The sequence below is a fragment of the Dermacentor silvarum genome, chromosome 2 (assembly GCF_013339745.2).
Source record: "Dermacentor silvarum isolate Dsil-2018 chromosome 2, BIME_Dsil_1.4, whole genome shotgun sequence".
NCBI classification, from domain to species: domain Eukaryota; kingdom Metazoa; phylum Arthropoda; class Arachnida; order Ixodida; family Ixodidae; genus Dermacentor; species Dermacentor silvarum.
In genome coordinates, this window is record NC_051155.1 from 33675398 (window position 1) to 33747486 (window position 72089).

Sequence of the window (72089 nt, forward strand, 5' to 3'; positions counted from 1 at the left end):
AATGGAAAACGGCCCAGATTATTCTAATACCTAAACCAGGCAAGCGGCTGCAGTTGGAGAACTTGAGACCCATTTCACTCACGTCCTGTGTGGGCAAACTCATGGAGCACGTTGTCCTAGCGAGACTGACCAACTATCTCGAGGACAACGACGTTCTCCCGCCTACAATGTTGGGCTTCCGGAGAAATTTGTCTACACAGGATGCAATGCTCCAACTTAAGCATCAAATTATAGATAACATCAGTCGGAACACCAAAGCTATCTTAGGATTGGACCTAAACAAGGCGTTTGACAGTGTTACCCACGAAACAATATTAAACAGAATAAATGAGCTAGGCCTAGGCCAGCGAGTATACAATTATATACGAGACTTCCTTACTAACAGAAAAGCATACATTAGGATAGGAGACCTTAACTCCAAAGAACTACAGATTGGAAGCGCAGGTACGCCCCAAGGTTCAGTAATATCACCGATGCTGTTTAACCTGGCTCTAATTGGATTACCAACAAAACTACAGGAAATCGATGGCCTCAATCATACCATTTACGCTGACGACATCACCCTCTGGGTGAGCGATGGTAACGATGGACAGGTCGAAAACACATTACAACGTGCAATAGAAGCAGTTGAACAATACCTAGCAGGAAACGGACTGGCGTGTTCGGCTGAGAAATCTGAGCTCCTCATTTATTTACCATCGCGACGTGGCCGAAAGCCACGCAACTACGAGGAACGAAACCATCCGGAAATTCACCTAACTACCGTGGATGGTACGCCCATAGCCAAGGTTGACAAGATCAGAGTATTGGGGCTCATCATTGAAAGTAACGGCTACAATGGAGAGACCATACGTAAATTAGACAATATAACATCTCAAATCATGCGACTACTGAAGCGAATAGCCAACAAACACAGTGAAATGAAAGAAGGCAATCTGCTTAGGCTAGTCCAAGCGTTTGTAATAAGCAGAATAGTATACGTCGCATCGTACCTACGATGGTACTCGTCAGAAAGATACAAATTAGACTGCCTAATCAGAAAAATCTACAAGCAAGCAATCGGACTCTCCATCACCACCAGCAACGATAAACTACTGCAGCTAGGTCTTCACAATACACTGGATGAGCTAATCGAGGCACAACGCATAGCACAATATGAACGCCTGTCCAAAACTAAAACAGGTAGGCAAATATTGGATCGCCTGGGTATAGGGTATCATGCCCAACATGGTGTCAAAGTAGATATGCCCAGACACATCAGAGGCATGATAACCGTCCCTCCAATGCCCAAGAATATGCATCCCACCCACCATCAGGGTAGGCGAAAAAGCAGAGCACGCGATATACAAAAGAAATTCGGTAACAGCAAGGACACCATATTTGTAGATGCAGCTAGGTACAGACACAAACGCGCCTACACAGCAGTGGTGATAAATTACAAGGGAAAATGCACGACGAGCGCTACAGTCAACACGCCACACGTAGAAACCGCAGAGGAAATAGCTATCGCGTTAGCCATAGCACAAACACAAGCACATATAATCATCAGTGATTCCCAGACGGCAATACGAAACTTCGCCAATGGTCGGATCTCCCCAGAGGCACTACGACTCCTAAAATTAGGTAACAACCTCGACAGAAGTGTCCATCTCATCTGGACACCCACTCACACACTACCAGACGGTAGCAATGAGGTGGCGCACCGCATGGCTCGAGAGCTTACGGACCGAGCCTCGGTTAGTCCCGCTTCAGCGACTACCGACGAGTGGGAGTGGGAAGATCGAATGACCAAATTTCATGAAATTACACAACACCATATATTGCAGAGGCGCACATTCCCGCCGCCTCATCCAAAATTAAACAAAAAACAGTCTGTCGAATGGCGGCAGTTACAAACCAGTTCCTATCCGAGTCCAGCTATCATGCACATAATACACTCAGATTTATACACGACTGACAAGTGCAGACATTGCGACTCTAGAGCCACCCTAGAGCATATCCTATGGGAATGTGTGGGTATAACACACAATAACAGTGATGCAGCCTCAAACAGCGACAGCCTCCGCGCGCGCTGGGAGTCTGCGTTGCTCAGCTCGGACCTGCAGCACCAACTCTGGGCCGTCCAGCGAGCCGAGGAAGCCGCCAAGGGCCAACAACCCTTGGCCGAAGCCTAGGCGGGGTCTAGTCCCACCCCACCAAATCGCAGGGCACTCAATAAAGTTATTTGAATGAATGAATGTATAGCGACTCTGCTTTTAGACCCATATAGAGCCGTGTTCAATCCTTTCCACTTCACTGTTCAAATAAATATTCATTATCATTGGCATGGCGCTCTTTTGCCAGACCTGGCCCTTGCGCCACTAAACATCACATATCATCATCATGGCATAAGCAACGACATACTCAGGGAACCCTTGCTTGCGTTGCGCGAGGACAGCGCCAAGGCCAACGCCGCTGGCATCTGTGTGAACATCTGTAGGGGCCGTCGGGTCGTAGTGGCGGAAAATTGGGGGGGAAGTCAGCAAAACGACGAAGACTCATGAACGCCTCGTCGCGCTCTGGTGACCACGAGGTGAGGAGCCCGTTGCTCCCAAGGAGCTTCGTCAGGGGCGATACGATGGCGGCGAAATTCCGAATGAAGCGTCTCAAGTAGGAGCACAGACCGATGAAACTGCGCAATTGTTTGATTGACGTTGGCTTGGGAAACTCGGCAACGGCGCGAAGTTTGTCGGGGTCGGGCATAATTCCGTCCTTGTATACCATATAGCTAAGTATTGTGAGTTGCTGCGCAGCGAATCGGCACTTCTTTATGTTTAATTGTAGGCCGGCGTTCGACAAACAAGTCAAAACACGCCGGAGGCGTTCGAGGTGCGTGGTGAAGTCAAGCTCGAAAGCGACAATGTCGTCAAGATAACACAAACATGTGTGCCACTTTAAGCTTCGCAGAACTGTGTCCATCATGCGCTCGAATGTCGCGGGCGCATTGCAGAGTCCAAAAGGCATGACGTTGAACTCGTACAAGCCGTCGGGCGTGATAAAGGCTGTTTTCGGCCGATCGATTTCTTCCATAGGCACTTGCCAATACCCGGAGCACAAATCCAGAGATGAAAAGAACTCGGCTCCTTGCAGGCAGTCAATTGCGTCGTCTATGCGTGGCAGAGGATAGACGTCCTTGCGAGTGATCTTGTTAAGCCGGCGATAATCGAAGCAAAACCTGACGGAGCCGTCCTTCTTTGCAACAAGGACGACAGGCGAAGCCCATAGACTTTTCGAGGGTCGAATTACTTCGCGCCGAAGCATGTCGTCGACTAGCTCGTTAATCACACGACTATCGCTGGCAGAAACGTGATACGGGCGTTGTTGCAGTGGTGGGTGAGAGCCAGTGTCGATGTGATGCGTGACAGTTGAAGTCCGACCCTGGGCAGCTCGCCCCACTTCGAAAGACGAGCGAAATTCCTCCAAGAGGGACATCAGCTGGGACGGTTGGGCCGCTGTAAGGATTCCAGCGATGGAGGAACCAAATACATGTCTGGGCAATACGTCTGATGTAGAAACGGCACTGATCGTATGGTAGGTTGCGCAATTTTGGTAGTCGGTCATGTCGATAACTTGCACGTCGTCGATGGCTTCCACGGTACCAACACATTCTCCTTGGAGCAGCATGACAGGGTATGGGCACGGGTTGCAAACGAAAATTGCGCTAGTGCCTTTGGTCCACGGTTGCAAACGGTAGCAACAGGCCCTTCCTTGCGAGGAAACGGCCAGACGGGGAAAGTATGCAATGGCGTCCGAGAGGCCACTGCAGTGTATGGACACGATCATTGAGGCGTTGGGAGCAACCTGAGTGTCGGATTCGACGATCAGTTTCCTGGAAAGTGACGGAGCGTCAGTGGGCGTGAAATCTAGCGGTGGCGATAGTTCTATTTCGGCCCTTGCGCAATCGATAACGGCATTGTGGCGCGAGAAAAAATCCCAGCCGAGGATGACATCGGGAGAGCAGGAGATAACGATGAAGAATTCTATGGCACATACAAATTCCTGAATATCTACACGAGCAGTGCAACACGCCAAGGGTCGAATATGCAGAGCACTGGCTGTGCGAAGGGATAGTCCGGACAGGGGTGTCGTGACTTTCCTAAGTAAGCGGCAAAGTGTAGCGTCCATAACACATACGGCGGCTCATGTGTCCACGAGTGCAGACGCGCAGACAGCGTCGACAAACACGTCTATCACATTGGAAGGGCTGCAAATGAGGACTTGTACACTTCGACGTTGCCGCAGCCCTTGCCTCTTGGACTGCGACCGTTAGTTTTCCTCATCCCGAAGGGCGGCACGAGGCCGCATCGGCGATAACGATCGCCGGCGGGGAGATGGGGAACGGCGGGTGCTCGGCGGCGGGTGGTATGATGGTGACACACCGAAAGGTGGGTCGTAATATGGACGGGGCGCACGGTTCATCATGGAGGCTTCGACGCTCGGCAGTTGCACACGATTACAGAAACGGGCCACGTGACCGGCGTAGCCGCAGGCAAAGCATATAGGCTGGTTGTCACAGGTACGCCACCGGTTCGCTGTAGCTGGTCCCGTCCACGTCGGAGCATTCCCTGCATGGAGCGGCTAGTGATAGGACTATAACGGGCTGCACCGGTGGCCGAGCCACGACGTCGGCATAAGTGAGGGGCACGTGAGCAGAGAGTGGGTGGGGCCTCGCGACGACTTCAGCGTAGCTGAGTGGTGCCGGGGCCAGTTGGGGCGGTGCCACGACCTCGGTATAGCGCGGTGGCACAGGCGCAGGAACATGGTGGCGTTGGTCGGCCAAGACCTCGGCGATTTCTTGCTCTATGGCGCGGCGGAGCGGAGGCACGACAGTCGAAGCGAACTGTGGCACATGCTGTGGCTGAGCAAATGGTACCAAGGAGAGTTGGCGGGCGACTTCCTCCCGAATGAATACCTTCATTTCCGCAAGCAGTGCGGTCTGGTCGAAGATGGTAGCCAGACCAGCGATGTGTTCATCGCGTGATGAAGACCGCCGAGTCAACAAGCGCTGCCTGCGTAGCTCCTCGTAACTTTGGCATAACGTAACGGTCTCCGTGACGGATTGCGGATTCTTAGCGAGGAGCATGTTGAAAGCGGCGTCCTCGATTCCTTTCATAACGTTTCTGATTCTGTCCGATTCCGACATCGTCACGTCCACGCGCTTACACAAGTCCAGGATATCCTCTATGTAGCTAGTGAAGGACTCTCCGGGCGGTTGGGCTCGTTCTCGCAAGCGGGCTTCTGCTCGCACCTTGCGCGCAGCAGGACGACCAAACACGGCTACTAAGGAGGTTGTGAACGCGGGCCATGTCGGAACTTCCGTCTCGTGGTTGTTGTATCAGAGGCTTGCCAAGCCGTCGAGGTAAAAGAGCACGTTGCTGAGTTTTGCGGCATCGTCCCATTTATTGATGACACTTACTCGCTCGTACGTGGACAGCCAGTCCTCCACGTCGGTGTCGTCGGTGCCACTGAAAACAGGAGGATCCTTGTGGCGAGGTAGACCAGAGCACACGACCGAGGGTGCAGGAGGCGTTTGCTGGGACGTCGGCTGAGATGCGTCCTGAGACATGGTTGAAGAGAGGGTACGGGATCAAAGCTCCAGGAAGCGTTCGAGCTTAGCACTCTCCACCACTTGTACAGGCATTCATTTCAAAGAGGCATTAGGGCCAACCGGCCGTTGTATCAGTTCAAGTAACCGCGAGCGCGAGCGACGTAGTCCGAGCGATGCGCTGCAGAGACTGACCCACTAGACAGCGCTGACAAGGATGCCCCACTGCATCGTCCCTCTTCTTCACTACAATATATATAAATTTCCTTTTGTTTGTATAATTTCACGTTTTCCTCCTTAGAACTTCAGCATTTGCTAAATATATTGCTTCAATATATAAGCGGGTACAATATTGTATTACGTTTTTTTCTTCCTGAATCCCTACCTTATGAAATGTCTGTTTGAATCTTACAGAGTTGTGAAAAATAGTCCTTTAGCTGATAAAAGGGGCAAATTAAAGCCACTAATTCACTCTACTTGTCTCAGATGCATGTTTGAATAAACGAACAACCTCTGGCCACGGTAAGGCTATAGTGCCCTTTTACTCAAACCAGTTGGAGCACGATGTTTATTAGCAACTTAAAAGAAAAGGAAATGTTCACTCTAACGATCTCTGAAGAATCTGGGTACGATCCATGTCTTGAGGCAACAACAACACCAAGAAAATTGTAATGATTTCGGGATCCCGAACCAACGCTGATAGACTCAGTTGCGTGCAAACAGTGGCTAAAATGTGTGTTATTCCGTGCGTTATCCCAACGCGGACAATCCAAGGTGCATTAAGATGTCAAAAAACGGAACTCTAGACAAAGCTGAGTGGTAGTTTACATCAAACAGTTGGGTATACGAGGCAGTATATATGCGATGTTTTTCGACCTTCTCGAAGGATTGCATTGACTGCATTCAGAATTAAAAATTTAAAGCATCACCACCCCCACCACCGCGCCCAACTTAAAATTATGATGAAACCCGACAACACAAACAGTAGGTAACATTAAAACTTTCGCGTTATCTATGGCAGCTGCTTTATAATCTGGTTGGTAAAAAGTGTCCACATCCCCTGCAGCAATGCATCAAAGGAAACAACTTATGTATGATATTTCCCTCTCCTTAGCAACTTTTCTGAATGGGTACGTGCCTTTACAAAGACAGTTAAGGAAGAAGACTGTCTAAGGTTTATCCTGCTTTTGTAAGACCACGCTGCTCTGCACTAAAATCCAAGGACCTAAATTTATTCGGACGAGAATCTCGCATACCGCGACCAACTCATCTTATGTCTCTCTGCGACGAGTCGTGCAAGTGCAGCGTCCTCGCTCAATGCAAAGCCAAGGGGTCAGCATCCCCGCGCCAGCGCATCGTCGATGCCCGCCGTCAGCCCTCCCGTCTCGGAATGGCGTGAACGTAAACGCCGCTCCACTGTCCCCTTCATGCCCTGCTTCGCGCATGTCACGAAGCGCTTTCCCGCCACACTCCCAGAGAGCCACCAGGGTGAACCGCGACGACAGTGTCGACAACAGCGTGCCCCGCAGACCACGCCTCAAGGGTATGCGTGCCTGCAAACTGGCTACTACCATCCTCAGCGTGCTCGCAATCGGAGCTATGGAATTCATAAGCTTAACCCAGGAAAGACAGCCATATTCAAAATGGAAGTCGAGAAATCGGAGCACGGCTGAGATTCCTTCATATTCATCCATGCATTCAGAAACAACTAGAGAAGAGTACGTTTATAGTGATAACTCGAATGGTTTCACGGAAAGTGTTATCACTGGAAGCAGTCTAGAGGCCAGCATGTACAGTACAGTGTTTACTACAGACATTGTGACAAGAAGGCGCAGTTCAAAACGTTCCCGCAGGAATGCTACAGCGCGTCCAGGACATCTAATGGTTCCCTTCCACCAGCTAAATGTGCAATAGATGGAACAAGAAGTTAATGAATCCAAGGGGATTGTTGTGCGAGCAAACAACGCCGTAGAGTGCTAATGGCAGTCTGTGATTACAATGTTACTTGCTGTGAAAATACGCGTAGATCAGTACGCGCCAGTGTATTCTACTGCATAATTTCTATTTTAGTCCTCTTAAACCTCTTAAACCTGTTCTTTTTCCTTAGGGCTCATAATACGCGAAAAGAACTATATTGATTTCTTCTGTTTGGGTTAGTAACAGCATTGCGATGCCAAGCGCATAGGAGTACAGACACAGCCTGAATATCTTCTCAACATTATATATATATATATATATATATATATATATATATATATATATTCGTGTATAGTGTTTTTATTTGTAAATTATTTGAGCAGATGACGAGCAAAAACATTTTTGCACTTATGAATGGGGCCACTAATTGACTATCTGTGTACAGATTCTGCTACATCACAATGCCCTGCTTGTATCAGAAGTTGCGTGTGAGGCAAATAAACCATTCGTTCTCATGGAACTACAGCATCAGTTACATGCACGAAATGGTATTTTCGAGGTAGTAAGGTCAATGTTGCTTTCCAAGATGCGCCATAAGCATCAACAGGAAGCGAATTTTTCTGCCCTCCCCTTCGCCCCCAAAAAAGCACGTGATTTGATTCACATTTACCCGCCATGCTGTCACTGGAGCTATCCTGATCGTGCGAATTTTCATGCAAACAATGTAGTTACACTAGCCTTCTCATTAGTAGCTTCCATCCGGAGAGCAATTTTTCACGCTCACCGCTTTCATGAAAAAAGAACAAAAACTCACTTTCACTGCCATGGATCGACATAACACACTGAGTATGTTTTATGATGTTTAGGCTCTCGATTCCGGTGGTTTCCCGCTTAAAAAAGGTTATCGGATGCTCTACAAGTAAGCATGAAATCGAAGTTGCTTTCCCGAAACCGCAACCTCCACCTGATTGACTAACCGTTGCCTTCTCTTACACCTAAATTCTTGTAGAATTGTTCGTTGCTTGTGTACTTGTGCATTGGTGCGTGTCCAAATGGGTGTTCCTGCGACGAAGTGCCGACACTAGGATTCCCGGCATTTCTGCATAAGAGATGCCAGGGGGGAATTATGTCTTTAACGTGTACTAATGATACCTGAGGTAGAATTCCCGGCTCCTAATATCAAGGTCGTAAGTTCGAATCTTCCTTCAGTCCACTACTTTTTCAGGCATGGAGTGGCGCCTGACACCGGCGAAAAATATTGCCGAGAGCTAGTGGGGCTATACTAGTCCGGGTGCAGCCAAATTAAGCTCACTAAGCTTCAAAAAAGTCACTCGCTCACCAGAACAGGAATTGGCCTCCCTGGTGCAGTATTCGGCCACTACTTCCCTCATGACTCCTGCAATTAACCTATGGCCCTCAGTCCCCAGTGGCTCTGGAGCACCTGACCAAGGCGGCGGTCAGACCTGCGACGTGGCAGAGGGTGCTAAGAATATCTGGGCCCGGACAGGCCGCTACTGGAATCTGAACCTGGCCACGTTCAACACGCGCACCATCTCGAGTGAGGCTAGCTTAACAGGGCTGTTTGAGGAATTATAAGGCATTGCCTGGGATATTATTGGCCTTAGTGAGGTTAGAAGAACTGGTGAGGCTTATACAGTGCTGACTAACGGCCACGTCCTCTGCTACAGAGGTCATTCAGATAAGAGAGAATTCGGGGCAGGATTTCTTGTCGAAAAGGACATAGCGGGCAACATTGACGAATTCTACAGCATTAATGAGAGGGTAGTAGCCGTCGCAGTAAAATTGTATAAGAGGTATCGAATGAAGGTAGTACAAGGCTACGCCCCAACCTCCAGTCACGATATGAAGAAATAGAACAGTTTTATGAAGAAGTTGAATTAGCGATGAGAAAGGTGCAAACTCAGTATGCTGTAGTCATGGGTGACTTCAATGCAAAAGTGGGGAAAAATCAGGCTGGTGCGCAAGCAATTTCCAACTACGGTATCGATTCAAGGAGCGTTAGAGGAGAGATATTGATAGAATTCGCGGAAAGGAATAGACTCCGAATAATGAATACGTTAAGCGCACCAACAGGAAGTGGACGTGGAAAAGCCCTAATTGCGAAACAAGGAATGAAATAGATATCATACTCTCTGCCAATACCAGCATAGTGCCGGATGTAGAAGTGTTAGGTGGGGTAAAGTGCAGTGACCATAGGTTACTGAGGTCTAAGATTTCTCTGAATTTGATAAGAGGAAGAGTAAAATTAGAAGAAACAGGCCAACCTACACGCAGTAAGGGTAAAAGCAGACCAATTCAGGCTGGTGCTCGCAAACAATTATGCAGCTTTAGAACAGGACGATGAAGACAACATAGAGGTAATGAATGAAACCGCAACCAGGCTGATCTCGGAAGCAGCAATTGAAACGGGAGGTACGGCACCAAGGCAACAAGTAGGTAAGCTCTCCCAAGTAACAAAGAACCTAATAAAGAAACGATAAAACATGAAAGTGGCAAACTCGAGAGATCAGACAGATGATGATGTGTGGTGTTTAATGGCGCAAGGGCCAGCTATGGCCAAAGAGCGCCATGACATATGGTAATAAAATGTTTATCTATTATGAATGAAGTGATTTAATTGAGTTGCTAATGTACATGTTATGTGGCTGTAAAGAGGCCTAAGAACGGGTCGCTGGAAACAGCGTAAAATGGAATGACAATGATTCATGATAAAATAAAAATGAGCATAAAAGTTTCACTACGAAAAGGTGATATAATAAATGACATACAAGGACTACTGCCTCCACAGGGGCTCTTGAAGTAGAGAGCTGAGAGGCGTGTGGTATAAGAACTTATGTCACTGCGGCTACAGCCTCGAAGACTAGGCTGTGCTACACATGACCTGGCCAAATGATTTCTAAGACGTTAATTTCATCTAAAAAGCTAAAAACTGTGTTTATGTTAAAAAGTGGTTCGTTGCTCAGAAAAAATGCTGGGTGAAATGGGATATGCTGGCGATATGCAGAATAAAAGTACTTTTTACGCTCCCTTTCTATTTCCTTGCACTGGATGAGGACATGGAGCACTGTAAGGGTGTCGCCACACCTTCGACATGACGGAGTATCACTTCCTGTCAGTAGGTAAGAGTGGGTGCCGAAGGTATGGCCTATTCTTAATCGGCAGAGGAGCACTTCTTTGTATCGTGCTGTTTTCTCTGATATCCAGTGCCCTAATTTTGGTTTGATAAAATGCAGTTTATTGGATACCTGGGTATCCCACTGTTTCTGCCAGTGCTTCTTCAGCTTATGACGTAAATATGGTTTAAGGTCTGTGGCTGGAATTGGTATGTTTCTGTCGGCGTTGCTAAAAACTACTGAGGTAGCGTTCTCGTCAGCATCTTCGTTGCCTTTTATGCCACTATGGCCAGGCACCCAGCATAGGACGATGACTTGTTTAACCGTATAAGCTGAGCACAGCAATGCATATAGTTCGTTAAAAACAGTGTTCTTGTTTTTTCGTACGCTCATTAGAGCTCGGACTACACTCAATGAGTCCGTGAACACAATAGCTTTTGCGAGGTTCATTTGTTTTATGTGTTTAACTGCAGAGAGTATCGCATACGCTTCTGCCGTAAAAATACTTGTATGTGGATTTAATGTACCAGATATTAAAAACGATGGTCCTAGAGCTGCATAGGCAACACCAGCAGGAGACTTCGAAGCGTCTGTATAGAATTCAGCACAAGAATACTTATCCTGAAGTTCACGAAAATGTGAATGTATACGTGTATCAGGTGCTCGTTTCGATATTTCAGCAAAAGAAATGTCACACTGTATATTCTGCCACTCCCAAGGTGGTGGCAGCCGAGTAGGAGCCATTAGAACATTCTTCAGAAGAGGGGCGCCTAATTCTTCTGACAGTGCTTCCAACCGAAGTGACAGAGGAGGCCTAGTGGCCGGGCGGTTACGGAACAGCCTGGCCGCGGACATGTCGCGAATGGTAGAATGGCATGGATGCTGACTATCTGATTTAACCTTCAGGGCGTAGGCAAAGCTTAAGTATGTCCTTTGGAGATGTAGTGACCACTCGTTTGATTCAACGTACAGACTTTCTACAGGACTAGTCCTGAAGGCACCTGTAGCAACACGGATACCTAAGTGGTGAACGGAATCTAGCATCTTCAAAGCACTAGGTGCAGCGGAGTTGTATACTATAGCCCCATAGTCGAGGCGCGACCGAATGAGACTTTTGTAGAGGTTTAAAAGGCATCCCCTGTCACTTCCCCAAGATGTCCGGGACAATAGCTTCAGTAGATTCATTGTCTTCAGACACTTCGCTTTCAGATATTTTAAATGGGGGATAAATGTTAATTTAGTGTCTAAAATGAGGCCTAAAAATTTGTGTTCATGGCTCACAGATAGCCGTTGTCCATTAAGATGAATACAGGGGTCAGGTAGTATACCTCTCTTGTTCGAGAAAAGAACGCAAGTGCTTTTTTGAGGGTTCAGTTTAAATCCATTCTCGTCAGCCCATTTACTTACTTTGTTTAACCCCAGTTGTACATGTCGCTCACAGATAGAAATGTTACATGATCTAAAACCTATTTGTACATCATCCACATACACCGAATAAAACATCGTACTAGGTAAGACAGTATTGAGCGAATTCATTTTCACAACGAATAGAGTACAGCTCAGTACACCACCTTGTGGTACGCCCGTTTCTTGAGTAAATGGACGAGATAGGATATTACCAACCCTAACACGGAACGTGCGATTAGATAGATAGCTTTGAATCACTCTCAAAAGGTTGCCTCGGACTCCCATTGCAGCCAGATCACGGAGAATTCCAAAACGCCAAGTTGTATCGTATGCCTTCTCCATATCTAAAAATACCGATAATAAAAACTGTTTGTGCACGAAGGCATCCCGTATATTCGCCTCGATGCGAACAAGGTGATCAGTTGTGGATCTACCCTCCCTAAAACCACACTGCAAGGGGTCTATTATTTTGTTGATTTCAAGATAATGGATCAGGCGTCGATTCACCATTTTCTCAAAGAGTTTACATAAGCAGCTTGTCAGGGCTATAGGCCTATAGCTGCTGGCCGAACACGGGTCCTTGCCTTCTTTAAGAATAGGTATTATGATTGCTTCCTTCCAGGCGGACGGAATATAGCTGGCAGAGAAAATGGCGTTGAAAAGCGATAGGAGTGTTTTGTGTGCTTCGGGGTGTAAGTGTTTTATCATCTCGTAAACTATTCGATCGTTTCCAGGGGCCGATTTATTACAACAATTTAGTGCAGCCTGAAATTCTGCCATGTTAAATGGACGGTTGTAAGGTTCATTTCTGTCTCCTTTCCGATCCAGAGGCAGTCGCTCTGCTTGTCGCTTGTGTCTCAGGAATGTGTCTGAATAATGGGATGAACTGGAAATGTACTCAAAATGTTCCCCTAGAGAATCAGCTTGGGCCTCAAGAGTTTCTCCTTGTGTATTCACTAATGGTAGAGGATGAGTTTCACGGCCTTTTATCTTGTTTACCCTGTTCCAAGCTTTTCTTTCGTCTGTATAAGAATTTATACTAGATATGTATCTTTGCCAGCTTTCCCTTTTGGCACGGCGGCGTGTTCTTCTTCCTTCAGACTTTATTTTCTTGAAGCTGATAAGATTCTCTGTAGTCGGAGAGTCGCGGAGGTGATTCCAAGCCTTATTTTGTTTCTTTCGCGCTTCCCTACATTCATCGTTCCACCAGGGAACACGTCGTTTGGAAGGTGAACCATTTGTTTCGGGGATACATATTGACGCTGTATCAACAACAAATGCCGTCAGATATGCCACTGCATCATCTATAGGAAGCGTAGAGATGTCTTCCCAGTTTATGCGCGTGAGTTCTTCATACCGCTTCCAGTCGGCTGACTCGACTTTCCAGTGGGGGACGCGTGGAGAGCACTCATCAGCTTTTGTTAATTTTAGGACGATAGGAAAATGGTCACTTCCATATGGATTTTTAATCACGTTCCACTCTAGGTATGGCACGAGTGTACTAGATGCGATGCTTAAATCGATAGATGAATATGTTTTGTTTGCCACGCTGTAAAATGTAGGCTCTTTCTTATTTAGTAGGCATGCATCTGTAGAGAGGAGGAAGTTTTCTACTAAGCGCCCTCTAGCATCACAGCGACAATCTCCCCAAAGGGTGTTGTGTGCATTAAAATCTCCAACGACAACATAAGGTTCGGGCAGTTCATAGATGAAGCTGTGAAATTCTGCTTTTGATAGGTGGTAGTTCGGGGGGATGTATAGTGAAGCAATTGTTACCATCTTGTTAAAGAGTACTGCACGGACAGCAACTGCCTCCAGAGGCGTTTTAAGCTGTATTTGCCGGCAAGCAACACCTTTATTTACTGCTATGGCCACACCGCCCGACGAGGCAAGGGCGTCGTTGCGGTCTTTTCGGTAAATGGCATACTGCCGGAGAAAGTTCGCATGAGAAGAATTAAGATGGGTTTCTTGGACACACAGCACCCTTGGATTAAACTTGTGAAGGAGTTCCTGAATATCATCAAGATTGTGGAGTAAACCTCTAACATTCCACTGCAGTATCTGTGTATCCATTTTATATGTGTTTTGTGCTGTGTGTCTGAGAGGTAAATTAAGCTAGCTCACGAGGCCTTTCCAGGCCCCGTGATGGGGGTTTTCCCTTTCTTCCCGGCGCGCTCGAGGGAGCTGCGCCGTTCTTTGGGCGTCTGAGACGCCGGTGTTTTTCTTGTATCCATCACGTCATCTGAGGCGGTGGATAGTGCCCGCTCAGCGGGCACGTTTGCGGGGGTTTCGGGCCTATCTGCACGGGCAGTGGCCCTGGGTCCGGCAGGCCCGCGGGTCTGCTGGCCCTCCTTAGCAGGGGGCGGAACAGCGCTGGCTGCTCCAGCCGGGGGGGCTGATGGTGTGGCTGCCGTCACACTCCGTGTGACTTGAGCGGCCGCCGAATGACGTGGCGCTGCCCCCCGGCGCGCCACATCGGTGTAGGACGGACTAGACTGGTTATGCATAGAGAAACGCTTGCGTGCTTCTTGGAACGACAGATTAAATTTGATTTTGAGTTCAATGATTTGCTTCTCTTTTTTCCAAGACGGACATGAACGGGAGTACGCGGGGTGATCTCCGTCACAGTTAGCACAGCGGGTGGTGAAAGTGCAGGAGTCAGATAGGTGCTCACTGGATGCACATTTTGCACAGGTGGTGCGCCCTCGGCAGGTTTGCGAACCATGCCCGAACCGCTGACACTTGAAGCATCGGCGCGGATTCGGGATGTATGGCCGTACACGGAGTTTGCAGTATCCAGTTTCTATTGAGTCTGGTAGGTTACTTGTTCCAAAGGTAATGATTATGTGTTTCGTCGGGATTTGCTTGTCATCGCGCCTGATGGTTATTCTTTGTACTTTTACTACATTCTGATCTTGCCACCCCTCGAGTAGCTCGCTCTCACTAAGGTCAATTAGGTCATCTTCAGAGATGACACCGCGGACAGTGTTCAATGATCTGTGTGGGCCCACTGATACGGGAATGTCTCCAAAAGCAATGAGTTTTGTTAATTTGCTGTACTGGGTCTTGTCTCGAACTTCAAGAAGAAGGTCGCCGCTTCCCATCTTAGTTACTTTGTAGCCTGGGCCGAGCGATTCTGTCAAAGATTTTGACACAACAAAAGGAGATATTGTGCGGACTGTCTTGGTTTCATGCTGACTGTGGATTACGTGGTACTTTGGGAATGTTTCTTTCGGCTGCATGAAAAAATTGAAGCTTTCATCGGTGCGCCCCCTCTTGAGGGAGCGATCAGGTAGTGGGGGGAAATTGGATTCCATTAAGAGATTCCTATATTCGGCAGGGATGGCCGCCACCCACCATGGAGCCCAACTAGGGGACGACACAGGACAAACTATTCAGTTCTGTGCACGCCAACGGTGCATCCCCACTATAACCAAATACCTATACCCAAGGCTGGATATAATGCACAAGGTTAACCCTTGCTGCCCATGAAATCGGAAGTAAAAGGAAAATAAAGAGAGGACAGGAAAGATTGAAAGTGAAAGAGAAAGACGAAGATTGGGAGAGAAGGACAGGAAAGGGCAACTACCGATTCCCCCCGGGTGGGTCAGTCCGGGGGTGCCGTCTACGTGAAGCCGAGGCCAAAGAGGTGTGTTGCGTCCGCCAGGGGGCCATAAAGGTCCAAACACCCGGCTTCGGCTCAACCTCCAGGATCCCCTTTTCCCCGGACACGGCTAAGCCGCGCACGGTTAGACGCGGGAGGGTCCAACCCCCATGTGCTCGGGTCCGTGGTGTCGCAACACACCAAACGCCTACTTGCGCAGACGCCCCTGCGGGGAGAGAGATCAGACAGAATTCGCTGAACTGTCAAAACTGATCAACAGGAAGAAAATAAGGGATATTCGAATTATAACGTGGAAATGATTAAGGAAGCAGTAAAATATGGACGCAGCATGAAATCAATCAGAAGAAAACTTGGCATAGGCACCACTGTCGTTGAAAAGAAAAGTGTACAATCATTGCATTCTACTGGTGCTAACATATGGGGTAGAAACTTGGAGGTTAACAAAGAAGCTCTCCAACTCCAGCACGACATCATTGTACCTAATACTATGCGCCACAATGACAAAGCCGTTCTGGCCCTCGCACTCCGAGGCACCTTCGACAATGTCAAACATAGTAGTATCCTTACCAACCTTAGCACCACGAATTGCGGATCTAGAGCTTTCGTGTTCATCTGTGCATTCCTCTCACATCGCACCGCCTTCATGCGCATCGACTCTGCAGAACACGGTACGTACCCACTAGGCACCCGGGGTACACCACAGGGAGCGGTCCTCTCACCGCTCCTCTTTAATCTAGGCATGCTCCAACTTCCCTCGCTCTTCGTCCAGGTAGAGGACACACACCACGCTCTATACGCAGGTGACATTACCATCTGGACCAACTCGGGCTCCCCCGCACAAATTGAAGACCGCATGCAGCGCGCGGCGCTTATTGTGGACACCTACGCCTCAACATGTCGCCTGGAATGTTCCCCTACCAAATGATCTCTACTCACAGTCTCACCTCTACCGCCACCTCAGATATATCTCCCCTCTGGCCCGATACAGGTCGTCTCAGAAATTCGCATATTAAGCCTCCACATCTCCTCTACTCTCAACCCTGGTTCTACCATTGCCCGTCTTCGACGTACTAGCGAGCAGGTTAGCCGTATTATTCGGCGGGTCTCCACCAAACGTGGCGGCCTCCGCGGCTGGCACTCCCTCCGCATGGCTCAAGCGTTTGTAACCAGCCGAGTCCTCTACGCCACACCCTACCTACGCTTGCGTCGCCACCACGAGAACCAGCTGGACGCACTGCTCCGCTCGGTTCACAAGCGAGCACTAGACCTCCCCATTGCCACTTCCAATCGCCGCTTTGCGGCCTTAGGAGTGCACAACTCGTAGGACAAGTTGCGGGAGGCCCATTTCGTCAACCAAGTCAATCGCCTGTCCCAGACGACTCCTGGGCACCGCCTTCTGGATAGGCTCTCACTGAAACAGATCTCTACCCCACTTCCCCCGGCCTCCGTCCCGGAGCTATGGCGGCACAAACTTTGGGTTGAACCTCTTCCTGGCAACATGGATCCCACTCAACACACAGGCAGACGCCTAGCCCGAGCACACTCTCTTCACATTCGGTACTCCGATTCTCCTGGCGTCTTCTATGTAGATGTCGCGGGACCAACTCTCTCCGGACACTTTATGGCCACAGTGATCTCCGAGGGTCACCACATTGACGGCCTTTCTTTCCACTCGCCGGACATAACAAAGGCCGAAGAGGTGGCCATCGCTTTGGTCGCCACTCATCCCACCTCAAGGGTCACTATCACGGACTAGCGCTACGCCTGTTCCCGATACCTCCAGGGTACCATAGCCCCTCTGGCCGCCCACCTTCTTCGGGCGGCCTCATGGCGCTTTGAGCGTCACTCCATCCGCATCGTCTGGTCTCCTGGCCAGACGCGTCTCCACAGTCACGAAGCGGCGCATGCCGCTGCCTGCGTCTCTCCCTCCCGGTCCGTTACCACCTCCTACTCTGTGTCTACCCCAGACACCCCAGCTCTTACGCAGTACCGCGCAATTCTAGAGCATTAGACAGTTTTAGTATTGCGGAAATGGCACCACGCTAAACGCAATAAAATAGCGGGGTCAGACTGCGCATGCTCAGAACGCTATTTCAGTTTTGCGGGTAGCGTGCGTCCGCTATTTTTCAAATATAGCGGAGACGCTAAACGCTGGCTAAGTTTTTAGCGTTGCAAACATGGTGGCACCCTCGGCCCGAGCGCTTGACATGTAGGCTCGTTTCAAGGCTTGGCGTGGATCCACACGGCTATAGTTTGGTTGTCGAGCTGCTCAGTTTGCTGCCTTGACTACTCGCAGCTAGATGGTTTTGCGCTTAGCGGCGCATTTTTGTCTTACGCTCTACTAAAACTCTATCGAACAGCGTTCCGCAAAGATTTAGCGTGCGTAACACGCTAACGCTAACGCAAGCATTTTCCGCAATACTAAAAGTCTCTATTATCGCAGCTCGCGCCGCCTTTACCCAGGCCCTTCACGGAACCTCTCTAAAGCGGATGAAAGACTACTGAGACGCTTGCAGACTAACACCTTCTTGTGTCCTGCGGCCGCCCAGCATTTCATGCCGGGTATACATGGCTACTGTGCGCATTGTGGGGTCCTGGCCGACACCTGTCTCATACATACATACATACATACATACATACATACATACATTCATACATACATACATACATCATCATCATCATCATCAGCCTATATTTATGTCCACTGCAGGACGAAGGCCTCTCCCTGCGATCTCCAATTACCCCTGTCTTGCGCTAGCGTATTCCAACTTGCGCCTGCGAATTTCCTAACCTCATCATCCTACCTGACTTTCTGCCGTCCTCCACTGCGCTTCCCTTCTCTTGGTATCCATTCTGTAACCCTAATGGTCCACCGGTTATCCATCCTACGCATTACATGGCCTGCCCAGCTCCATTTCTTCCGCTTAATGTCAACTAGAATATCGTCTACCCCCATTTGTTCTCTGATCCACACCGCTCTCTTCCTGTCTCTTAACGTTACTCCTAAGATTTTTCGTTCCATTGCTCTTTGTGCGGTCCTTAACTTGTTCTCGAGCTTCTTTGTTAACCTCCAAGTTTCTGCCCCATATGTTAGCACCGGTAGAATGCAATGATTGTACACTTTTCTTTTCAACGACAGTGGTAAGCTCCCAGTCAGGATTTCCCAATGCCTGCCGTATGCACTCCAACCTAATTTTATTCTTCTGTAAATTTCTTTCTCATGATCAGGGTCCCCTGTGAGTAATTGACCTAGATAAACGTACTCCTTTACAGACTCTAGAGGCTGACTGGCGATCCTGAATTCTTGTTCCCTTGCCAGGCTATTGAACATTATCTTTGCCTTCTGCATATTCATCTTCAACCCAATTCTTGCACTTTCTCGATGAAGGTCCTCAATCATTTGTTGTAATTCTTCTCCATTGTTGCTCAATAGGACAATGTCATCTGCAAACCGAAGGTTGCTGAGATATTCGCCGTCGATCCTCACTCCTAATCCTTCCCAGTCTAAGAGCTTGAATACTTCTTCTAAGCATGCAGTGAATAGCATTGGAGAGATTGTGTCTCCTTGCCTGACCCCTTTCTTGATAGGTATCTTTCTACTTTTCTTGTGGAGAACCAAGGTAGCTGTGGAATCCTTGTAGATATTTGCCAAGATATTCACGTATGCCTCCTCCACTCCTTGATTACGCAATGCCTCTATGACTGCTGATATCTCTACTGAATCGAATGCCTTTCATAATCTATGAAAGCCATATAGAGAGGTTGATTGTACTCCGCAGATTTCTCGATTACCTGATTGATGGCATGGATATGGTCCATCGTAGAATATCCCTTCCTGAAGCCAGCCTGTTCTCTTGGTTGACTGAAGTCAAGTGTTGTCCTGATTCTATTGGAAATTATCTTGGTGAATATTTTATACAATACTGAAAGCAAGCTAATGGGTCTGTAATTCTTCAATTCTTTAACATCTCCCTTCTTATGGATAAGTATAATGTTGGCGTTCTTCCAGCTCTCTGGTACACTTGAAGTTGTGAGGCATTGCGTATAAAGGGCCGCAAGCTTTTCAAGCATGATATCACCTCCATCTTTGATTAAATCTACTGTTATTCCATCTTCTCCAGGCGCTTTTCCCCTGGTCATGTCTTTCAAGGCCCTTCTAACTTCATCGTTAGTTATAGAAGGAGCTTCTGTATCCGGTTCATCACTATTTCGAATGGAAGAAGCTTGGCTGTTTTGGCTACTGTACAGGTCAGTATAGAATTCTTCTGCTGCTTTTACTATGTCATCGAAATTGCTGATGATATTACCATGCTTATCTTTCATTGCATACATCTTGCCTTGTCCTATGCCTAGTTTTCTTTTTACTGATTTCATGCTGCGTCCATATTTTACGGCTTCCTCAATTTTTCCCACGTTATAATTTCGAATATCCCTTACTTTCTTCTTGTTGATCAGTTTTGACAGTTCAGCGAATTCTATCTGATCTCTTGAGTTGGACACTTTCATGTTTTGTCGTTTCTTTATTAGGTCCTTTGTTTCTTGGGAGAGCTTCCCTACAGGTTGCTTTGGTGCCTTACCTCCCACTTCAAATGCTGCTTCTGAGATCAGCCTAGTTACGGTTTCATTCATTAGCTCTATGTTATCTTCATCTTCCTGTTCTAAAGCTGCATATTTGTTTGCGAGCACCAGCCTGAATTGGTCTGCTTTTACCCTTACTGCCTCTAGTTTGGCCTGTTTCCTCTTGACTAATTTCACTCTCTCTCTCTTCAAATTGAGAGAAATCCTAGACCTCACTAACCTATGGTCACTGCACTTAACCTTACCTAACACTTCTACATCCTGCACTATGCTTGGATCGGCAGAGAGTATGAAATCTATTTCATTCCTTGTTTCTCCATTAGGGCTTTTCCAGGTCCACTTCCTGTTGCTGCGCTTCCTGAAGAAGGTATTCATTATTCGGAGCCTATTCCTTTACGCGAATTCTACTAACATCTCTCCTCTTGCATTCCTAGAATCGATGCCGTAGTTGCCAATGGCTTGCTCACCAACCTGCTTTTTGCCCACTTTTGCATTGAAGTCGCCCATGACTAAAGTATACTGAGTTTGCACCTTTCTCATTGCTAGTTCAACATCTTCATACCACTACATTTTCAGGCATGGAGTGGTGCCTGACACCGGCAAAGAAAAAAAGAATACATATTGCCGAGAGCTAGTGGGGCTATACTAGTTGAGGTGCAACCAAACTAGGCAGGCCCACTAAGCTTCATCAAAGTCACTCCCTCACCAGAACTGGAATTGGCCTCCCTGGTGCAGTATTCGGCCACTACCTCCCTCATGACTCCGACAATTAACCCATGGCCCTCAGTTCCCAGTGGCTGCGGAGCACCTGACCAAGGCGGTGGTCAGACCTGCTACGTGGCAGAGGGTGCTAAGAATATATACATACATACGCCTTTATTTCAGCAGCTCACAACTTATTACACATTTCGTGCCCGCATAAGCGCAAGTCGCTTGTGGGCGGGTCATGGAAGACATGAGGTGCCAGCTCACTGCTAACAAGACAGAGGTACAACACATATTATACATGTGGCAACAGCTTAGAAAGAACACTAGATATTTTACGGTGTTAGTAGCGTGAGAAAAAAAAGGAACTAACAAATTTCCCGGTATTTATTAGGGAAAATGGCAAAATGACAGACATACATATATAAAAATAACACAATCTTTTTGTTTACAAGACAGTCGTGAAATAATGATAGGAACTGTTAAAAAAACAGACGCACAGAATACGTGTCAAATATTTTGGCGATGAAGTAACAATGATTTAATTTGTTGTTTGGCTTCTTTTTTGGGAATGCTGTTGAAGTATTTCTTTCGGCAACTGGTTAAAATAAAAACGAACGTAATATTCTCGACACTTTTTACCGTAGTTGGTATATATACGCGGTAACTGATAAAGGTATGTTTTTCTTAGCGCTTTAGGTTTACTCTGTATTATTTTGTGACGATTGGAGAAAATATTATGAAGTAGTATCACTTGTACAAACAGACCCGAAAATGACTCAACACCTGCAATATTACTTCTTGCGTCTTCGTCTGAACAGTCATGAGCAGTACCATACAGTATGCTCGCAGCTATCCTATGCAATAGCTTATCCACTCGATCTACTTTCGTTTGTGAGCAGGAACCAAAAAGTGAAATACCATATCTGAGCACAGACTGGCCTAGAGCCTCGAAAACTAACCTTCGCAACTTAACAGGCGTGTTAAATTTAAGCGTGTATAACTGAGCTGCTACCGTTCGTAAACGCATCATTATGTAGTCAATGTGAACATCCCACAACATCCGGTCATCAAAATGAAGACCAAGGTACTGAACAGTAGGGGATAGCGGTAGAGAAATGCAAGAACAGTTTAAACACTGAGAACCGTGTAATTGAATGGCCAGGTCTAGGCTAACAGTCTTATGAGGATTTCTCAAACATATTATGGTAGTTTTTTTCTTTGTTTAAATATATTTGATTAGCATGTAACCAATCAATCACACGTACTGCGTCTTCTTGAAGTAGTTTTACGGCTTCAGAACACGATTCGTCTAATATAAGTAGTGCAGCGTTATCAGCATATTAAAATATTGCAGCGTTCAGTTGTACGTTGGCAATATCATTGACGTATATATTAAATAAAAGAGGTCCCAGAACCGATCCTTCAGGTACACCATATCTAACTGATGTAAAATCACTATATGTATTTTTATAGAGACTACATGCAAACGGTTGGTGAAGTAATCAGAAAAGAATTTCGAATATGGACCTCGGAAACCAATACTTTCTAGTTTGTATAACATGATGTTGTGTTCAATAGTTTGAAAAGCTCTTGTCAGATCTAAGAAAAGGCCAAGCACAATATTATTTTGATCAATATTTTTACATACGTAAACGTTACATTCTGCAAGCAGATCGACTGTACTTAAGCTACGTCTAAAACCGTATTGAGAGGGACTTATAATATCAAATTTATCGCAAAAGGATATCATGCAAGTGTAAATAAATTTCTACATTACTTGTGCTAACACGTTCATAATTGCAATTAGTCTATAATTATTTTTATCTAATTTACTACCTTTCTTATAAATTGGTCTAATTACTGAGGTCTTAAACCCTGCGGGATTATACCTGTTTCGAAGCATCGGTTTAAGATAAACAAGAGCACGTTTTGCAGATGATAGAAATTGTACTTTATATCTCGCGCTCTTATTCGGTCATAACCTGCCGGTTTGTTGAGTGGGATAGCGTTAATCAAGTTCCACAGGTTACTTGCATTAATGGGTGGTAGGATAGCAGAGTTTGGAACTATCTGGCCTAGGTAATTTGAATTCAGAGGTCTAGTGGACTGCTGTTTTAGTTTTGTTAGTGATAGTTCAAAGGCATCTTTAAAGGTGTAAGCAATGTCCAATGATTCTGCAGTCGAAAATGTTTTCGGCAAGCCATCATCTAGACTTTTACGTTCAGGTTTTCCCGCCAAGTCATTCATCAAGCCCCATGTCTTTCTTACGTTACTGCGACATCGTGAAAATTACTTATTCGTAACTGAGCAGTAAGCTTGTTACGTGCGGTTCGATATTCTTTCTGCAGATCTAGGTTTGTCGGGTAATTTTTACAAAGCCTCCATAACCTATCTTTTTGATAAGATAGTTCTACAATGGAAGCTGTTATACATTCTTTCCTCGGATTTCTACGTTTCAATTTCACTTTTTTCGTGGAAAGTAAAAAGAACGTACTAAACTGATTTACCAATTGATTATACGTTATCACATGGTTGGTTGTGTCTAATGTCGTCCAGTCAAAGTTTCTGACTAGCTTATCTACCTTTCTGTCGTCTATGAAATATCCCACGTGATTCACGTCATCTTCAGAAGCGATAGTATCTGTCACACGTAAGGCCGTGAAATAATGATCTGCCACTTTTTAACACGAAAGTGTTTTATGCCGGGGTCCACCAAGACTTCACTGACGTATTTCCGTCACGGAAATACGTCATAGAACATAATACAAAGAAAGAAACCAGAAGAAAAAGTTCCACAAACATGCAAAATTTGGGAATCGAACCCACGACCTCTCGTCCGCGACGATAGATCGCCGAGCGTTTAACCCATTGCGCCACAAACGCATTTGCAGAGAGCTACACAGACGCGCCTTATATATCTAACACTCCTCCGTGTACCCGCGCTCTTGCTCGGGGCGGTGCCGCCGCCTACGAGCAGAAAAGAGAAGTACTGCATTATGACACTAACGCGCACCGACAGTGAACGCTTCGGTCGTCTCAGCACTACGACGCCTCGATGCCAGCATTCGAAGGGACGCTGGCATCAAGAAGCACTACCAACGCCACCTAGGTGGCGTTGGTAGTGGCGTTCACCGTACTCAGCACAGCGAAGCGTGGCCTCCGCAATTAGCTCTGAAAATGTTTCTGAAGTTGATCGCGGAGGCTGCAATTACGACGCGCTGTACGCGCTGATTTGACTCGGTGACGATTCAGTTACGTGCTTTGTCTTGCGCGTTGTATTAGTGTGTCAGTTACGTGCTTCGTCTTTCGCGTTGTGCTAGCGTGTGCAGCGTAGTGCAGCTTCCATATGCACGACGGTTGCTCATGGTCATCGACGTTGGTAGTCGTGATGGAGGAGACGTGCCACCAGGCGTCAGCGTGGGTGCATCAACGCCTAAGGGCGCTTTAGCCACAAAACACCAATAGACATTATATATCAATGTGCAATAAACATTACACTACTTCTGTGAAGACACGTTTCACTTTCGTGTTCTATACCGATTCCTATATAAGAGGGATCAACCACATTTTTTATGTATAACTACAGCATCGGTTTCAAAGTGTGGGCATCTCGACGCTATATGATCAATACATGATCTCAGGAGCCGGGAAGCCACAAGTTCTTCACGGGTGAAATCATGTATTAGGTGTACCAAACCAACGGCTGAAAGTAAATCTACATAATCAGCGACTCCCTGTTTTCTTGGTTTGGCGATATCAATGTTTATATCTCCCGCTTTAGTTATGTTATGACGAGCATGTTTAGTGAGTAATGTAGACAATTCTTATAAAAATACTTTCAGATCAGAATTAGGCGGCCTGTATATACTGCTAATACCAGGAAAGTAGCTTAAGGCTTGCATATTATAAAGAAAAAGACTTCCTCTGCGGTAAAGTCGGCAGAAATTACTTCCATTATCCATTCGTTCTTAACAAAAACGTAGATGCCACCGCCCTTGCTCAGGTCACGGCACTTTGAATGTGACTGAAAACCTTCGAGAATATACGCTGCAGATTCGAACTGCGTTATATTTATCTCTGTTAATGTAAGGATGTCTAAGTATTGCAATGCATCGCTCAAGTGCACATTTAGTGAATCCCAGTGCTTTTTAATGCTTCTGACGTTAGTGTGTACAAGCTCTATAAATGGTGCAGTGCGGCCATCATGAAAGCGCAACCTTCTTGTACCCATTCCGCGAATGAATTGAGCGCATTGGACATGACTAATTCAGCCCTAATAGATCAGCTTCGCTGATAATTTTCTTCGCGCCAGATCCTTCCTTTTTTCTCATGAAAACCATTCCATTCTTGGTCCACACAAACTTAAATGCCTTCACCTTTGCAACTTGCTTTGCCTGCCACAGCAGTCTCCTTGTTTCAGCCGTCAAGTTCTCATTGATGAAAATGTTTTCCTTTATCAAGATTCTACGCTTGCTATACCATGTGTCTCTTTGTACTCTTGAAGTAAATTTAACGATTATGGGCGGTATCCTTCCTTTCATAGCTGGCAGCCTATGAGCTGCATCAATACAATCAGAAGTCAGCGATGGTATATCGAGTTTTTCTGCTCGTGATTTCAAAACAATGTTAAGGTCTTCATTAGCACCAGGTTCCACGCCATGAATTTCGATATTATTCCTTCTAGAATAAATCTCCAAATTTCTGACCGCTGTATGCAGCTGCGCGATTTCTTTGTCCTTCGCCGCAAGACATGTGTCTAATTCATCAGAGTTTTTCCGGAGAGCATCAACCTGTCTGCTCTGAGAAGCAATAGATGTGGTTATCTCATCATACTTTTCTGACAGCATTTCCATCGAGCTTTCAACTTTTTCGATTAGCTTACTCTGGGTTTCAGCTACTCCCAGCACTGAGTTATTCTTAGTGGACTGCAACTGCATGGCCTTATCAAGTCTGTCTACTCAGGACTGGAAGTCATCTAGCCTGCTTTGAACCGAGCTTATGGCTGCCATTACCTCTCGCAGAATGGGCTGCGGCTCTTCAGAATTATTAATTGCGCCAGATGTCGTTTTCTCCTGGCGCACTCTGAACACACCCAGCTGACTTTTACGTTCTTTTTTGCAACGCCTGAGCACTTCCCAGTGTTATATAAGCTGCTGCAGTCACAACAGCACACGCTTAGTGCATCCCGTGGCACCGGTTCGCGACAAGCAGCACAGTTTGGAATTCTGGATGCAAGGGACATGACAAAATGCACAGCACAACGCAAAAGGCCCTGTCGAAGTCAGACGGGGGCGAAACAAAGCAAGAAATACGTGGCTATTGCCAAAATTATGGCTTACCTACAAAACAAAAGGCATGTTAGCTTGCGAGCCCACACCCCGTCAGACTGCGACAGGATGGCTGTCTGCTGCCGCTTTTGTATGCGGCCCGGTCCCTGATAGCGTCCCTCGCGTCGCTTCCTGACAGACGATGGACAGCGGAAGGTTTACGCATGCGCAGCTTGGACGGCCACACTAGTCGGCGTACGGTATCGACCAGGGCAGCAGGAAAATCTTCTTTGCCGTTGAACAGCCGGGGATGCGATTGCTACAAAACAGAAGGCATGTCAGCTTGCGAGCCCACACCCCTTCAGACTGCGACAGGATGGCTGTCTGCTGCCGCTTTTGTATGTGGTCCGGTCCCTGATAGCGTCCCTCACGTCGCTTCCTGACAGACGATGGACAGCGGAACGTTGACGCATGCGCAGCTTGGACAGCCACACTAGTCGGCGTACGCTATCAACCAGGGCAGCAGGAAAATCTTCTTTGCCGTTGAACAGCCGGGGATGTGATTGCTACAAAACAGAAGGCATGTTAGCTTGCGAGCCCACACCCCTTCAGACTGCGACAGGATGGCTGTCTGCTGCCGCTTTTGTATGCGGTCCGGTCCCTGATAGCGTCCCTCGCGTCGCTTCCTGACAGACGATGGACAGCGGAGCGTTGACGCATGCGCAGCTTGGACAGCCACACTAGTCGGCGTACGGTATCGACCAGGGCAGCAGGAAAATCTTTGCCGTTGAACAGCCGGGGATGTGATTGCTACAAACGGAAGGCATGTCAGCTTGCGAGCCCACACCCCTTCAGACTGCGACAGGATGGCTGTCTGCTGCCGCTTTTGTATGCGGTCCGGTCCCTGATAGCGTCCCTCGCGTCGCTTCCTGACAGACGATGGACAGCGGAACGTTGACGCATGCGCAGCTTGGACAGCCACACTAGTCGGCGTACGCTATCAACCAGGGCAGCAGGAAAATCTTCTTTGCCGTTGAACAGCCGGGGATGCGATTGCTACAAACGGAAGGCATGTCAGCTTGCGAGCCCACACCCCTTCAGACTGCGACAGGATGGCTGTCTGCTGCCGCTTTTGTATGCGGTCCGGTCCCTGATAGCGTCCCTCGCGTCGCTTCCTGACAGACGATGGACAGCGGAACGTTGACGCATGCGCAGCTTGGACAGCCACACTAGTCGGCGTACGCTATCAACCAGGGCAGCAGGAAAATCTTCTTTGCCGTTGAACAGCCGGGGATGCGATTGCTACAAACGGAAGGCATGTCAGCTTGCGAGCCCACACCCCTTCAGACTGCGACAGGATGGCTGTCTGCTGCCGCTTTTGTATGCGGTCCGGTCCCTGATAGCGTCCCTCGCGTCGCTTCCTGACAGACGATGGACAGCGGAACGTTGACGCATGCGCAGCTTGGACAGCCACACTAGTCGGCGTACGCTATCAACCAGGGCAGCAGGAAAATCTTCTTTGCCGTTGAACAGCCGGGGATGCGATTGCTACAAACGGAAGGCATGTCAGCTTGCGAGCCCACACCCCTTCAGACTGCGACAGGATGGCTGTCTGCTGCCGCTTTTGTATGCGGTCCGGTCCCTGATAGCGTTCCTCGCGTCGCTTCCTGACAGACGATGGACAGCGGAACGTTGACGCATGCGCAGCTTGGACAGCCACACTAGTCGGCGTACGGTATCAACCAGGGCAGCAGGAAAATCTTCTTTGCCGTTGAACAGCCGGGGATGCGATTGCTACAAACGGAAGGCATGTCAGCTTGCGAGCCCACACCCCTTCAGACTGCGACAGGATGGCTGTCTGCTGCCGCTTTTGTATGCGGTCCGGTCCCTGATAGCGTCCCTCGCGTCGCTTCCTGACAGACGATGGACAGCGGAACGTTGACGCATGCGCAGCTTGGACAGCCACACTAGTCGGCGTACGCTATCAACCAGGGCAGCAGGAAAATCTTCTTTGCCGTTGAACAGCCGGGGATGCGATTGCTACAAACGGAAGGCATGTCAGCTTGCGAGCCCACACCCCTTCAGACTGCGACAGGATGGCTGTCTGCTGCCGCTTTTGTATGCGGTCCGGTCCCTGATAGCGTCCCTCGCGTCGCTTCCTGACAGACGATGGACAGCGGAACGTTGACGCATGCGCAGCTTGGACAGCCACACTAGTCGGCGTACGCTATCAACCAGGGCAGCAGGAAAATCTTCTTTGCCGTTGAACAGCCGGGGATGCGATTGCTACAAACGGAAGGCATGTCAGCTTGCGAGCCCACACCCCTTCAGACTGCGACAGGATGGCTGTCTGCTGCCGCTTTTGTATGCGGTCCGGTCCCTGATAGCGTCCCTCGCGTCGCTTCCTGACAGACGATGGACAGCGGAACGTTGACGCATGCGCAGCTTGGACAGCCACACTAGTCGGCGTACGCTATCAACCAGGGCAGCAGGAAAATCTTCTTTGCCGTTGAACAGCCGGGGATGCGATTGCTACAAACGGAAGGCATGTCAGCTTGCGAGCCCACACCCCTTCAGACTGCGACAGGATGGCTGTCTGCTGCCGCTTTTGTATGCGGTCCGGTCCCTGATAGCGTCCCTCGCGTCGCTTCCTGACAGACGATGGACAGCGGAACGTTGACGCATGCGCAGCTTGGACAGCCACACTAGTCGGCGTACGCTATCAACCAGGGCAGCAGGAAAATCTTCTTTGCCGTTGAACAGCCGGGGATGCGATTGCTACAAACGGAAGGCATGTCAGCTTGCGAGCCCACACCCCTTCAGACTGCGACAGGATGGCTGTCTGCTGCCGCTTTTGTATGCGGTCCGGTCCCTGATAGCGTCCCTCGCGTCGCTTCCTGACAGACGATGGACAGCGGAACGTTGACGCATGCGCAGCTTGGACAGCCACACTAGTCGGCGTACGGTATCAACCAGGGCAGCAGGAAAATCTTCTTTGCCGTTGAACAGCCGGGGATGCGATTGCTACAAACGGAAGGCATGTCAGCTTGCGAGCCCACACCCCTTCAGACTGCGACAGGATGGCTGTCTGCTGCCGCTTTTGTATGCGGTCCGGTCCCTGATAGCGTCCCTCGCGTCGCTTCCTGACAGACGATGGACAGCGGAACGTTGACTCATGCGCAGCTTGGACAGCCACACTAGTCGGCGTACGCTATCAACCAGGGCAGCAGGAAAATCTTCTTTGCCGTTGAACAGCCGGGGATGCGATTGCTACAAAACAGAAGGCATGTCAGCTTGCGAGCCCACACCCCTTCAGACTGCGACAGGATGGCTGTCTGCTGCCGCTTTTGTATGCGGCCGGTCCCTGATAGCGTCCCTTGCGTCGCTTCCTGACAGACGATGGACAGCGGAACGTTGACGCATGCGCAGCTTGGACAGCCACACTAGTCGGCGTACGGTATCAACCAGGGCAGCAGGAAAATCTTCTTTGCCGTTGAACAGCCGGGGATGCGATTGCTACAAAACCGAAGGCATGTTAGCTTGCGAGCCCACACCTCGTCAGACGGGGGTGTGGACTCGCATCATTCAGTGTGGGCTCGCATCATTTACTGCCATCATTTATACATGATGGCAGTATGCCCCTCCATACCCCTTCCTTTTTCATCCCCCTTCCCGCTAACCACAAGAGAGGCTTGGGAGGAGTTCCTGCTTGGCTGCTCCACCCTGGATGTTCAGCGCTCCTTGGTGGCCCGCGCCCGAGCGGCGATTATTTCCAGTGGATTTCCGGAATAGGGAGACCACCCAAGTGCTTCTAGAGCAACTCTGTACTTTTCTGATTAAATGTTTCTCCAGCACCACCACAAAAAGCGATGGACCGAAAAAATCTTAGGCGTAACGTTAAGAGACAGGAAGAGAGCGGTGTGGATCAGAGAGCAAACGGGAATAGCCGGTATTCTAGTTGTCATATCTGTCGTCTGTGGTGAACGTCCGCCATTGCTAGATACTTCACTTTTATCGCGCTGTTAGTTCGCCGTTCCCCTCGCCGCCTGTGCGCCGCACGCTTATAGTTGTAGGATCTGCGCATGGGCAAAAATGTGCAGCCCTAAATTGTGCCCTACGTACATAGATGGGGGTATAAGGCCAACGCCGGCTCTCAAGAAAAAAATCGCGATGAATTGAATTTATACGACAGTGTGATGCGTGAGCTTTATACTGTCCAGTTTTTCCTTGATTTGCCCCTTCCGTGCTTACTGTGTGTTTGGGCTACCCATGTTAGGAAGTTAGGGCAATAAGTGCAGCTGCTGGACATGAGCCAGTTGATCCAAATGAGCTTTGGCTTAACATCTTAATATGTTTAGACGAGATCAAAATTGGGCGCATTAGTTCTGATTCGTGACTAGCGGCAGCGCATGGGCCCTGGGGCCAGGAAAACGAGATCACGAACATTTTGTCGTCTTGTGTTTTTATTTTAAAGCGTTAGCATTAGTAGTGCCGAAGTTGAAAAAAGCCAGTGTGTGTGTGTGTGTGTAGTGCGAGTGATGGTGTGCGATCTCTGGACCGATGTTGCACTTTCACTCCGGACCACTGTCAGTTGTCAAGTGAGCTTCCTGAACAGCACTTTGCAATGTGCTTAACACTGTTTATGCTGTTGAATCGGTTCCTCGAATAGGTACGACTCAACACTCTCCTATTGCGATAGCAATTATATGTAGTAGTAAGTGGTTCTTATGGAAAGGGAAAGGTTGGCGCTATCTTCTGCAGCCCTTGAGGGAACACGGCTCAGCACCAAACTCAAACAGGATTTCTGCCGTCGTCGTCGCCGTGAGGTTCCGTATGACCTCAACGGCGATGAAATCGTCGCCGCGTGCCGGACGCTGTATGTGCGAGTGAACGCACGGCGGAGAACAAAAGGGCGTTCCGCGCCGTGCTCCCTGGAGGCCTGCATAATTAGGCGTCTCTTTCCTCCTTTACAATCACCATATATATATATATATATATATATATATATATATATATATATATTGTAAAGGTGAAGTGAACTTGGCCGCGCGCGCTCGCAAGGCGGGCGCTAGAAGAGAAGAAAAAGACGACGGGCAGAGAATAGCACAGCCAGCCCAGGAACGGGTACTGTGTCTTTGTCTCTTCTTCACAATGGCGCAGCCGGCGAACGCCAAGTTTTAAGGGGCTTCAGCCTTAAGCACCGTCCTCCGGCACCTCGCCGTGCAGGGTCCTTCCGGCGGGGGAACGCCGTCAACGCTTCCCTTCGCATAGATGCCGCGCCTGGGACTACGTCAAGGTCAGATCCGCCAAGACATGCCGCCCACGCTGCCTTAGACATGGATCCTCGCCATCGTACGTTCCTCCTGCGGCCAGGGAACGCCGTCCACGCTTCCCTTGCCCTTTATTCCTATCCCATGAAATCATCGACATCTCAGCCAGCTAGGGATGCTGCTCACGCTCCCCTGACCTTGCTTCCGGCTGTAGTGAGTGCCGCATACGCCACCAGTTCTGGCTCAACGGATGCCGTTCAGGCTCCCTTGGCCACTGGTCCGGCTGGCCCGAGTGCTGCGGCCACTGCCGCCGCCTCACGGTACGTGGATTCCGCCCCTGGCCCTACGGGCGGCTCAGCCGGCAGCTTGTCCGACGCCATGCGAGCCATCTCGCTGCTCACCCAACAGCTCGAGGTTATGACGAACACCTTCGCATCCCTCAGCGGTTTCGCGGTTGCACCTCACATTGGGACAGCGCTTCAGCCCCTCCTTCATGGACCCGTCCTGCCTGGGAACGCCGTCCACGCTTCCCTTGGCGAGACTATCATGCCCGGCACTACTTCGACTCCTCAGCCAACAAGGTATGCGGCCCCAGCTTCCATGGTGTAGAACCGGTTGTCGCTCCTGCAACGACTGCACTGTCCGTGGACACCGGCCCTAGTTCCACGGGAAGCTGGACAAGCAAGCTGGCGGAGACGATGCGCAGCGACTTCCAGCAGCCGGCTTGCGTAAAAATACCGCCGTTTCGCTGCTTTGAAGATGACGTCACCCTTTGGGTTCGCACCATCAATGCCTTGGGTGATCGGCATGCTTGGCCAGACCACAAAAGATGGCTGGTTGCAGCCAAACGACTTTTCGGTGCCGCAAAGGCATGGGACACCTACGAAGGTGTCAAGCAGCAGTCCTGGCCTGAATGGAGCGCAGCGCTCATAGCTGCTTTCGGCCGGCTTCCTTGTGCCTGCGTTGAGTCCGACCAGCCCATTTCTGCGCGTGGCGCTCCTGCGAGCTACCGCTTTGACGCTGCGGTAGGTGTGCCCTGCAGCAGCCCTCAGGCAGAGTGGTGCGCCGCAGACACCGGCTCATGGGGTGTCGCCGTCGGCTCTACCGAAGACAGTGGGAAGCGCATGGCAACCAGCTCTCCTACTTTGACATGGTTATCTACGCCAGCAGAGATTCGTCAGTCCCACGAAGCTCGGGAGCAACACCAAATCACCGCTGCCGACAAGGTTTTGACATATGGCATCATGGCCTGCCCTGCTGTAGACCCCGGTTGCCAGCTACTTTTTCCACCGCGGGTCTCGGACTCTGCTTCGGCATCAGGCACCACACCATCACTGCCAGAGCTCGAGATAACATGCTATCCACAGCAGTCGGTGACGCGGTTTCCAAACTGCATCAGTTCGCCTGACCATCAGGCGCAACTCCAAGCCATCCAGCGGCTCGACGCGGCCCTGGCCCGGCAAAAGCGAACGGAGGCAACTCCTAGTAGCTAGCGCCGGACCGGTCCGCGCTGAGGTCTAGTGAGATAGGGGGTTGATGGAGCCCTACGTGGCCTGATCCACCCCTACATGCCGGATTAATGTCAATAAAGTCATTTTCTCTCTCTCTCTCTCTCTCTCTCCAAGCTCGCTGTTGGATGTGCACATGAAGGTGCCGTCTTACCCGGTGACACCGTCGCCTCCATCCGAATTAGCGGGAAACGCTGGGCGCACCTGCGCTTTCGCTACCATCCCGCTTCCGCTAGATCCACCTAGCATCCCGGCCTCGAACTTGGACAGCTCAACTGCACACGACGTGGCATCGAACACCTTGAGGAGCCTTGTTCCGTCAGTGGCAACTCTGCAAAAGCGCAAGTTGCGTCCCATGCGAGCCCGGATGCTCACCTCCTCAATTAAGAAGCCGCGTCGTAGACCACACCGATGCGTTGCGACCGAACGCGATCAAAGCGACCATGCGCGTTCAGTGCTACAAACTGTGGTTTGGCGTCAAGAATTTCCTGTCGTGTTTTTTTCAAGAGCGACGGGATAATCGTCGGCGAGACCTGCGACCAGCGCGCTGCAGTCAGTGCCGCCCACCAGAGAAGCTGGTTGCGCGCTGGACGGATCACCAACGACGACCTCAAACCCTGGAGAAGTTGCTTAGTTGCAAGCGCACCGGAAACTTGCAGTGTGGCCCGAGTGTGAAGGCGAAGTGAACTTGGCCGCGCGCGCTCGCAAGGCGGGCGCTAGAAGAGAAGAAAAAGACGACGGGCAGAGAATAGAACAGCCGGCCCAGGAACGGGTGCTGTGTCTTTGTACCTTCTTTACAATATATATATATATAGAGAGAGAGAGAGAGAGCAAACGCAACTTCTTCCGTCGCGCGAAAGGCCATGGGGGGACGGGAGGGAGGGAGAGAGGGAGGGTTGGCGACGTTTAGCTGCGGCCACGGAGGAAGATTATTCCCGTCAGCGCGGGCGCTCGCGTGCGTCACATTATTATGCGTCGACGGGGGCGAATGCAGTGGCGGCGCCTTGCGGCACGTCATGCAAGCAGCAGCGAAAAAAAAAAGAGCAGCAGCCCGGCGGATCGGTGGTGCCGCTCGGGCGCGTTCTCTTCGGCGGCGCCCGTGTCTCCCGCGCTCAATGTAGATGACACAGGCGTTCGGAGTTCGCTTCAGCGTGCACGCCGTAGCGTTGTTTTTGTGGACCTTTAAGTCAAACAGTAACTGTTCTTGTCGGTGTCTGTTCGAGGCCGTAATACTAACAGCGCTGATACGTGCAGTGTACCCTTGTTCGGAAATTGCTAGCTTAAGATGGGATGCAGGTGGGATGCGTGAGTGCCCTCAGTAGAAGTTGTGAGGCGCGCGGCCTAACGGGAGCAACGCGCGCGGCCGCAAACGAGAGAAACCATAGGAGGCTATGGAGAAACACATGTGACCGGTTGCCTTGGCAACCAAGACGGCGGTAATTTCTTTCTCAGCCGCCAGGTGCCGCCAGCATGATAGTGGCTCCGCGGGCTTGTGACATTATCTGGTCGCCGCAACTGGCGGAGTTTCCACTCCTAAAGGTTTCTTGCTCCGTGGCTGCAGCACCAAATGCGTATTTATATATCCTGCGCCATGCTCCCTGATGGGCTGCAGAATTAAGCGTCTCTTCCTTACATATAATAAACACCAGTAGTAGTAGTAGTTTTTATATAACAACGGTGCGATGCGAGAAGGTGGTTAAGACTTCCGACGCTGCTCGACGAGTTTCCCGTTCTGATTTCGTCAAAAACCTCCAAAGCCGCCCCCAGAGACCCTGGCAAAAGTCACCAACGCCGCGCGCGTTCGGTGCGAACGCGGGCAAAACGGCGACGGCGTCGACAACAGTTTAGCGCGTTGCAAGTGCTGCTGCATGTCCAAGTTTATACAGCTGCTAAAACTACTATCCTTACTCCGTATAGCTCTCTACTAAGTTGCTATATCGCAATTGATGCTTCGCCTTTCCGGTGAAACTGCGACATTTTTTTATCCAGAGGCCGTGCTTCAGGCTTGCCTCCGCTCTTTCTTTTAATAATTGGTTTTTCTTTCAAATTCCTTTCGGTGGCAGCTGCATACCCTTTTTATTTATTTTAGTATTGTCACTCACGCCTGCGCTACCTATCTGGTGGTGCGGGCTTCCCCATTTAGTTTTTTTTATTTTTTAAATGTTTTGGGACCGCCGCTAGGGGGCCGGAGAGAGCGGACGCTCTTCGCATGGGCTCCGCCAACTTTCAATGATTGTGGCGGAAATACGCACTTTTGAACAGCGATATTATCACCAACAATTCGGGAAGGTCAACGAACCTCACCGACACCAACAGTTCATTCAGGTGAGCCAATTTTTGGCACTACAGCTACTTTTTGTTGGTGCCACGTCGACGGCAGTGCTAACCTAAGGCACGACTAGGCGGCCCCGTTACTCCCGCCGCAACAGCGGCCGGAGGTTAAGCGTAACGCGGGGAGTGCAGGCCCCCTGACTCGCCTCGCAGCTTTACGCAATGGACGAAGACCAACAAGTTGAGGGAGAAAAAATATCTTCAAAGGAAATTCAAGACGAACAAGGGTGAAAAACGATCCATGCGCGTAACAAGAAGAATCGGGAGCCCGATAAGGACATTAACCCAGACAGGCAAGTGGACGCCAAGTCAGCAGACGAGGTGGCGTATCGAAGAAGAGCATTGAGGAACATCAGAAGGATGAACACGACACCCAAGAAGCCGCCGCACTTGCTGAAAGAAGACATCAAGATCATTATCCGACCCAGGGACGGATTTAACACAGCAAGATACAGCGTTGCTCAGATTGGCGACTGCATACTGAGAGCAAGAGGGCTGAAACCCGAAGAAGTGGTCAAGGACTCCATTCGCATCAACGAGAGGCAGAACATCATCGTAGTGAGCGCGTCCACCCTCGAAAGTGCCGAGAAATACAGTGCGCTTAAGGAGCTCCGCATCGGAGACAAAACATACGAAGTCACCGCGTACATGACGGCGCCGGAAGATACATCCAAGGGAATCATCCGAGGGATACCGGACTCCGATACTCCCGAAGATATGGAGAGAAGCTTAGTGAACGAGAGGAACCCCGGCATATTACACGTCAAGAGAATGGGCCGCACTAACCTCGCGATCATTGTGTTCCGGGGGACGTACGTGCCGCATTACGTCTACTACAGGAGTTATGAGTACCAATGCGTACTGTACAAGAAGCAATACGAAACATGTTACGCATGCAGAAGACTAGGACACAGAGCGGACGTGTGCCCACAGCCGAAAGTAAGGAGGTGCCGCGGGTGTGGCAGCGCTGAGCCTACCGACGATCATCTGTGCGAGACCAAGTGTCTCCTCTGCGGCAGGGACCATCCGACTGGCGACAGGAAATGCAAGGTCAGGTTCAAGACCCCGTACTTGGTCAAGAAACGCCAATGGGAGAGAAAGCTTCAAGACGAAGAAACCTTTAGAGAACGACAACTCTCGCAAAACGCAATTTGCGACGCCGACGGCACCGGTATCAAGAAAGACGACTTCCCAGCGTTGGACGACGGACGCCAGCATCGGTCTCGCTCGCGTTCCCGCTCCGGCGCCCACTCTCGGTCGAGAAGCCGCGAGCAATGTGACGGATCCAAGCCAAGGGTCAGTTCCGAACCCAGAACCCGGCGCAGGTCAGCCTCCCGGCCTGGAAACAGACCACTGGAAAAGAAAGAAGCAGTAGCAGGCAGCGGACACCCCAGACCGTTACAGGTGAGCTGGGCAGACGCCGTCTCCGGCGCGCGCTCGAGGATCGAGGCACTCCCACCAGCGCGACTACCGAGGCCAACAATGAGTTAGCTAAGATTAAGCAAATGCTTCTGCAGCTTACTAAGGACAACGCTAAATTGAGGGAGGACATTAACATACTCAAGGAAGAAAACGCTAGACTGAGAAATGAAGTCAAAGACAGCAAAGAAGTAGCACAGATCGCCAAAGATACGGAGAAAATATTCGAGGGTGAGGACGAAGTGCCCGTACCCACAAAACGAAGGGCTATAGAAGTAGATTCAGACTGCAGTAAAAGCATAACATATAGGCGAGAGAGTAAGACCAAAAGACTGCAGGAAGAGTTAGAACTTAGAATGGAGGAAGATAAGAAAGGACTTGAAAAGAAAATGGATGATATGATCGGTCAGATCACAAAATAATGCAACAGCAATTCGCCACGATTCAGCAGCAGATACAGGAGCAGCTAGGCTCCATGCAAGCGCGCGTGGGAGAGCTAGAAGCGAAATTATCGGTGGCAGTCAGTCTACCTATGATAGCCTCGCAAGCAAGCAGTTGCGGCCCCATTAAAACGGCTGGCAAACCGTACAGTCGACCTGCGGTAACAGAGACGAGCGAGATCGCCGGAAAACTTTAACACCATGGATAAACACAACAGATAACGATGTTGCAGTGGAATTGCAGGGGTTACGCTAAGAAAAGATGTCATTTACAGCAATACCTGATTAACAAAGAAAATCCAGACATCATAATATTACAAGAAACTAACGGGAAGGGAAAATTATCGGGCTACAAGTCCTACAGTGGCGCCGCGGGGGAGAAATCGGCCGTTACCACGCTGGTCAGACCAAATCTCACGGCCGTCCAAAACGACACAGACATTAAGGGAATTGAACACACTTTAATAGAAATAATACCGACTCGGAAAGTACCTAGCAGCCTTTTCGTTCTCAACGTCTACAGCAGTCCGCGATGCAAACACAGATTCCGCACGCTCATTCGGAAAACGATCGCTATCGCGAGCAGGCAGGCGGTACTGATTGCTGGGGACTTCAACGCTCTACACACCGCGTGGGGTTACAAGTTCGAAAACGTCAAGAGTAGGAACCTGTGGCTCGACGCGCAGCAAGAGGGGCTCACCCTCGTTATGAATCCCTCCTTGCCAACGCGCAGAGGTAACAGCGTTAGCGCACACACCACACCGGACCTATCTTTTACGAAAAAATGTGGTTGATCCCTCTTATATAGGAATCGGTATAGAACACGAAAGTGAAACGTGTCTTCACAGAAGTAGTGTAATGTTTATTGCACATTGATATATAATGTCTATTGGTGTTTTGTGGTTAAAGCGCCCTTAGGCGTTGATGCACCCACGCTGACGCCTGGTGGCACGTCTCCTCCATCACGACTACCTAACGTCGATGACCATGAGCAACCGTCGTGCATATGGAAGCTGCACTACGCTGCACACGCTAGCACAACGCGAAAGACGAAGCACGTAACTGACACACTAATACAACGCGCAAGACAAAGCACGTAACTGAATCGTCACCGAGTCAAATCAGCGCGTACAGCGCGTCGTAATTGCAGCCTCCGCGATCAACTTCAGAAACATTTTCAGAGCTAATTGCGGAGGCCACGCTCCGCTGTGCTGAGTACGGTGCTGTGCTGAGTACGTTGGTAGTGCTTCTTGATGCCAGCGTCCCTTCGAATGCTGGCATCGAGGCGTCGTAGTGCTGAGACCACCGAAGCGTTCACTGTCGGTGCGCGTTAGTGTCATAATGCAGTACTTCTCTTTTCTGCTCGTAGGCGGCGGCACCGCCCCGAGCAAGAGCGCGGGTACACGGAGGAGTGTTAGATATATAAGGCGCGTCTGTGTAGCTCTCGGCAAATGCGTTTGTGGCGCAATGGGTTAAACGCTCGGCGATCTATCGTCGCGGACCGAGAGGTCGTGGGTTCGATTTCCAAATTTTGCATGTTTGTGGAACTTTTTCTTCTGGTTTCTTTCTTTGTATTATGTTCTATGACGTATTTCCGTGACGGAAATACGTTAGTGAAGTCTTGGTGGACCCCGGCATAAAACACTTTCGTGTTAAAACATTGGCGATTCGCAGTGGACGAACACGCAACAGGACCTCGGTAGGGATCACTTTATAATAGAGATTAGAGTCACGGCTGGACCGCGCAAGATCAGAGGTAAGCAGCTCGAATTGGTCGAGTGGGACAAATTCAGAATCATTAGGCAGACGGAAAATTCGCCGGAAGCAATTCAGGACATCGGGGATTGGACCGACGCGGTGAAGCGGGACATTGCCACGGCGACACGAACGGTCCCACCAGAGGCGCAACTCTAACTCATAGACAGCAGACTTTTACACATGTGGGAGGCCAAACAAAGTTTGCAGGAAAGATGGAAAAGGCAAAGACACAACAGATCACTTAGGAAAAAGATAGCGAAACTAAACAGGGACATTGAGAGTCACACACAGCAGCTGTGCAAGCAACAGTGGGGAAACACCTGCAGTAACATGGAGAATCAGCTAGGGCTCGCGAAGACGTGGAACTTGTTTAGGTACATGCTTGACCCAGAAGAGACGAAAACCGCGTATAGACAGAACATAAACAGAATCATACATGCGTATGAAGGCTCCAAACAGGAGATCTTACGGGAGATGAGGGAACGGTACATTAGTTCGGTCCCACCGGCAACGCATACAGAATACGAAGGTGCAATTAATGAAGACCTAGACAGACCGATCGGCGAGTCCGAGATCAGGGCAGTGTTACATAAACTCAACACTAAATCGGCGCCCGGGCCCGACGGAATCACAAACAAAACGCTCACGAATTTAGACGATAAATCCATAAAGAAACTGACGGAATACGTCAACGCGTGCTGGGAAACCGGACGCGTACCGCAGCAATGGAAGACAGCGCACGTCGTGCTGATCGGAAGCCGGGCAAGCGACTGCAGCTAGAGAACCTCAGACCGATGTCCCTGACTTCGTGCGTGGGGAAGGTAATGGAGCACGCGGTCCTCACAAGGTTGACCAACTACCTCGAGGACCGCGACCTGCTCCCCCACACTATGTTGGGGTTCAGGAGAAACCTCTCTACGCAGGACGCGATGCTACAAATCAAACACCAGGTCATAAACAGCCCGACCAGGTCCACGAAGGCCATACTCGGCCTGGACCTGAAGAAGGCCTTTGACAACGTAACGCACGCAACCGTACTGGCCAAACTGCAGGAACTCGGCCTTGGCGAACGAACGTACAATTACGTTCGAGACTTTCTGACGAATAGAAAGGCCAAGCTTACTCTCGGGGAGCTTACTACCGAACAAATAAAGTTGGGTAGCGCCGGCACCCCGCGGGGATCGGTGATATCGCCCATGCTTTTCAACCTAGCTCTCGTGGGGTTGCCGCCCAAGCTAAACGAAATCGAAGGGTTCAATCACAGCCTCTACGCCGACGACATTACGTTGTGGGTTACCGAGGGGTGCGACGGCCAGATAGAACACACGTTGCAACGTGCTATCGAGACGGTCGAACAATAGTTGGAGAACACCGGACTGACCTGCTCCGCAGAAAAGTCCGAGCTGTTAGTTTACAGACCTACGCGAAGAGGCCGCAAGCCGAACGGCGAGACGAACGACGAGGATCCCGGTAGGGACATACGACTAACGACGTCCGACGGGCGCCCTGTACCCAGGGTAGATAGCATGCGGGTTCTGGGCTTACACATCGCGGCCAACGGACATAATGGCGAGACCATCAGGAGACTGGAAGGCGCGGTTGCACAGACCGTCAGGTTACTCAGACGCATATCCAACAGACACAGCGGGATGAAAGAAGGTAGCAAGATCAGACTAGTTCAGGCCTTCGTAATTAGCCGAATAACGTACGTGGCACCATACCTCAAATGGCACGTTGCGGAGAGGACAAAGATGGAACGCTTAATCAGAAAGGCTTGCAAACAGGCAATAGGGCTACCGATCAACACATGCACGAACAGGTTACTGGATCTAGGTCTACATAATACGCTGGGGGAATTGATAGAGGCACAGAACATAGCGCAATACGAACGTCTTTCCAAGAGCAGGACGGGCAGATACATACTAGAAATGTTAGGCATCGGGTATCAAGCTCAACACGGTATCAAAGTCGACATACCCAGCAGCCTCAGGGACAAGTTGGTCGTCCCTCCGCTACCAAAGAACATGCACCCGGAATACTACAGGGGTAGGAGAGAAAAGAGAGCGCAGGACGTACAGAGGAAGTACGGCAAATGTGAAGACGCGGTGTTCGTGGACGCGGCCAGGTACGTGCGCAGGCGCGCCTTCACGGCCGCGGTGGTAGATCACGAGAACACTTGCTAAACCAGGGTCACGGTACGCACGGTGCACGCGGAAACAGCGGAGGAGGTAGCCATCGCGCTAGCGGTGGCCACCACCGAGGCCGAAGTGATCATCAGCGACTTCCAGACGGCAATTCGCCACTACGCCAACGGCCGCATCTCCCCCGAGGCGTTACGAATACTACGCGCGGGCAAAACCGGGAATAAAGAAGTTTACATCGTATGGGCACCCGCCCACACCACATCACTCGCCGGCAACGAGGCGGGGCACGGGGCGGCTCGAGGGCTTACGGACCGAGCCGCCAACCACACTACCGCCGCCTCGGCCACAACGTCTGGTGAGGGGTTGGAATGGGAGGATCGCCTGACGAGTTACAGAGAAATAACGCAACACTACAGACTGGCGAGGTGCAAATTTCCGCCACCACACCAGAAACTGAACAAGAGACAGGCGGTCGCATGGAGACAGCTGCGGACAAGAACGTTTGTAAATCCTGTAATCTTGAATCTCTGTTACCCAGAGCTTTATTCGTCCAACCAATGCAAGTTTTGTGAGGCCAGGGCAACCCTGGAACACATGTTATGGGAGTGCGAACAAGGGGGGGGGGGGGGGGGTTCCAGACGGGGACGCAGCCTCGAGCCGAACGCGCTGGGAGACTACTCTGCTCAGCTCCGCCCTCGAAGACCAACTCTGGGCCGTCCAGCGGGCCGAGGAAGCCGCCAGAGCTCAAGGGCTCCTGGCCGACACCTAGGCAGGGGTATTCGCACAAATCCCCGAATAACTCGCCGGATTATAAAGTTATCATTCATTCATTCAGTCATTAAATGTTTTGGACACAGAAAAGCAGTCAAAGACATCGCGAGCGTTCGGCGCTAATGCGGAAAAACGGAGAAGCGCGGATGGTGTCGGCAGCACCTCTGCGCGTTACCTCGTTGGTGCTGCTACAATTTTTAGCGGCGAAGCTCCTTAGGGTGTGGGTCTGTCCCTCCTCTGTAGTAGTAGTAGTAGTAGTAGTAGTAGTAGTAGTAGTAGTAGTAGTAGTAGTAGTAGTAGTCGTAGTAGTAGGTAGCCACGTCTACTTTTATGAAAAAAAATTCCGAAAGTTGTGTCCGTAGCGCGGAATCCAACCAGGGACCCCTCGCTTCAGAACGCGCGGCGCTAACCACTACGCCACGAAGCACACATGGACACACGCACCACGATGACAATAAATACCCAACATTAACGAAAGACTGCGTGTTTCTAACGCGTTTGTGCTAGCGCGTTACGGCCCGTGTAAGAAGCTGGTGTAAGACGCTGTGGCCTCTCCGCCTTACCCCCGTATTCATAAACGCTGATGGCGTCGGCAAACGCGGTGCACGTTCCGGCATGTGTAAACGGCTGCGTAAGACGCTGTGGCCTCTCCCCCTTACTAGAGAGTACTGCACGTTTCTAACGCGTTTGTGCTAGCCTCCCCTTAAGCGGGAGATGGTGCAATTATAATGAAGGGCGCTGGTATAAAATAGGAATGACGTCACATATGGCGCGTGTCATTGCTGAAAGTCAATCGTTCGATTTAGTGCAGCGAGATTGGGCGAATTACACGGAAGATTCACGGTTTACCGATGATTCCCTCCGGATCTTCGCCCACTCATCATCATTCACCCCGTGGATATGCGGTGTTTTATTGCGATAGCAATTATATGGACACTCAAAAGCAGATTTCTGCCGTCGGTGTCGCCGTCGCCGTGAGGTTCCGTATGACGTCAATGGAGATGAAATCATCGCCGCGCGCCGAACGCTGATGTGCGTTCACGGGGAGTGAACGCTCGGCGGAGAACAAACGCGCGTTCTGCGCTGTGCTCCCTTAAGGGCTGCCGAAGTAGGGGTCTCCTTCCTCCTCTACAATCACCATATATGTAGAGCAAAGGTGCCTTCTTCCGACGCGCGACAGGCCGTGGGGGAGGGGGGGGGAAGGGAGGCGACGTTTAGCTGCGGCACCAAGTGCTTATTTATATCAGAGGCTCCGGCAACAGTCACCAACGCCGCACGCATTTTGAGCGAACGCGGGCAAAACGCCGACGGCGTCGACAACAGTTCTGCGTGTTGCCGGTGCTGCTGCATGTCCAAGTTTATACAGCTGATAAAGCTGCTATCATTACTCCGTATAGCTCTCTTCAAATTTGCTATCGCAATTGATGCTTCGCCTTTCAGGTGAAACTGCGACAACTTTTTTTCTCTCTCTATCGCTCTGATTTTCTCTTTTCCTCTCCTGAGCACAGCGCGGGACGCGCGCACTCTCTCTCACTTTCATTTTCTTTTGCTCTCTCCCGAGCATAGCGCTCGACGCTCCGTGAGGTAGTTCCTAGGGAACGCAGTGGCACGTGGCACACATTACGGCCGGCTTAAACATCTCCGATGTTAAAAAAACACCGCATATGATGATGATGCGGTGTTTTGATTATGAGTGGGCGAAGCTCCGGAGGGAATCATCGGTAAACCGGGAATCTTCCGTGTAATTTGCCCAGTCTCGCCGCACTAAATCGAACGATTGACTTCCACCAATGACACGCGCCATATGTGACGTCATTCCTATTTTATAACAGCGCCCTTCATTATAATTGCACCATCTCCCGCTTAAGGGTACGCTAGCACAAACGCGTTGGAAACGTGCAGTACTCTCTAGTAAGGGGGAGAGGCCACAGCGTCTTACGCAGCCGTTTACACATGCCGGAACGTGCACCGCGTTTGCCGACGCCATCACATGACTGCAAGAGAGAGTATAACCCCCGTATTCATAAACGCTCCTCGACTTGAACTTGACTTGCAACCGCCTTCAACGCGTTGCTAACGCGCTGCCCAAGGCGGTGGCAAGTTCAAGTCGAGGAGCGTTTACGAATACGGGGGTAAGGCGGAGAGGCCACAGCGTCTTAGACCAGCTTCTTACACGGGCCGTAACGCGCTAGCACAAACGCGTTAGAAACGCGCAGTCTTTCGTTAATGTTTGGTATTTATTGTCATCGTGGTGCGTGTGTCCATGTGCGCTTCGTGGCGCAGTGGTTAGCGCCGCGCGTTCGGAAGCGAGGGGTCCCTGGTTCGATGCCGCGCTACGGACACAACTTTCGGAATTTTTCTTAGGGGCGAAGCTCCTTAGGGTATGGGTCTGTCCCTCCTCTGTAGTCGTCGTCGTCGTAGTAGGTAGCAGTAGGTAGCACCGTCTACTTTTATGAAAAAAAAACACCGCATATCCACGGGGTCAGTGATGATGAGTGGGCGAAGCTCCGGAGAGAATCATTGGTAAACCGTGAATCTTCCGCCTAATTCGCCCAGTCTCGCCGCACTGAATCGAACGATTGACTTCCACCAATGACACGCGCCATATGTGACGTCATTCCTATTTTATAACAGCGCCCCTCGTTATAATTGCACCATCTCCCGCTTAATGGGACGCTAGCACAAACGCGTTAGAAACGTGCAGTACTCTATAGTAAGGGGCAGAGGCCACAGCGTCTTACGCAGCCGTTTACACATGCCTACAGTGTACTAGAAGAGTTGTCACATGCCAGAACGTGCACCGCGTTTGCCGACGCCATCACATGACTGCTGAGAGAATATAACCCCCGTATTCATAAACGCTCCTCGACTTGAACTTGACTTGCCACCGCCTTCGGCAGCGCGTTCGAAACGCGTTGAAGGCGGTGGCAAGTCAAGTTCAAGTCGAGGAGCGTTTATGAATACGGGGGTAAGGCGGAGAGGCCACAGCGTCTTAGACCAGCTTCTTACACGGGCTGTAACGCGCTAACACAAACGCGTTCGAAATGCGCAGTCTTTCGTTAATGTTGGGTATTTATTGTCATCGTGGTGCGTGTGTCCATGTGCGCTTCGTGGCGTAGTGGTTAGCGCCGCTCGTTCGGAAGCGAGGGGTCCCTGGTTCGATTCCGCGCTACGGACACAACTTTTAGAATTTCTTTTTCATAAAAGTAGACGTGGCTACCTACTACGACGACGACGACGACTACTACTACTACATACTACAGAGGAGGGACAGACCCACACCCTAAGGAGCTTCGCCCCTAAAAACTAAAGTAGCGCCAACTGCACTTCTTCGTCTCAGCCTCCTCTCCTAGATACTGCAGCAGCGCTTCTTTCGTTTCCACAAGGAAACTACGCACGCGAGAGCCATGAGCCCGGCCGGGCTCGACTGGCAACGCGCTCGCTAGAGCGGGAGCTGCGTCTTCGGCGCCCATCGTTCCTCAGCTAGGAACGATGGGCGCCGAATACGCAGCACGAGCTTCAGCGAAGGAACGCAGCACGAGCCTCAGCGCGCGTGCTGCGTTCCATCAAGTAAACAACGCAAACGCGAATAGACGTTCCAGGTTGTGCTTGCTCGATCTTCTAATAACATAGTTCGTCACGCGTGAAACCATGCAAATTCTCAGTGCCGCGTCGCTTACCCGGATGTCCATTTCCAGCGCATTGGCTGAGTGCGTCTGCATGCACAGGCACTCGCGTTCCGTCCTGCTTGCTTGCGGGGATGGTTTTTGCCAGTAAAGGCGTTTAGCTGACTTAAATATTCTATAAAGCACTTCCATGACACGGTGTACCCCTAAAATAGTGAACAAATTGTAACCGCACCATCGGTATAAACTTCTCAGTTTAAAGACCGTATTTCTTAGGGGATATATATGTCATGCATCTAAACACAATGCGAGCACTTCTGTGTATTGACTCATTGAATACCGCATACTTTTTACACTTTCAGCACTACACAAATTCTGCCCCTTGCTTCTACATACATTTCATTGTCGTCCTCAACTTTACCTTTTCGCATTTTTCCTACTAACCAACGTCTCCGACTACAGCGCTCCGAAACGCACCGCCCTGGTTTGACCTAGCGTGATAATTGCACAAAACGCACGAGAGAGGAGGCGCCTGCACACTGACACAAACGAGGCTACTTTAGTAAATAGCAACACTCTCCTCCCCGCGGCGCATTTCTCCTCGATTCCCCTCGCACGTCGGCTGCGAGCTTTGCCCCTGGCTCGCTCTTTAAGCGAAGCCTTATAAGCTCACAAGTTTCGGCGGTGATTGTGGTGTTACACTGAAAAGTGGGCCGATCCTAGTGATAGTGCAGAAAGGGTCCAAGCTCATTGGCACAAACCAGGGTCAAATAAGAGAGAGAGAGAGAAGGAGAGAGAGAAAAAGAAAAAATAAAGAGCGAGAAAAAGATATGCTATGAAAAAGAAACAACGCTATGTCAGCGCAGCTGTGCTTTTGCAGTGCTGTACTTACCTAATCCATGGTGCAATTCAAGAAAGACATTGCACATTTCAGACTGAACAAATATTTTGCGATTCCTTAAAAATGACAGCAGACAAGTGCAATCTTGAGGAATCGCAACTATTTGCAACTAATCGGTTTCAGGAAGTTACAGTAGCATTAAAATGCTACACGCCTATGAGTTGTCTGTTTACCTGAAATACATTCTGTATTTCCTTCTTTGAATGCTAAGTGGTAACAACTTTGCAAATTTTGAGGAAGCTGTTGTCATCTACCAATCATCAATTAGTCATAACAGCAGCCTCCTGAAAATTTGAAAAATAGGCGACACTTACACTAGTTGGTGATTTGTACAGTCAACCACAAAAGTTTGCGGACCACGCGAGCGCGTGGCCAAGAGCCTCTTCGCGACACTTCCGCTACGTCACCAGCGATCGACAGCAGCGCTACGTTGAAGACGCATCCCTCCTTAAATCTATGGCCTGTCTATTTTCGCACTGTGCGCAAATATTTTCTACCTATCTCTTTCAACGTGACGCGCTCTTTGTTAGCCAGGGCTACTTGCTTATATTTTGAGAGCAGAATATCAGTACAAGTAATCAGACAGCGTATTCTTCGGCTGTTATCAGTTCTATTTTCGCGTAGCAACGCTGTTTTTTTTTTCGTGAGTGCGTGAGTGAGCGGTGAGGCAGCCATGGGACACAGATGCTTAGTCAGTAGGCAGAATATTTCCGTTCCTCCCCCATCGCTAAGTGACAGTAGCGGCCGGGATTTGATCGCCTGCGCCCAGGTTTTGCTGCGCAAAGCCCGAACCACCGCGCTGCTATAGTGGTTACATTTAGAAAAATAAGAAATAATCGGGTGCGATGACTCTTTTTATAACTCTTTGCGACACGGCGTCCTCGTTTGGGGACTCGAACTTCGGAGGCGCGTCCCACGCCACGTGTTTCTTCAAATGACCTAAAACTCAGTGTGCACATTCGTGTCCGCTTCCTGATGGGACAACTAGCGGTCAGTTAACTTCATTGTCCTGCGTATTGCTGCAGATGATCACTTTGCTGGAGACACTACCATGTTAGACAATCGTTCGACGTGCCGCGTTCCAAGACCAACGTCAAGAGTATTTTTTTTTCTCCGGTCGACACGAATACAACCGAAAAAGCAAGTGTGCATGCGTTTCGGGCCTAATAGTTGATTCTTTTTATGCAAGCATTGAAGCTGACGGATTTCAGAATAATTAGATAATGAGTTATACGCTAATTAATTTTTTTACTGAAACTCGCACAAAACAGCACATTGCTTCGTCTTCTTTCTTGGAATGTAATAGTGAGCGTCTTGAAATGATGCCATGCGCATTTGACGCATTTGCAGACAGTGCATCATAATTCGTGTCTGAAGGGGATGAATTTATTCACAAGACATTTACAGAAATGTCATGAAACATAGGTCTCTCAATGATGTAGTAGGAAGTGAAATGTCCGCCGTGTTCTAGCACCTTATTGATGCGTGTGGGCATCGACTCGTACAAAGATTCAGTAATCTCTGGTAGACCGCGCAGGCTTTCCCATTCTTGTGCGATCGCTTGCCACAGCGTATCGGATGTGCGGCCGCGGTTGGCTCGTGTGGACAGCCGTTTCTTCAACATGCCCCAGACATTTTCAATGGGATTCAAGTCGGCGCCACATGGAGGCCACTCAAGCTGGCAAACAGCATGTTCTTCTAGCAATGACTGGACGATACGTGCTTTATGGATCGGGCTGCGGTCGTGTGAAAAAAATAGCAGCCGTCGCTGAAGGGACCGTCCAGCGCATACGGAACGAGGCGTCTAGTGATGACGTCGCAGTACCGTGACGCAGTGAAGGGCCCTTCCAGACGCACAAGGGGACCAAGGCCCTCTTTGCTGATTGCTCCCCACTCGCTCACGGAACACCGTCCACTGGATAGAACACTCTGTGTGTAATTAGGCAGATATCTGCAAGAAATAGCATACAATTGGGTTCCAGCGGCGCGTCTAAAGATGTTGTGATTCCTCTTGCGTATGAACTTTATAATGCTGTTATAGAGTTGCAATAGAAAACGTGCAAACATCATTAGATAGTACTGAAAGACCCACTGGCAGCTTTTAATTAGCTTCAGAGTAAGTAGTACTATGAAACAATCGTTAATGTTTTCAACATAATACCACTACAGAAAAATCTCGTAATGTCCAAAAGCTCATTTTACGTGAAACATGTTGTGATGCAGAATTAGCTTCGTGAATTAACTGCCAATACACTGTAAACACACCTGCAGTTTAGTGGACGCCAAACCCGCTTCCGTTGGTCCCAGCGCGTGGAAAAAGTTGACTCGTCGCTAAAGATGACATCGCCCCATTTCTCTGTTGTCCAATCTTTCATTGCTGTAGCGAACATGAGTCGTTCTTGTAGCTGGCTGTCTGAGAGGCAGGGCTTCTGTGCTGCTACGAAAGACTGCAGGCCAAGCTCGCTCAGTCTTCTTCTTACAGTCTCAGACGATACCGTGAGCGAGAGCGCTTCTCGGATATCCTCTGCACTTTGAAAAGGATCAGCCACGATGGCGGCCTTAATCAGGCGGTCCTCTTCCTCAGTCGTGGCCCTTGGACGCCCACTGCGCTCCATATCTGTGAATCTGTCATCGTCGCGGAAAGCTTGAATAATCCTATTCACGGCAGTCCGGCTCCTGTTGGTTCGGCGGCAGATTTCGCGCTGAGGTATTCCCTCTATAAATAAACGCACAATGTGCCTTCTTTCGTCAAGTGGAACACGCAGCGGCATCTTTCCAAATAGGCAATCACCACGTGGCCTGAAGCAAGTCTACTACGTTATCAGCGACTGATGCGAAGATGCGCCTATGTGTGAAAGAAAATTTTCTATGCATCCGCTTTTTCTTTATTTTTGATGACAGTGAAACACCTCCCTACCCTTTCTCTCAAGACGCAGAAGCAGCAACACTCATTGGACCAAGATGCTGCCAACCAAAGTGCGCCAGTAAACGTCGCGTAAAAAAATCGTCGCAGCGCTTCGTGAAACTTATCTACCCACTGGCACACCAGTCGACAAAGGTTGCAGTCATTGCTCCGATACTGCTATCAAGCCAGATATGTGGCGGTCTTATCGCAGACAGCGCTCTGCGTCAACACAACGAACTAACAATGTCATGCACGGGAATAAAAAATTAACAGGCAGGCGAGTACCAAGAGGGCTCATATCCGGGAGAGCGCCCCTGTCGCCGCTAGGTGGCGTACCGCTAGGTGGCGCGGATAGGCAGTCTGGCACGCGCTCGCGTGGTCCGCAAACTTTTGTGGTTGACTTGTACGTGTAACACCTTCAGTTAGATTTGAAATCTCTCTTCAAGGACAACAGAGAACAGAATTTCGCTTGTGACCTGTCAATGTTAGAACCATGTTAATGAAAGAGGAATGCCTGAAAATTGCACTCTGGAAACTGTATATTATTACAGTGCTTATTGCCAAGTCATATTGAAAAACCAAAACGTTGAGTAAGAAACGTTTGCTTCGATTAGCATGCGCTTTCCAAATGCCTACTGTTTTTACAGTAAGGGGATCTGCGGAAGGAGCTAGCCCAGCAGCCTGTTTTCGTACACAAGGAGCCCACAAGAATTTTAGTGCCTTCAGTGCCCCGAAAAGCCAAGATGATATTTGAGATGGAGGGAGGACGGAATCTGTTTGGCATCGTGGAGAGGCAGGCGCATCATACCCGAGAAAGCGCATGGAGAACATCCGAAGAAGTCAAGCCTTTTTCACTTTAGACTACCACTGTGTGCACCTAGATCTGCTTTTTCGGGGAAGGGGGGGGGGTTATATTTTTGGTTTGTTTTATGTTCAAGTCGTCAGCTGCATTCACCGAAGACTGCAGTGCATGAAAATCAAGTTGGCAGAGCTTCAACGTCTGTGGACCGTGCCTCAAGTGACTGTCAAAACTAACAATGTGGGCTTTGTCTAAGTGTGGTTCCACATAAAAAAATGAGACTGAGGACCACTGTTAAGCTGAGAAAACTGTCGTGTGTTGATTGCAGTGAATGGTGTTGACCATTTCTGAGCCTGGACACCTCTCAGGACTAGAGAAGGCACGAGTACAAGACTTTTTTTTCTTTTTTTGTGAAGGTGCATCTAGAAACAATGGAAACTGTTAACGTCATCTTGTATTTAGAAACTGCATAATCATGGAAATTTGACACATCACGCCTACCCTTTTTGTTGTAGAGCCAGCAATTCTGTTTTTAGTTGTAAATAAGGTTTAATTTTTGCAGTTATTGTTTCAGCAATGTCCTGAACTGGTCTAGTTGGTGCTTGTAAGGGAATTGAACAGTGCTATCGAAGATACGAGGTCTGCATGTCTTCTTCACTTGGTCCTGTCTGCAGCCAAGTGCAATTCCGTTCCGTGTTATTTCCTAGTAATTACTCGTCAATTGTACAAGTTTTCACTTGTGCTTCCCCATTAAAGTGAAGGTGACTTCTGATGTTTTCGCACGAGACGTATAGTGCTTTAGTAATTTATTATTTTGCGTAACTCATTGATGTGTTCATTGCTTATTGGTGACCTTTAGTTTTATTGCTTGTATTTGGCTGCTTCTTGCCCACATTTAGTTTGTGGGGCTTTTCTTGCTAACATGAGTACCTGATTTCAAACTGCTTTATGCAAGAATATTATTGTGATTCTTGTGTTCAACATGTCTAATTAATCCCACAATCAACATCTGTGTAGTATTTCTTTAGTTAATCTATATTTACGCATTTTAATTTGTTTATTGAAGCATTTTATACTACTTGTGAACTATTTTAGCGTTTTGATTAACTGGTGAGCACTTTGATTCTATACTGTAGAGTAAATTGCAAAGATGGTTTGCAAGTGCCTTATCAAAACCAGTTGTTCGTGCTGATTGTCTGGCTTTCTGTACTTTCAGCAAGCATGCAATGTCCACCAGGTTACGTGGATTTGTGATTAGTACCTGTGAACTTCGCATGCAATATGTGCCAGCAATTCCACATCACTACTGTTCTTGTCTAGTGGTCGTCCTCGTTATAGTAAAAAATATTGTTGCTGTGTGTGTTTCGTGTATTGCACAAGAGCAAACCTGCCCACCACCGGCTGGCGAAATCTCGCGTGCAAGAGTGTAAGGAACGGAAAGGGGGGAGGTGGGAGGGAAACCCAAGAGCAAACGGCTATCAAAATCCGCATTGTAGAATGATTCTACTTGTAATTTTGAAAGCTTATAAGTGTCTTACAAAATCCCCCTTCAAGAGAGGATTTTTCTAGCCTACTATAAGCAGGATTCTACAACTTCTTGACATAGTCATATCCGCCGGACATTAGCAAAGATATACGACCGTTTATCACCTTCTAAACGGACTGCATGGATTTTTTGTGCGTCTTTCAGGCGTTCATTTCGTCTTGTCAAATCGGTATCGAAGCCTATTTCTATCGCTTTTTGTGCTAGCTGGGTATCTCCTTCTACAACGCGTATACGCCGTTGTTCCACACCTACAATTTCGATGTTGATATTTCGAAACTCGAAGAAGTGCGGCCAAGAATGTGCACGTACGACGATTCCACAAAAAAGCATTGGTCTAAAACCGACATAAGTTGATGAATGAACAAAAACACTATAATGCAGCTGGTGGGCATGATATATGGCTAGGTAAACTCTACCGCCACCACTACCGTTACCGTCATCAGGTTATTTTATGTTCGCTGCACGACGAGAGCGTTTGCCAGGGATCTCCAATTACGGATGTCTCGTCACAGGGAATTGCATCCGAGCACTTAATTGCGTGGCGCCCTCAACTGCATTTCGAATCTTTTTGCGTCCGTTTTAAACTCCAAGGGAAGACATGTAATTTCGTCTGCCGATGTCATTACGTGCGCCGATCTCCTTTTGTGCTTATCCTCAATTAAAATATTAGGCAGACACGTTGACTCTAGAAACGACACCGTCATTTTCGTTGTCTTATCATCATCATCAGGCAGCAGCAGCAGCAGCAGCAGCCCATTCATGTCCAGTGCAGGACGAAGGCAAAACATGTGACCTCCACTTATCCCTATCTTGCACTAGATGATTCCAACTTGCGCCCGCAAATTTCCTAGCTTCATCACACCACCTAATTTTCTGCCGTCCTCGAGTGTGCTTCCCTTCTCCTGGTATCCATTCTGTGACTCTAATGGTCCACCGGTTATCAATCCTACGCATTACATGGCCTGCGCAGCTCAATTTCTTCCGCTTAATGTCAACTAGAATATCGGCTATCCCCGTTTGTTCTCTGTTGGACACCGCTCTCTTCCTATCCCTTAACGTTAGGCCTAACATTTTCCGTTCCATCGCTCTTTGTGCGGTCCCTAACTTGTTCTCGAGCTTCTTTGTTAACTTCCAAGCTTCTGCCTCATATGTTAGCACCGGTAGAATGCAATCATTGTACACTTAACTTTTCAATGACAGAGGTAAGCTGCCGTTCATTATTTGGCCGTGCCGGCCGTATGCACTCCAGCCCAATTTTAGTCTCCTGTGAATTTTTTCTCATGATCAGGGTCGAAAAAGTTCCACAAACATGCAAAATTTGGAAATCGAACCCACGACCTCTCGGTCCGCGACGATAGATCGCCGAGCGTTTAACCCATTGCGCCACAAACGCATTTGCAGAGAGCTACACAGACGCGCCTTATATATCTAACACTTCTCCATGTACCCGCGCTCTTGCTCGGGGCGGTGCCGCCGCCTACGAGCAGAAAAGTTGTCGCAGTTTCACCTGAAAGGTGAAGCATCAATTGCGATAGCAAATTTGTAGAGAGCTATACGGAGTAATGATATTAGCTTTATCAGCTGTATAAACTTGGACATGCAGCAGCACCGGCAACGCGCAGAACTGTTGTCGACGCCGTCGGCGTTTTGCCCGCGTTCGCTCAAAATGCGTGCGGCGTTGGTGACTGTTGCCGGAGCCTCTGATATAAATAGGCACTTGGTGCCGCAGCTAAACGTCGCCTCCCTTCCCTCCCCCTTCCTTCCCTCCCCCACGGCCTCTCGCGCATCGGAAGAAGGCGCGTTTGCTCCACATATATGGTGATTGTAAAGGAGGAAAGAGACGCCTACTTCTGCAGCCCTTAAGCAAGCACGGCGCGGAACGCGCGTTTGTTCTCCGCCGTGCGTTCACTCCCCGTGAAAGAGCGCGTCCCTCGTGCCCTTTCACTCGCACATACAGCGTTCGGCGGCGCGCGGTCACGATTTCATCTCCATTGACGTCATACGGAACCTCACGGCGACGGCGACGGCGACGGCGACGCCGACGGCAGAAATCTGCTTTTGAGTGTCCTTTTTTCTCATGATCAGGGTTCCCTGTGAGTACTTGACCATGATAAACGTACTCCTTTACAGACTCTAGAGCCTGACTCTAGATCCTGTATTCTTGTTCCCTTGCGAGGCTATTTACCATTATTTTTGTCTTCTGCATATTAATCTTCAACCCCACTTTTACACTGTCTCGGTTAAGGTACTCAATCATTTGCTGGAATTCGTCCCCGTTATTGCTGAATAGGAAAATGTCATCTGCGAATCGGAGGTTGCTGAGGTATTCGCCATAGATCCTCACTCCTAAGCCTTCCTAGTCTAAGAGCTTGAATACTTCTCCTAACCATGCAGTGAACAGCATTGGAGAGATTGCGTCTCCTTGCCTGACCCATTTCTTGATAAGCATCTTTCTACTGTTCTTCTTCGGAGAACCAAAGTTGCTGTGCAATCCTTGTAGATATTTGCCAAGATATTCACGTATACCTCCTGTAGTCTTTCATTACGCAATGCCTCGATGACTGCTGGTATCTCTACTGAATCGAATGCTTTTTCCTAATCTATGAAAGCCATACAGAGAGGTTGATCGTACTCCACAGATTTCTCTATTACCTGATTTATGACAAGGGTAGGATCCATTGTACAATATCCCATGCTGAAGCCAGCCTGTTCTCTTGGTTGGCTGAAGTCAAGTGTTGCCCTGATTATATTGGAAATTATCTTGGTGAATATTTTATACAATACTGAAAGCAAGCTAATGGGTCTATATTTCTTCAATTCTTGAACGTCTCCCTTCTTATAGTATAATATAATGTTGGCAATCTTCCAGCCCTCTGGTACACTTGAAGTTGCGAGGCATTGCGTATAAAGGGCCGCAAGCTTTTCAAGCATGATATCCCCTCCATCTTTGATTCAATCTACGGTTATTCCATCTTCTCCAGCAGCTTTTCCTCTGGTCATGTCTTTCAAGGCACTTCTAACTTCATCGATAATTATAGAAGGAGCCTCTGTATCCGGTTCATGTCTACTTCGAATTAAAGTAGCTTGAATGCTCTGGGTACTGTATTGGTCAGTATAGAATTCTTCCGCTCTTTTAACTATGTCATCGAAATTGCTGATGATATTACCCTGCTTATCTTTCAGAGCATACATTTTGCCTTGTCCTTTGCCAAGTTTTCTTTTCATTGATTTTATGGTGCGTCCATATTTTACTGCTTCCTCAATATTTTCCACGTTATAAGTTCGGATATCCCTTACTTTCTTTTTACTGATCAGTTTCGACCGTTCAGCGAATTCTATCTGATCTCTCGAGTTTGACACTTTCATGTTCTGCCGTTTCTTTATTAGGTCATTTGTTACTTGGGAGAGCTTACCAACTGCTTGCCTTGGTGCCTTACCTCCCACTTCAATTGCTGCTTCTGAGATCAGCTTAGTTGCGGTTCCATTCATTACCGCTATGTTGTTTCATGTTCCTGTTCTAAAGCTGCATATTTCTTTGCGAGAACCAGCCTGAATTGGTCTGCCTTTACCCTTGCTGCGTCTAGGTTGGCCTGTTTCTTCTTGACTAATTTCATTCTTTCTTTCTTCAAATTGAAGGAAATCCTAGACCTTACTAATATATGGTCACTGCGCTTTACCTTCCATAACACTTCTACATCCTGAACTATGCTGGGATCGGCAGAGACTATGAAATCTTTTTCATCCTTTGTTTCTCCTGTTGTTGCGTTTGCTGAAGAAGGTATTCATTATTCGGAGCCTATTCCTTTCCGCGAATTCTACCTACATCTCTCCTCTAGCGTTCCTAGAACCGATGCCGTAGTTGCCAATTGCTTGCTCATCAGCCTGCTTTTCCCTACTTTTGCATTGAAGTCTCCCATGACTACAGTGTACTGCGTTTTCACCTTTTTCAGTGCTATTTCAACATCTTCATCAAACTTTTCTATTTCTTCATCGTCGCGACAGGAGGTTGGAGCGTACGCTAGTACTACCTTCATTCTATACCTCCTGTTCAGATTTATTACGACGACTGCTACCCTCTCATTAATGTTGTAGAATTCATCAATGTTACCCGCTATGTCCTTATGGATAAGGAATCCTACTCCAAATTCTCTCTTATCTGGAATACCTCTATAGCAGAGGACGTGGCTGTTAGTCAGCACTGTATACGCCTCACCAGTTCTCCTAACTTCACTAAGGCCAATAATATACCAGGCAATACCTGATAATTCTTCAAATAGGCCTGCTGAGCTAGCCTCACTCGATAGGGTGAGCGTGTTAAACATTGCCAGGGTCAGTTTCCTGTCGCGGCCTGTCCGAACCCAAAAATTCTTAGCGCCCTTTGCCGCGTCGCAGGTCTGACCGCCGCCTTGGTCAGTTGTTTCACGGCCACTGGGGCCTAAAGGCCATGGATTAATTATTGGAGTCATGGGGAGGTAGTGGCCGAATACTGCACCTGGGAGGCCAATTCCTGTCCTGGTGAGGGAGTGACCTTGTCCTCAGCAATATTTTTTTGCCGCCTTCAGGCGCCACTCCATACCTGAGATGCGCCAACGAGTAGAATATGTTTTGTTGACAGGGATGGTGCCGCCATCTAAGAGAGGTGAAGCGAACTACAGCAACGTGACATTAACGAGCGCCGATAGGCAGTGCTACGGTAGTCACAGTCACAGCAACGCGTCGTATTTCTCGGCTTTTACGTGCCAAACCCAATTCTGAATTATGAGGCACGCCGTAGTGAAGGGCTCCGGATTAAATTTGGCCACCTGGGGTTCTTTAACGTGCCACCACAAATTAAGGTTGGCTTAAACAGCGTCGCTGTTAAAAAATTTCGGTGATACTTTTGGAAGAAAGTGCTGCTAAGATGGTCACAGGTATGCTTTTAAACTTTTTTTCTTAACCGTGAAGATCCTGTATGTTGAAAGATCAGGTAGATTTGTGCTGATCGAATGTACTGATAGTACACTTTTCTTTTCAGCGATATTCGTAGACGTCTGGTCATGCTTGGGAACGCCTCTTGCGTACACCTCTAATAAATTTATACTACTTAAAAGACATCATGTTCAGGGTTCCACAATCACCCTCACTCAGAACATATCATATCTGAGATAATTGCCTAACTCCTGCAAAACCATGTAATACTAGAAGTCACCATCACCTAAACATTGCGTCTTTGTTGCCCGTACGGACACTTTTAAATACATTTTATTTCCCTGTGTAATTGAATACTCGAATTCTTTGCCTGGCCCCACTCGTTCTCTTCCTTATCCTTAGCAACCATTGAATAGTTTGTTTGTATTGGTTTGTATTGTTCGTATTGTCTGTATTATTTGTCATTGCTCTGCTTTTCACACCTACTCCTTTTGTCATTGCTCAACTTTTCACACCTAAGCCCGATAGCGCTGCAGTATGTATAAATAAATAAATAAATAAATGTGTCCCCAGGTATTTATGGGCTTCGCATGGTGCGGATACCTTCCACAGGACACTCAACCGCTAACCAGAGACGACTGTCAGGGCAGGGGTCACCTGTGTTCATTTGTACAATCGGCGGCTTCAGCATTTTGAACCGCAGCCCTCCGCAGCCTATGCGGACACTCGATCACGAGACAATGGCACATATTTGAGCTTTAGTCAGCCATCTATTGCACTCACTAGACCCAACATGCAATATCATCGTCTCTGACTCCCGCTCTGCTGTTATCAACATCTACGGTCACACCAAGCCTTGTGCATCTTGCAACAAGCACCCCGCTCAACCGACCGTCAGGTTACACTCGTCTGGTTCCCAGCTCATGTAGGCACCGTCCATCCGCGAGGTTACCCACTCCCTAGCGCGAGGGCTTGTTAACCGCGCGGGAGACGGGGAGGCTGTCCCCACCGGTAGGAATCGCCTGACACGCTACCATGATCTAGTGAAAGCCTTCTACTTAGAGCTTAGAACTTTCCCCGACCCACACAACAAGCTATCGCGAGCGCAGGATACAACTTTGCGCCTGCTACAAACCAACGCTTACCCCTCGTTACACCGTTACAACAAGATCTACCCAGACATTTACCCCAATCGCACGTGCCATTTCTGCAAGACACAGCCAGCCACACTTCCACACAAGCTTTGGGACTGTACACAACAATACCCCTAGTCCCCTACACTAACTCCACGACCCTCTTGTCGAGACGGCACGCTGCCCTGCGTAGCTCCAACCTCGCGACCAACTCCGGTTGACCCAGCAAGCCTGCGAGGCGGCGAAGAGGCAACACCTCGACGTCCCCACGTGGGAGGCCTAGGCCCAGCCACCACCTCTTGCTGGTTTCAATAAAGTTTATTCAGTCAGTCAATCTTATGTTATCCCTAACATAAGAAACCTTGGGAAAACGGTCTTCACGAAAAGGGTGAACGGGTTTCACCTTCAAGAGACCCTTGAAGACGAAAGCCCAAGTGCTGATGCATTAAACACGGGTACATGAAGTACACATTCCCCTTAATTCATTTAGTATACCTTCGCTTAGTCATCCCTCTTAATTCGCTTACTCATCCTCTCAGTTCACTTACTCATACTCTTAAAGGGGCCCTGAACCACCCCTCGGACTTAGTGAAATAACATAGTGCGCGGGTAGCATACGCTACTGTGAACATCTCAGCCAAGTTTTGCTGTCGTACGCGTTGCGTGGAGCTCGCAAGCGCAGGGCCAAGTCACCATTCCTCGTTTCATCTAGTTTCAACAGAAGCCATGATCATCACTCTTTCCTGTGTACTTTATTTCGTAATAAAGGGCATTCGAATACACGGCTGCTATTGCTTGCTGCGGTCGGCTATACACCGCGGCCGCCGCGGTGTGCCGCCACGAGTCCACTGGCTAGGCGTACTACGGCTTCGCTAAGGACAACCGCGTTTGACTTACGTTTAGCGCGTCTTAGGCACCAAAATCAGAAGTCGTGGCGTCTACGTTAACATTCAAAATGAAATTTGAACTGCGCGCTACGATGACATTTCGAAGACGGAGCGTTGTGGCCACGTCTCATTTCGCCGTAGCGTTCGCAGGTCAAAGCATTAAAGAAGGAACGCGAGCGCAGCGGATGCCGTGTTTGATTGCCAATAACTCCGCTTCTGCTGAACGCATTGAAGTGCTTTTTGCGGCAAAGCGTTTCTGAAATAGCCTATTACAGCGAAGCTGTTAAGACTAGGTTCCAGGTGATTGCGTCCGGCAACAATGGGAAGTAGATCAACAATTTCAGATGCGTTGCGCCACCTTGTTTGCTTGCTTGCGTTTCTTGCTTGACTCGCGCACTATCATAGAATTGTTTCGTGAGCGCTGCTTGCTTACTCATAGAAGACGATGACGACGGTGACCTGCGCACCATCGGAATTCTTGCATGAGCCTTTGCATATAGGTAAGGCACGATGTCGGGTCAGTGTAGTAAGTGAACAGTGATCTAACCGTAGTAAGTATGCTGTTTAAGCCAGCCGTAAAGGGCACGTTTCACGAAATTATTATCATCAGCATTTTCTTGAGCGTCGTCTTCTTCCGCAGCTGGCTCGTTGGTGCCCCTCGGTTAGCGCTCGTGATCGAGCTCGGCACGCGCTCGTGGCACTGCTCCCGCGCGTTTCACGAAACTGTCATCATCAACATTGCCTCGAGTGTCATCGTCTTCTTCCACAGCAGGCTTCGTGGCCGCTAATCGTTCCAGCGGTTAATTTCCCCTCTCTTCTGTCGTCGTAATGGGAGGCAAAGCTTGCACTAGGCCGCGCAAAGCTCGACACACAACGAAGCTGGCCGATCGATTGCGTGTCCTGGTAGCAGCTAGGTTGAACTAGTCTATGTGGAGGTTGAGCTTGGTTGTATCTAGGTTGAACTTGGTAGCAGCTAGGTACGGCCTTGGCTATGCCTGTGTTGAGCTTGTTTATTCCTGGTTATTTTATGGTTAGGTTATGGCGCAATCGACCGGCCAGCTTTGCTGTATCTCGAGCTTTGCGCAGCCTAGTGCAAGCTTTGTCGTTTTTTTATTATCCGCCAGCACGAACTATTTGGAAACTGGTTAAAAGGATCTTTCGTATGCAAGGTCTGGAAAGAGTGAAACGGCATCGAGGAGCCTTCGAGCATAAGACTTCTCATTTGCACAAAGTATGTGATTTGGAAAAGGAGTAGCTAGGCAGAAGTACGCCGACAACCAGTCAAAGCGGCTTACCCATCATTGCAGAGAATTTGGCAACTTGCGTGGAAATACCCCACAGAGATACTAGAACAATGTGGTGAGGAGGAATTCCTCGGTGGTCGCACACCCGATTCTTTTACCTACAAAATGACACCCTTCACTACCCCATTGTAGCCTAATAATTTTCAGCTGGATGTACTTTATGCCTTTATGCCTCATCTATTATTCTAGACATTGTATAAAATTTTGATTTTACAATCACATGTTTTTGTAAGTTCAATCCTTGTGCAGTCTCTCGGATGCAACCTATGTATTCGCGGTCTGCCATATAAATGCATGTTGAACAGTGCTTCTATTCACCGTACCAACAGCCGAAGTGCTAATCGTTACGCTGTAGTCGTGTACAGGGAAATTGTACAATAAACTTCCTTTTGTTGTACGACTGCGCTTCCACGACAAGGTTTTCGCTCAAGGATGTTGAAGGTCGAGTGAACGATGAGACATATAAGGGTTTCGCCTTAATAATATCATTTGTGGCGCATACCCGCATTGGATATGCGGGTCGGAACAACACCAGACCAAGGAGGGTCGTCAGGTGTGTCGTGGGCAGGGAATGGGAAGCAAAAAAGCCTGGCAGCGCTCCGCCGGGCTTCCCGCGCCTCTAATCAGTCTCGGCGCCCGAATGGGAAGGCCGCGCGTGGTGCGTTCCGCCAAGGAGTAGGCTGCGTTTGAGCAACGTAGCCACGAACTCGCTCGGGAAAGGGCTTGTCGACGACCTGCCGATTCTATAGCCTGAGGGCTTCCGAAGCCCAGGCGAAACGTCAGCGAAGAGCCGAGGACCCCGAGTTGCGGGAGCGTGATGTTGAAGCCAAACGTCAACGAAGAGCCGCCGACCCCGAGTTAGGGGCAAACGAAGCGGAACGCCTGCGACAGCATCGTCTAATAACAGTAGCCCAACAACGGTGGTGCACGCCTCGTAACTACGGGAAAGTAGTAGGTCAGGCACACAAATGACAAGCTTCCCTTACCCCCATTTTCTCCACAGGGGAAGGGCTGGTGATTTTTTTTACTTAAAATATCCTTCTCTACTTTGATGAAAAGTTGTTCAAGGCCCCTTTAATTCGCTTACTCATCCTTTTATTTCGCTTAGTGTACTTAGTTTAGTTATCCCTCTATAATTCCAAAGGTCGAGGGCTCGAATCCCACCCAAGGGCGTTGGTTCGAGTGCCTTAATTATATCTGTCTTAATTAGCTGTGCCTTAACATCAAAGGTGGTCGGTTAAAAAAATGGGGGTTCGAATGCCTTAGTAAATGCTATCTGAGTTGCCTTTACCTTAATTACCTGCACTTTAATTACCAACACAGGTGGTGGATTCGACTCCCGCCAAAGGACAAGGGTTCGACTCCGACCAAAGGTCGTGGGTTCGCATCCCGCCACTGGTCATTGGTTCAAGTGCTTTAACTCTATCTTAATTACCTGTATCTTCATTAACTTCGCGTTAATTACCACCGAAGGTGCTGGGTACGACTCCCACCAAAGGTCATGGGTTCGAGTGCCTTAACTCTATCTTAATTAACTCTGCTGGAATTCAGCTTCATTAACTTCAAAGGCCATGGGTTCGACTCCCACCCAAGGTCGTGGCTCGACTCCCACCCTAAGTCATGGGTTCAAGTGCCTTAATTAGCAATTTCCTGTTTACCTGTGCTCTAATTAACCTTATATTCAATAACACTAAGGGTGGTGCGTTACACTACCACCAAAGATAGTGGGTTCGAGTGGTTTAACTCTTTCTCAATTACCTGTGCCTTAATTAACTTTGCCTTACCACCAAAGGTGATGGGTTCGACTCCGACCAAAGATCGAGGGTACGACTTTCACCAACGGTCTGTGGGTTCGACTACCACCAAAGGTCGTGGATTAATGTTATTTACTGTACCTGAATTAATTTCGCTTTCATTAACACCAAATGTCATGGATTCGACTCCCACAAACGTTCGTGGTTCGACTACCACCAAAGGTCGACGGTTTGTAGCCTTAATTCACACCAAAGGTCGTGGGGTTGACTCCTCACTAAAGGTAGAGGATTGGTAGCCTTTTAACAGCAAAACTGTTTAAGCCAGCGGTAATTTGTGGTGCGTGCCAAGAAACTGCCGCCTCGTAGCCATGACAAGCCGGAGGAGGAGGACATGCCGTACGTGCGCACGCAGTCTCCTCTTCGCCAGCTTCCTGTCTTCCCGACCCCCGCCTCTCTTCTCTCCGCGGCACGCTGAACCAGGAGAAAAAAAAAGAGCTGGCCGAATGTAATCGAGCGGCTAGCATTCAACGTGTTCGGCGTCGGCAAGCAACAGCGTGCCAACCTTGGTTAGCCTGCCTGCGTTCGTGGCATGCTCGCAATGCTGTCGCTCGTAGGTGCCGACGCGTCCAGCGCTAGTCACGTGAAATGTCGCGAAAGGGAAGGTACCTCCGTATACCTTCCTACATGCGTAGTTAAGTTAAACCACGTTAAGACCTAGCAGTAGCGAAGTTAATACCTAACAATAGCAGCCAGTAAGACTTGAGGATAGACAGTTTCAGCTGTGCCTAAGCTTTGCACGACAGAGTGCAAACTTGCCCGTTTTAAAATGCAAAGGATTTCTTGGTGAACGTTTGCTACTTTTACAGTATCTATCTGTCAAATAAATAAAAATGTGTCTATCTAGCCGCCTGTGTCTTTGTGCTCTCATGGTCGTTTCATTAACTTGGTAGGTACCAAAATTGGCACAGTATGACAGGAGTGTATGACAAACATAATTGACAGGTCATGACATGCTTGACATGCAAGTGATTAAAATGACACAACGAAAAATTTACACGAAAAAAACCACTGAAATATGTTCTGACGTGGGCACTAAGTGAAGGAAACACTAAAGGATGCCGGTAGAAGTCATAGTCATGAGCATGACTCGGCAAAAATGACAATGACTCAGCGAAAGATGAACATTCAAAAACCTCTGGAATGGGTTCGGACGTGGGCACTAAGTGAAGGAAACACTAAAGGATGATGTTGGATGTCATAGTCATGAGCATGACTCAGCAAAAATGACAATGACTCAGCGAAAAATGATTAACACTCAAAAGCCACTGAAATGAGTTCTGACGTGGGTACAAGTGAAGGAATTACTAAAGAATGATGGTAGAAGTCATAGTCATGACAATGACTGAGCAAACATGGCAATGACTCAGCGAAAAATATTAACACTGAATAACCCTGAAATGGGTTCGGACGTGGGTACTAAGTGAAGGAACCACTAAAGGTGGAAGTCATAATCATGACCATGACTGAGCGAAATTGACGACTCATGTAAAAAAACATTAACACTCAAAAGCCATTGAAACGTTTTCTGATGGGGGTACTAAATGAAGGCAAACTAAAGGATGATGCTAGAAGTCATAGTCATGCCCATGTATGAGCAACAATGACGATGACTCAGCCAAAAATATTACCACTCAAAAGCCACTGAAATGAGTTCGGACGTGGGTACTTAGTGATGGGAACACTAAAGGATGATGCTAGAAGTCATAGTCATGGCCATGAGTTAGCTAAAATGACAATGACTCATTGAAAAAAGATTAGCACTCAAGAACCACTGAAATGGGTTCGGACGTGGGTGCTAATGAAAAAAACACCAAAGGATGGTGGTAGAAGTCATAGTCATGAGCATGACTCAGCAATAACGACAATGACTCTGCGAAAAAGATTAACACTCAAAAACAACTGGAATGGGTTCGGATGTGGTACTCATGCAGTGAAGGAAAAGGCTATAGGATTGTGCTAGAAGTCATAGTCAGGACTATGACTCATAAAAATGGGAATGACTCAGCCAAAAAAGATGAACACTCAAAAGTAACTGACATGGGTTCGGACGGGGGTACTAAATGAAGGAAACACTAACGGATGATGGTAAAGTCATAATCAAGGGCATGACTCGGCAAAAATAACAATGACTCAGCAAAAAAAGGTGAACATTCAAAAGCCACTGAAATGGGTTCGGACGTGGGCACTAAGTGAAGGAAACACTAAAATATTGTGCTAGAAGTCATAGTCATGACCATGACTCATAAAAATGAAAATGACTCAGCGAAAAAACATTAACACTCAAAAACCAGTGGAATGGGTTCGGATGTGGTACTAAGTGAAGGAAAATGCTAAAGGGTGTTGATAGAAGTCATAGTCATGAGCATGGCGAAGAATTTCACCTTAAGGTCTCCTTGGTGTAGCTAAAGGGACTCCTGAGGACTCATGACAGGAATGTCATGACATGCGTGTCATGTAGGTCATGAATGAGCCGCCTGCGTCTTGGTGCTCTGGTGAATGACTAGGCGCCTTCGAAATGTGCAAATAAAAAAGCACGCTGGCGTTGCAGCTAGATTAGCATAGCTAGAAAGAGTCAAATACTTCAAAACAAAAATGGGTGCACGCATTACGCCTTTCGTCCGAAAAATCCTCCTGTAGTGCTCATACAAGGCAACAATGAAACTTAAACACTAAAATTCATAGTGAAGCAAAAACAAATGGATAAGTTGAAAGTGAAGTTATAAAACTCGAAGAACAGTAAATTAATTCCTCCTTTCTTGTTGCAGGTGCCCAGCTACGACTAGTGCCAGGGAGCGCACCTTCTCCAAGATGCCCTCCTGAGCCGCTACCATCCTCTGTGCAGAGACAGCGAAGCGGGTGGTGGATTGTTCGATCCTCCGCAGCACCTGAAATGAATAATCGTGGTGGAACTGTTCGCATGAGCTGCTGATTACTCGCAACCACCTCATGGCTGGAAGCTGCTGTTGTCAAGAATTGCAACGTGCACAATAATTCCCTCTCTGTTGAAGAGCCACTAGCCTGATGACATCCTTTGGCAGTGTCAAGCGTCGTGTACAAGCTATGCCCTCTTCGTTTGGACAGACGAAGACCTGTTGGAACCATTCTTTCGTCATCTACTCAAATGCATCTCTTACCACCAAACAGCCCTTTTCAGGGCTAACCAACCTTTTTCCCGGCTGTTGATCGTTAGCAAGATAGGATACCGAGCCCTCAATACAACGCATATTTGTTATTTACATCCTAAGTTGTTTTGTTTTTCAGATGCATAATTCAGTTATGCAACAGAGCATAAAGAATATTTATTTCCTTCGTGTAAAATGACACCAATGGATCTACCAACCTGGAGCATCTCGTCGCCCTGTTAGAGGCTGCGGGCGCACTGCGACGACATGGTTGTGAGGGTGTCCACCCGTCGTGGTCGCTGTCCACGTGGTGGCCGTACAGTACAGGACGCTGCAACACTGAAAGTATGCAGCATTGTCTACAGTTGCACTGCATCTTATGGTATGCATAAAAGTGGGGTTGGCCATGTTATGGCTTATTGGTTTAGTCCAATAAAGTACGAGAGCTTGCTTTCTCTACCAGCTTGAGGATCAATAAATTCCCAGGCGCAGCGGCCACCCTTTCCGTGCCTGATGTGCCCTGCGGTGGATCATCTCGCGCTGTAGAGTAAACACATTAAAAGTTAACGAACTGCACACAACATTTGGCGATAATTAAAACACTCATTCCTCTGATGCTTACGTGTCGCTGTGCTCCTCACGCCCGCAGCCTCGTCGACGACCTCCATGGCGGCAGTGGAAACGTCAGCCTGCTGGAAAGTGTCATAAGCGGGTCCCTTTGCTACGTGGCTATTAGTTACATTGGCTATGTTACAAGATTTCGTACTACACATCTGCGGAAATATTCTGCAATTATTGAGTTCTTAATGATCCCATGTATTAGCATGCTCGTGCATTTGCCTGAAGGCATTTTATTTATGTGATGATCAAATAATCCCCCTTTTCCCGAAAGCGCAGCCAACTGAGATTCAATTTGATTAACCTACCTGCGTTTCTATTCTCTCCTACGCTATTTTCTTGTTCACCTACAGTGTCGCGTTCCGCTAAACGTACCAGTTACAGATAATGGCAAACTCTCAGTCGGCACCGTTCAGGAACTCATGATATTACAGCGGCAGTGTACTTACCTCTTGATAGGGGAGGTCGGTGAAGCCACGGAAGCAGACCGTGCCCGTCAGCTGGAGCACTCGGCCCCGGAAGCCGGGTGCGCGACCCCCTCTATAGCTTCTGGAAATACACACCAATGTCGAAGGACAAATCGGCCAGACCATTGGGCGGTCACTCACCTGTGCTCTTGAGCGACAGCGGTAGCAACGCGGCGCGCCTCGTAGACCTGCTGCTTCCTTCACCACTCCTGTCACTGGTCGACTGTTTTCATAACGAGCCCTTCCGCGTTCAGCGCGTCGGCCAGCTGCTGCCACAGCCTTCGTCGGTCGACAGGGATGAAACCCGGCCCCAGCTCGCTGGATCTTACAGCCAGCTGTGGAGCTGCTCCGTAGAAGCGAGCACCGTCTCCCACTGGCCCTCGGAAACGCGCAGTCCCTTAGCGGGTGCAGAAGCTGGCACGTTTTCCGCCAGGGGTCTCCGCACGCAACGGCTCGACTGAACCAACCACTTGAAAAGTCGCGCCGTTTAAATTTAAATAGTGGTGGAGACATGCATGAAAGCATTGCTTCAAACGGGGTAGTGGCTAGCGCCACCACTAAACGTTTCGCAAAACTGCGGCACCAACTAGCGCCATTTCAAGACATTAACCGCAATAATTTGTTTCAGTCATTCAGCATTCCAAATTGAATGTTTGAAAAGCAACAGGAACACATTTCGCTACTCAGTCATAATAGTCATATATTCGTCAACATTTTAGAAACGCTTCTAAATATATTACACCACACGGTCCCCAAGCAGACGTCAAAAGCGTGACGCAGGCTTCCCCTTAGCTCATTGGCTGTTTGCTTTCTCTTGTTCTCGCAAACATTGCGGACCGCCTATTTCGTGACGTAAAGAACCTACCGCCTCCGTTCTATTTTGGAACACGTACAAGATCGCGATCCCAAGGCAGAAGTTATGAAATGTTGCATCAGATCTTATTGAACGCACCAATCGTTTCCTTCTTCGATGCAACTAAGCCGGTCACCCTTTGGTGTAGTGCTCGTTCAAGACAGCCGCCCCATCGCTTTCTCGTCACGCTCATTAACAGAGGCGCAGCAACGCTACGCAAAAAATTGAGAAAAAAACATTGGCAATTGTGCATGGCTGCATCAAGTTTCACGATTATATCTTCGGCCAGGAAAGCGTAACTGTCGAAACCGGTCACCGCCCCTTGGTGCCGATATTTAGCAAACCACTATATCAATGTAGACTTCGCCTGCAGAGCATGCGTTTGGCTTTGTAGCGGTGTCCTTTTATGTTGATCTACAAGCTAGGAAAAGAGCTGTTTTTGGCTGACGCCTTATCTAGGTTCCCTAGAAAGCAACTGATGCAAGAAAAAACTGAGCGACATTAAGTAAATGTGCTTCAATACATTTCAGCTTCGTGACAACGCCTGAGGGATCTTCTTGCGGCCACCAATGAAGATGCTGCTCTCGTCAAGCTTCGAGGTCACGCCGAAACAAGCTGGCCAGAAAAAAGCGAAGTAACCGGAAATGTGCGTCCGTACTGGTCCTACAAAGAATAGCTGCACACCCAAGAAGTTCTTGTTTTTTGCAGCAACAAGGTAATCGTACAATCTTCAAAGAAGCGAGAAATTAGGCTGCTGCTTCACGCTGCGCACCCGGGAGCGGAATAATGGAGGCACGGGCAAGAGACGTCATGTACTAGCCAAACATTTCACGCGAGATTGAGCAGTTTTGTAAAATATGCGCTGTCTGTCAGAAATATCAGCCATGAAACCCGAAAATGTCTCTCTACTGCTACGACATCCCAAACCGGCCCTGGGAATTTGTTGGCATGCATCTGATCTTCCCTGAGGGTCGTGAACTTGCCTTAATTGTGAACTTTCTTTTTTTTTGAGATCGGGAAACTCCGTCAAAGCACTGCTAACGCTGTGACGTCATCGTGCACAGAACTGTTCTCCACACATGGCTTACCACGTAAACTCTACAGTGATGACTGCCCACCGCTCAGCAGCTGGCTTTTCAAAGATTTGCTACAGCAGCTAGGCGTTGCCCATGTTAAGCAAACTCCGTACCACCCCCGCTCTAATGGTATGACGGAAAGTGCAGTACAAGAGGTCAAAAAGCTTCTAAAAATGTTCATGTAACCGAATAGACTTTCATATGGCGTTGCTCGAGTGGCGCAGCACCCCCAGAGATGATGTTCTAAAGTCTCCTGTGCAATAACTCTAGGGAGGGCAAACAAGGACCTTGCTGCCTGTGCCCACCAGCCACCTAGTACCAGAGGCAGTACCCAGCAAAGCCGTTCACAGCAGGCTTCAGGAGATTCTTCAACGCCAGAAGGTCTACTATGATCGTGGAACGAGAACACCTACAACCAGTGTGTCCAGGTCCGCCAATCACGACATACGACAGCTCCAGCGTACTTGGCCGCCTGCTATTCTTCTGAGGCCAGCCAACACGTGCTGCTCAGTGATCCTGAGAACGGGAGATGGCTGAGAAATCAGACGCACACGAGAACACCAGTGGGACTTGACGACCCATCGCGAAGATAGCCCAGCAAAGGCTCTCGAAAAAGTCTCCAGACAATTCCACCCCTCTAAAGAGTTACGCAGATCCACGAAGACTCGCCACAATCTCTGTCGATACCAACAACCTGAAAGGCATAGCTAATTTGTTTCCCAATAAAAGGGAGATGTAGCACGGCTGAATCTGCAGTTGTCACCGAGCACCCTTAATACCGTGATCTATTACGCCACGTTTGCATCTCTATATGTCTAACTTGCTCAACCGCAATTAACTCGTTGTTCGCCCAACTGCCAGCTTGGCTACTCACTAATCCCCGCAATGCTGACTTAGGTCGACATTGCGACCACTAGGACTCTAGCGTTCCCTTTCCAAGCACACATGGCTAATACAACAATCGCTGCACCTGAAAATGCAATTTTTACACATGTTGGATCAGACCAGATAGAAATAAATACTCCACTCCGGCGTCTCTATTTAAATTTCGACGTCCTTAAGAAGGGCACATTATACACTCTTTCAATAAATACAGTTTATTCCGGTTATCAGCCCAGTCACGTGGAGATACAAATCAATGTTATTATTACGGGCGTTTTCGGCAGTCTTTGTGCCAGTAAACCTCGCTTCCTGTTCCGTTTATGTTCATGCACAGTGCGTCGAGTGCAGGCTTGCAGCCTTTCTTCCCGTTGACGTTCACCGAACTGTGTTGGTTTCGCACCTCTTTGTCTTTCTTAATCCAGAGTTCGCAGTCTGGAACAAAAAGACGAGAGTCATTAGTTCTATGTAATCGAAATTCAAATTCAAAGAATTATGAGTTCAACATGAAAAACGGTCCGAGATCACCCTATGTTTATTTTCAACAAAGTCTTTCCTTAGAGAAATCTCCTTTTGCCTAAAGAAATCGTATAACAGCTATCGCCAATGTGCGGACAATATAACTTCGCTAGAATGAAATACTGGGTACTTAAATTCCAGAAACGCATTCAAGTATTTTGAGGACTCATACAGAGAGACTGCTGTAGGTTTACCTGTTCAGTGGAAAGTACACATTCATTCTCGAGGTTGCCACGGCACGCCAAAATGAAAGCTACATCTTTTGTTTTTCTCTGCTTTATTTATTGGTGTCATCCCTTGCATATGCTCTACTGAGAGCGAAGCTGGTCCTACAGCAAAGCAAGATAGCCATTGCAGTGCTGGTAAGAAGCTACGGCAATTTTAGTAATGGGCCACAAAACGTGAGCTAATAAAAATTAGGTAGGCTCGCAATAGGTACTGTTTGTACCATTTGAAATTAAGATTCTAATTCAGAGTTAGCTGCCTCGTGTGTCGTCGTTTTCTCGAACGTGCAGAATAATCCCCCGAAAAAAATTCTGCTGAATAATTTCCCGCCGCGTCAGCTTGGTGTAAATGAGCGGTCAAGAACGCAGGGGAGGGTTTACGTGCCATTTTCTATTTTTTTTTCATTTTTTAATATACTCGGACCCGCCGTGGTGGCTCAATGCCTATAGCGCTGTCGTGGTTCTGATTCCCAGCGCATTGCTTTGAATACCCGTTAAGCTTTGGGGTTTAAACACTACAAATAATCTGAATTTGCAAAAAAATATTTTACTTGCCTACGACTGCATATATATTAACTATCTAGTCGTTATTATATATGAAAACACAAATACACGAAATATGAGGACAACGCATGTAGGTTGCGTTCACGTTGGGTTTTTGTTTTTTACGCCTGCCTTTTCATATTGTGAAATGCTAAAAGCTAGCATAACCTAATGGTTGCGTTAAATTTTTCTTGCAGGTATCCTAAAGGAAACGCATGAAGATGTTATATTTTCGGTTACAATTGGATTTTCTATGTGAAATAAAAATGCCAAAGTTTTGCCGGAACGGTGGAACACTCGTAGGGATAGCAAAGTAATAAGCAATTGCAAGAAGAGCGGTTCGTAGTTTTTTCTGCCGCATAAGTTGCAGTAAACATTCGCTGGTGGGATAAGGGAAGCCAGCAGCGAGGAGCTAATGGTTTTCGCACTTGCTCGCTCCACCGCGTCCACGAAAAAACGGCCTCCGACTCTAGGCTCGAGGCCAAACAGCGCACGTGAAGGCACCAACCCTTTCTGCTCGCCTAAGCATGGCAGCCGCCGCAAGAGAGCACGTACATACGTCGCGCGGGCCGCATATGCGCGTTTCCGCGCGGACAATTATGCACAGCCCCGGCCGAGCTATAATCGCGGGCTTTTCTTGGCTATGAAGCAAAGGGTATAACACCAAAGTGCGCCTCTTGCACGCTGCTGTAAGTAGTGCCACATTTTGTCCATGCTGTCTAACGTGCATAGCAGGAAGCAACAATATTTTGTTTCTAGATCGTCTATTTTAAATGATACCTAACCTTCACCTGTCAGCTACTGATATTTTATTGTATTTTCAATTGGCTCTTGCGACCTTTTGGACACGAGCGACCGTCCAACGTTTTGCGCATTCCTCGAAGGCAAAATTGAGCCCACGTCGCGGCTTCTACTGAGTGTTTGTTATTCGATGTTCCTTCTGTCAACTCCGCTGAGAGGCTGATGACTAACTTCAGCAAGAAAAGGTATGAGCAGCTTGAGTGATAAATTGGTGGGATAATATGGTGTGTGGTGTCATATACCGCATGTCATATAGCAAGGCGTGTCATATAGCCTACATATATAGGAAATTTTCGATGTTGGACTACGACGCCGACACCGGGTTTTTTGCGGCGCGGGGCCATCTTAGCTACATACAAAACATACAAAAGAATCGTTTTCAGCGTCTACATAGAAACCAAGCGAACGCATCCCGAAATCACATCACAAGCGCCGGCATGTACAAACGAGTGTCCGGCGCTACAAAGGTGTACGGCACGCTCTATACACCGATGATATTGTTACGGGGATGTTTGGAGTTTAGACAGAATGTATTTGCAATATATATACAAGCAGACTTAATGTGGTCAAGATGGCAGACCAGCAACAACACGAAGCAGCCAGCGTCTCGCGATCTTATTCTTTTTTCTCATATTTTATCCTTTTGTAACAGGAGCCCCGGGTGCTGAAGCGCCGTCTCGGCGCATTTCAAGCGAAGAACTGCGAGTGAAGAATGACTTCAGCGGCGAAACATGCGCGATGTCAACAGGCGTCGGACTTGAGGACGGACCAAACTGTAACTGCGACATCTCGTAACTGACATGGTTAACTGGACGTAGCACTTAATCAGGCCCTGTGTAGCGAGAGAGAAGCTTCTGGGAGAGGCCGACACGATGACATGGTGACCGAAGGAGCACCCAAGCACCTGAGGCGAGCTTAGCATCGCGGTGGCGTCGATCGTAGCGCTCTTTTTGTATATCCTGCAATGCCGATAGACGAGATCGAGCGGCTTGACGCGCCATGTGAGCGCGATAGATGACTTCACGAGCGTATCTAAGTTCCAACACGCGGCACAGAAGGTAGGATGGTGTCAAATGGCAATGTGGGGTCGCGACCACACAGAAATTAAAACGGTGAATATCCTGCGGTGTCATGTCGGGACGAGTTTTACGCGAATGTCACGTAGGTCAGCGGGATCGCTGAAGACGATCGCCAGTCGCGATGATCGTTGAAGACGTACATCGACAACATCTCTGTGAGTGTTCGGTTAAGACATTCCGTTACACCGTTCGTTTGTGAGTGGTAAGCGGTGGACAGCTTATGC